The sequence below is a fragment of the Schistocerca cancellata genome, chromosome 9 (assembly GCF_023864275.1).
Source record: "Schistocerca cancellata isolate TAMUIC-IGC-003103 chromosome 9, iqSchCanc2.1, whole genome shotgun sequence".
NCBI lineage: Eukaryota > Metazoa > Arthropoda > Insecta > Orthoptera > Acrididae > Schistocerca > Schistocerca cancellata.
This window is the reverse complement of record NC_064634.1, coordinates 452,987,526-453,059,614: the sequence shown is the minus strand read 5'-3', so window position 1 is coordinate 453,059,614 and position 72,089 is coordinate 452,987,526.

Below are 72,089 nucleotides of genomic sequence, written 5' to 3'. Positions count from 1 at the left end.
ATCACATTGACGATGAATCACAGAAATGGCATCCGGTTTCAATACAAAATTCGCAATGCCGATTTATATTGACGAGAGTAACGTTTCGGGGAGTCTGTTTTTTGGCTCTTCACTGGGGGCTCAGTGTGAGACTCCGATGCACCACAGCAGGTTTACTGTTACCCTTCCACCATATTGACTATGAAACACAGAAATTGCATCCGGTTTCAATACAAAATTCGCAATGCCGATTTCTGTCCACAGGTGTACCGTTTCAAAGAGTATGTACTTTGGCTCTTCCCTAGGGGCCCAGTGTCAGACTCCGATGCATCACAGCGGCTTTACTGTTACCCATCGACCATCCCATTGACGATGAAACACAGAAATTGCATCCGGTTCCAATACAAAATTCGCAATGCCGATTTATATTGACGAGATTAACGTTTCGGGGAGACTGTTTTTTGGCTCTTGCGTGGGGGCTTAGTGTGAGACTCCGATGCATCACAGCAGGTTTACTGTTATACTTCGACCATCACATTGACGATAAAACACAGAAATTGCATCCGGTTTCTATACAAAATTCACAATGCCGATTTATAATGATGAGAGTAATGTTTCACGGTGTCTGTTTTTTGGCTCTTCCCTGGGGGCTCAGTGTGAGACTCCGATGCACCACAGCAGGTTCACTGTTACTCGTCGACCATCATATTGAGGATGAAACATAGAAATTGCATCCGATTTCAATACAAAATTCGCAATGATGATTAATATTGACGAGAGTAAAATTTCAGGGAGTTTGTTTTTTGGCACTTCCCTTTGGGCTCAGTGTGAGACCCCGATGCACCACAGCAGTTTTACTGTTACCCTTCGACCATCACATTGACGATGAAACACAGAAATTGCATCCGGTTTCAATGCAAAATTCGCAATGCCGATTTATATTTACGAGAGTAACGTTTCGGGGAGTCTGTTTTTTGGCTCCTCCCATGGGGCTCAGTGTGAGACTCCGATGCACCACAGCAGGTTTACTGTTACCCTCCGACCATCACATTGACGATGATACACAGAAATTGCATCCGGTTTCAATACAAAATTCGCAATGCCGATTTATATTGACGAGAGTAACGTTTCTTGGATTCTGGTTTTTGGCTCTTCCCTGGGGGCCAAGTGTTAGACTCCGATGCACCACAGCAGGTTTACTGTTACCCCTCGACCATCACATTGACGATGAAACACAGAAATTGCATCCGGTTTCAACACAAAATTCGCTATGCCGACATTTATTGACGAAATTAACTTTTCGGGAGTCTGTTTTTAGGCTCTTCCCTGGGAGCTCAGTGTGAGACTAAAATGCACCACAGCAGGTTTACTGTTATTCTTCTTCCATCGCATGGACGATGAAACACAGAAATTGCATCTGGCTTCAATACAAAATTCGCAATGCCGATTTATATTGAGGAGAGTAACGTTTCGTGGGGTCTGTTTTTTGGCTCTTCCCTGGGGGCTCAGTGTGAGACTCCGATGCACCACAGCAGGTTTACTGTTACCCTTCGACCATCACATTGACGATGAAACACAGGAATGGCATCCGGTTTCAATACACAATTCGCAATGCCGATTTATATTGACGAGAGTAACGTTTCGGGGAATCTGTTTTTTGGCTCTTCACTGGGGGCTCAGTGTGAGACTCCGATGCACCACAGCAGGTTTACTGTTACCCTTCCACCATATTGACTATGAAACACAGAAATTGCATCCGGTTTCAATACAAAATTCGCAATGCCGATTTCTGTCCACAGGTGTACCGTTTCAAAGAGTATGTACTTTGGCTCTTCCCTAGGGGCCCAGTGTCAGACTCCGATGCATCACAGCAGCTTTACTGTTACCCATCGACCATCCCATTGACGATGAAACACAGAAATTGCATCCGGTTCCAATACAAAATTCGCAATGCCGATTTATATTGACGAGATTAACGTTTCGGGGAGACTGTTTTTTGGCTCTTGCGTGGGGGCTTAGTGTGAGACGCCGATGCACCACAGCAGGTTTACTGTTATACTTCGACCATCACATTGACGATAAAACACAGAAATTGCATCCGGTTTCTATACAAAATTCACAATGCCGATTTATAATGATGAGAGTAATGTTTCAGGGTGTCTGTTTTTTGGCTCTTCCCTGGGGGCTCAGTGTGAGACTCCGATGAACCACAGCAGGTTCACTGTTACCCGTCGACCATCATATTGAGAATGAAACACAGAAATTGCATCCGGTTTCAATACAAAATTCGCAATGATGATTCATATTGACGAGAGTAAAATTTCAGGGAGTCTGTTTTTTGGCACTTCCCTTTGGGCTCAGTGTGAGACCGTGATGCACCACAGCAGTTTTACTGTTACCCTTCGACCATCACATTGACGTGAAACACAGAAATTGCATCCGGTTTCAATGCAATATTCGCAATGCCGATTTATATTTACGAGAGTAACGTTTCGGGGAGTCTGTTGTTTGGCTCCTCCCATGAGGCTCAGTGTGAGACTCCGATGCACCACAGCAGGTTTACTGTTACCCTCCGACCATCACATTGACGAAAAACACACAAATTGCATCCGGTTTCAATACAAAATTCGCAATGCCGATTTATATTGACGAGAGTAACGTTTCAGGGAGTCTGTTTTTTGGCTCTTCCTTGGGGGCTCAGTGTGAGACTCCGATGCACCAGAGCGTGTTTACTGGTAACCTTCGACCATCACATTGACGATGAAACACAGAAGTTGCATCAGGTTTTAATACAAAATTCGCAATGCCGATTTCTGTCCACAGGAGTACCGTTTCGAAGAGTATGTAGTTTGGCTCCTCCCTTGGTTCCCAGTGTTAGACTCCGATGCACCACAGCAGGTTTACTGTTACCCTTCGACCATCACATTGAAGATGAAAAACAGAAATTGCATCCGGTTTCTATACAAAATTCGCAATGCCGATTTCTGTCCATAGGAGTGTCGTTTGGAAGTGTATGTAGTTTGGCTCTTCCATGGGCTCCCAGTGTTAGACTCCGAGCACCACAGCAGGTTTACTGTTACCCTTCGACCATGACATTGACGACGAAACACAGAAATTACATCCGGTTTCAATAACAAAATTCGCAATGACGATTTCTCTCCATAGGAATACCGTTTCGAAGAGTATGTAGCTTGGCTCTTACCTGAGGGCTCAGTGTTAGACACCGATGCACCACAACAGGTTTACTGTTACCCTTCGACCATCAAATTGAGGATGAAACACAGAAATTGCATCCGGTATCAATACAAAATTCGCAATGCCGATTTATATTGACCAGAGTAACGTTTCGGGGAGTCTGTTCTTTGGCTCTTTCCTGGGGGCTAAGTGTGAGACTCTGATCCACCACAGCAGGTTTACTGTTACCCTTCGGCCATCACATTGACGATGAAACACAGAAATTGCATCCGGTTTCAATACAAAATTCGCAATGCCGCTTTATATTGACGAGAGTCACGTTTCGGGGAGTCTGTTTTTAGGCTCTTCCCTGGGGGCTCATTGTGAGTCTCCGATGCACCACAGCAGGTTTACTGTTACCCTTAGACCATCATATTGACGATGAAACACAGAAATTGCATCCGGTTTCAATACAAAATTCGCAATGCCGATTTATATTGACGAGAGTAACGTTTCGGGGAGTCTGTTTTTTGGCACTTCCCTGGGGGCCCAGTGTTAGACTCCAATGCATTACAGCAGGTTTACTGTTACCCTTGGACCATCACATTGACGATGAAACACAGAAATTGCATCCCGTTTCAGTACAAAATTCGCAATGCCGATTTCTGTCTATAGGGGTACCGTTTCGAAGAGTATGTAGTTTGGCTCTTCCCTGGGGGCCAAGTGTTAGACTCCGAAAACCACAGCAAGTTCACTGTTACCCTTCGACCATTACATTGACGATGAATCACAGAAATTGCATCCGGTTTCAAGACAAAATTCGAAATGTCGATGTCTGTCCACAGGAGTACAGTTTCGAAGAGAATGTAGTTTGGCTTTTCCCTGGGGGATCAGTGTGGGACTCCGATGCACCACAGCAGGTTTAATGTTATCCTACGATCATCACATTGACGATGAAACACAGAAATTGCATCCGGTTTCAATACAAACTTCGCAATGACGACTTATATTGACGAGAGTAACTTTTCGGGGAGTCTGTTCTTTGGCTCCTCCCTGAGGGTTCAGTGTGAGACTCCGATGCACCACAGCAGATTTACTCTTACCCTTCGACCATCACATTGACGATGAAACACAGAAATTGCATCCGGTTTGAATACAAAATTCGGAAAGCCGATTTATATTGACGAGAGTAACGTTTCGGGGAGTCGGTTTTTGGCTCTTCCCTGGGGTTTTGGTGTGAGACTCCTATGCACCACAGCAGGTTTACTGTTACCCTTCGACCATCACATTGACGATGAAACACAGAAATTACATCCGGTTTCAATACAAAATTCGCAATGCCGATTTATATTGACGAAATTAACGTTTCGGGGAGTCTATATTTTGGCTCATGCATCGGGGCTGAGTGTGAGACTCCGATGCACCACAGCAGGTTTACTGTTACCCTTCGACCATCACATTGACGATGAAACACAGAAATTGCATCCGGTTTCAATAGAAAATTCGCAATGATGATTTCTGTCCACAGGAGTACCGTTTCGAAGAGTATGTGGTTTGGCTCTTCCCTGTGGGCCTATGTTAGACTCCGATGGACCATAGCAGGTTTACTGTTACCCTTCGACCATCACATTGACGATGAAACACAGAAATTGCATCCGGTTTCAATACAAAATACGCAATGCCGATTTATATTGACGAGAGTAACGTTTCAGTGAGCCTGTTTTTTGGCTCTTCCCTGGGGGCTCAGTGTGACACTCCGATGCACCACAGCCGGTTTACTGTTACCCTTCGACCATGACATTGACGATGAAACACAGAAATTGCATCCGGTTTCAATACAAAATTCGCAATGCCGATTTATATTGACGAGAGTAACGTTTCAGGGAGTCTGTTTTTTGGCTTTTACTTGGGGGCTCAGTGTGAGACTCCGATGCACCAGAGCAGGTTTAGTGTTACCCGTCGATCATCACATTGACGATGAAACACAGAAATTGCATCCGGTTTCAATACAAAATTCGCAAAGACGATTTATATTGACGAGAGTAACGTTTCGGGGATTCGGTTGTTTGGCTCTTTCCTGGTCTTTTAGTGTGAGACTCCGATGCACCACAGCAGGTTTACTGTTATCCTACGACCATCACATTGACGATGAAACACAGAAATTGCATCCGGTTTCAATACAAAATTCGCAATGCCGATTTACATTGACGAAATTAATGTTTCGGGGAGTCTATATTTTGGCTCATGCATCGGGTCTGAGTGTGAGACTCCGATGCACCATAGCAGGTTTACTGTTACCCTTCGACCATCACATTGACGATGAAACACAGAAATTCATCCGGTTTCAATACAAAATACGCAATGCCGATTTATATTGACGAGAGTTATATTTCGGGGAGTCTGTTTTTTGGCTATTCCCTGAGGGCTCAGTGTTAGACTCCGATGCACCACAGCAGGTTTACTGTTACCCTTCGATCATCAGATTGACGATGAAACACAGAAATTGCATCCGGTTTCAATACAAAATTTGCAAAGCCGATTTCAGTCCACAGGAGTACCCTTTCGAAGAGTATGTAAATTGGCTCTTCCCTGTGGGCCCTGTTTTAGACTCCGATGCACCACAGCAGGTTTACTGTTACCCTTCGACCATCACATTCACGATGAAACACAGAAATTGCATCCGGTGTCAATACAAAATTCGCAATGATGATTCATATTGACGAGAGTAAAATTTCAGGGAGTCTGTTTTTGGCACTTCCCTGGGGGCTCAGTGTGAGACCCCGATGCACCACAGCAGGTTTACTGTTACCCTTCGACCATCACATTGACGATGAAACACAAAAATTGCATCCGGTTTCAATACAAAATTCGCAATGCCGATTTATATTGACGAGATTAACGTTTCGGGGAGTCTGCTTTTTGGCTCTTCCCGGGGGGCTCAGGGTGAGTCTCTGATCCACCACAGCAGTTTTACTGTTACCCTTCGGCCATCACATTGACGATGAAACACAGAAATTGCATCCGGTTTCAATACAAAATTCGCAATGCCGATTTATATTGACGAGAGTCACGTTTCGGGGAGTCTGTTTTTTGGCTCTTCCTTGGGGACTTAGTGTGCAATTTCGAATCCCCTCAGCAGGTTTACTGTTACCCTTCGACCATCACATTGACGATGAACCACATAAATTGCATCCGGTTTCAGTACAAAATTCGCAATGTCGATTTATATTGACGAGAGTAACGTTTCAGGTAACTGTCTTTTGGCTTTTCCCTGGGGGCTCAGTGTGAGGCTCCGATGCACCACAGCAGGTTTACTGTTACCCTTAGACCATCACATTGACGATGAAGCACAGAAATTGCATCCGGTTTCAAAACAAAATTCGCAATGCCGATTTATATTGACGAGAGTAACGTTTCGGGGAGTCTGTTTTTTGGCTCTTCCCAGGGGGCTCAGTGTGAGACTCCGATGCCCCACAGCAGGTTTACTGTTACCCTTAGACCATCACATTGACGATGAAACCCAGAATTTGCATCCGGTACCAATACAAAATTCGCAATGCTAATTTATATTGAGGAGAGTAACGTTTCGTGAAGTCTGTTTTTGGCTCTTTCCTGGGGGCTCAGAGTGAGACTCCGATGCACCACAGCATGTTTACTGTTACCCTTCGACCATCTCATTGACGATGAAACACAGAAATTGCATCCGGTTTCAATACAAAATTCGCAATGCCGATTTCTGTCCATAGGAGTACCGTTTCTGAGAGTATGTAATTTGGCTCTTCCCTGGTGGCCCAGTGTTAGACGCCGATGCACCACAGCAGGTTTACTGTTACCCGTCGACCATCACATTCACGATGAAACACAGAAATTGCATCCGGTTTCAATACAAAATTCGTAATGCCGGTTTTATATTGACGAGAGTAACGTTTCGGGTAGCCTGTATTTGGCTCTTCCCAAGGGGCTCAGTGTGACACTCCGATGCACCACAGCAGGTTTACTGTTACCCTTCGGCCATCACATTGATGATGAAACACAGAAATTGAATCCGGTTTCAATACAATATTCGCAATGCCGATTAATATTGACGAGAGTAACGTTTCGGGGAGTCTTTTATTTGGCTCTTCCCTGGGGGCTCAGTGTGAGATTCCGATGCACCACAGCAGGTTTACTGTTACCCTTCGACCATCACACTGACGATGAGCCACAGAAATTGCATCCAGTTTCAATACAAAATTTGCAATGCCGATTTATATTGACGAGAGTAACGTTTCGGGGGGTCTCTTCTTTGGTTCTTCCCTGGGGGCTCAGTGTGAGACTCCGATGCCCCACAGCAGGTTTACTGTTACCCTTCGACTATCACATGGACGATGAAACACAGAAATTGCATCTGGTTTCAATACAAAATTCGCAATGCCGATTTATATTGTCGAGAGTAACGTTTCGGGGAGTCTGTTTTTTGGCTCTTCCCTGCGGCTCATGGGGAGACTCCGATGCACCGCAGCAGGTTTACTGTTACCCTTCGACCATCACATTGACGATGAAACACAGATATTGCATCCAGTTTCTATACAAAATTCGCAATGCCGATTTATATTGACGAGAGTAAAGTTTCGGGAAGTCTGTTTTTTGGCTCCTCCCTGGGGGCTCAGTGTGAGACTCCGATGCTCCACAGCAGGTTTACTGTTACCCTTCGACCATCACATTGACGATGAATCACAGAAATTGCATGTGGTTTCAATACAAAATTTGCAATGGCGATTTATATTGACAAGAGTAACGTTTCGGGGAGTCTTTCTTTGGCTCTTCCCTGGGGATTCAGTGTGAGACTCCGATGCACCACAGCAGGTTTATTGTTACCCTTCGACCATGACATTGACGTTGAAACACAGATATTGCATCCGGTTTCAATACAAAATTCGCTATGACGACATAAATTGACGAGATTAACTTTTCAGGGAGTCTGTTCTTTCGCTCTTCCCAGGGGGCTCAGTGTGAGACTCCGATGCACCACAGCAGGTTTACTGTTACCCTTCGACCATCAGATGGACGATGAAAAACAGAAATTGCATCTGGTTTCAATACATAATTCGCAATGCCGATTTATATTGACGAGAGTAACGTTTCGGGGAGTCTGTCTTTTGGCTCTTCCCTGGGGTTCAATGTGAGGCCCCGATGCACCAGAGCTTTTTTACTGTTACCCTTCGACCATCACATTGACGATGAAACACAGCAATTGTATCCGGTTTCAATACAAAATTCCTAATGCCGATTTCTGTACACAGGAGTAACGTTTCGAAGAGTATGTAGTTTGGCTCTTCCCTGGGGGCCCAGTGTTAGACTCCGATGCACCACAGCAAGTTTACTGTTACCCTTCGACCATCACATTTTCGATGAAACACAGAAATTGCATCCGGTTTCAATACAAAATTCGCAATGTCGATTGATATTGACGAGAGAAACGTTTCGGGGAGTCTGTTTTTTGGCTCCTCCCTGGGCGCTCAGTGTGAGACTCCGATGCCCCACAGCAGGTTCACTGTTACTCTTAGACCATGACATTGACGATGAAACACAGAAATTGCATCCGGTTTCAATACAAAGTTCGCAATGCCGATTTCCATCCACAGGAGTACCGTTCGAAGAGTATGTAGTTTGTCTCTTCCCTGGGGGCCTAGTGTTAGACTCCGATGCACCACAGCAGGTTTACTGTTACCCTTCGACCATCACATTGACGATGAAACACATTTATTGCATCCGGTTTCAATACAAAATTCGAAATGCCGATTTATATTGACAAGAGTAACTTTTGGGAGGTCTCTTTTTTGGTTCTACCCTGGGGGCTCAGTGTGAGACTCCTATGCACCACAGCAGGTTTACTGTTACCCTTCGACCATCACATTGTCGATGAAACACAGAAATTGCATCTGGTTTCAATACAAAATTCGCAATGCCGATTTATATTGACGAGATTAACTTTTCGGGGAGTCGGTTTTTTGGCTCTTCCCTGGGGGCTCAGTGTGACACTCCGATGCACCACAGCAGGTTTACTGTTACCCTTCGACCATCACATTGACGATGAAACACAGAAATTGCATCCGGTTCAATACAAAATTCGTAATTCCGATTTATATTGAAAAGAGTAAAGTTTCGGGGAGTCTGTTTTTTGGCTCTTCCCTGGGGGCCCAGTGTTAGACTCCGATGCACCACAGCAGGTTTACTGTTACCCCTCGACCATCACATTGACGATGAAACACAGAAATTGCATCCGGTTTCAATACAAAATTCGCAATGCCGATTTCTATTGACGAGAGTAACGTTTCGGGAAGTCTGTTTTTTGGCTCTTCCCTGGGGTTCTGTGTAGGACCCCGATGCACCACAGCTTTTTTACTGTTACCCTTCGGCCATCACATTGACGATGAAACACAGAAAATGCATCCGGTTTCAATACAAAATTCGCATTGCCGATTTCTGTCCACAGGAGTACCGTTTCGAAGAGTATATAGTTTGGCTCTTCCCTGGGGACTCAGTGTTAGACTCCGATGCACCACAGCAGGTTTACTGTTACCCCTCGACCATCACATTGACGATGAAACACAGAAATTGCATCCGGTTTCAATACAAAATTCGCAATGCCGATTTTTATTGACGAGAGTAACGTTTCGGGAGTCTGTTTTTTGGCTCTTCCCTGGGGTTCTGTGTAGGACCCCGATGCACCACAGCTTTTTTACTGTTACCCTTCGGCCATCACATTGACGATGAAACACAGAAAATGCATCCGGTTTCAATACAAAATTCGCATTGCCGATTTCTGTCCACAGGAGTACCGTTTCGAAGAGTATATAGTTTGGCTCTTCCCTGGGGACTCAGTGTTAGACTCCGATGCACCACAGCAGGTTTACTGTTACCCCTCGACCATCACATTGACGATGAAACACAGAAATTGCATTTGGTTTCAATACAAAATTCGCAATGCCGATTTTTATTGACGAGAGTAACGTTTCGGGAAGTCTGTTTTTTGGCTCTTCCCTGGGTTTCTGTGTAGGACCCCGATGCACCACAGCTTTTTTACTGTTACCCTTCGACCATCACATTGACGATGAAACACAGAAATTGCATCCGGTTTCAACACAAAATTCGCTATGCCGACATTTATTGACGAAATTATCTTTTCGGGAGTCTGTTTTTTGGCTCTTCCCTGGGGGCTCAGTGTGAGACTCCAAAGCACCACAGCAGGTTTACTGTTTCCCTTCGACCATCACATTGACGGTGAATCACAGAAATTGCATCTGGTTTCAATACAAAATTCGCAATGCCGATTTATATTGAGGAGAGTAACGTTTCGTGGAGTCTGTTTTTTGGCGCTTCCCTGGGGGCTCAGTGTGAGACTCCGATGCACCACAGCAGGTTTACTGTTACCTTTCGACCATCACATTGACGATGAAACACAGAAAATGCATCCGGTTTCAATAGAAAATTCGCATTGCCGATTTCTGTCCACAGGAGTACCGTTTCGAAGAGTATGTAGTTTGTCTCTTCCCTGGGGGCTCAGTGTGAGACTCCGATGCCACACAGCACGTTTACTGTTACCCCTCGACCATCACATTGACGATGAAACACAGAAAATGCATCCGGTTCGATACAAAATTCGTAATTCCGATTTATATTAAAATGAGTAAAAATTCGGGGAGACTCTTTTTCGCTCCTCCCTGGGGGCTCATTGTGAGACTCCGATGCTCCACAGCAGGTTTACTGTTTCCCTTCGACCATCACATTGACGATGAATCACAGAAATTGCATCTGGATTCAATACAAAATTCGCAATGCCGATTTATATTGACGAGAGTAATGTTTCGGAGAGTCTGTTTTTTGGGTGTTCCCTGGGGTTCAGTGTAGGACCCCGATGCACCACAGCTTCTTTACTGTTACCCTTCGGCCATCACATTGACGATGAAACACAGAAATTGCATCCGGTTTCAATACAAAATTCGCAATGCCGATTTATATTGACGAGAGTAACGTTTCTTGGATTCTGTTTTTTGGCTCTTCCCTGGGGGCCCAGTGTTAGACTCCGATGCACCACAGCAGGTTTACTGTTACCCCTCGACCATCACATTGACGATGAAACACAGAAATTGCATCCGGTTTCAACACAAAATTCGCTATGCCGACATTAATTGACGAAATTATCTTTTCGGGAGTCTGGTTTTTGGCTCTTCCCTGGGGGCTCAGTGTGAGACTCCAAAGCACCACAGCAGGTTTACTGTTTCCCTTCGACCATCACATTGACGATGAATCACAGAAATTGCATCTGGTTTCAATACAAAATTCGCAATGCCGATTTATATTGACGAGAGTAACGTTTCGTGGAGTCAGTTTTTTGGCTCTTCCCTGGGGGCCCAGTGTGAGACTCCGATGCACCACAGCAGGTTTACTGTTACCCTTCGACCATCACATTGACGATGAAACACAGAAATTGCATCCGGTTCAATACAAAATTCGTAATTCCGATTTATATTGAAATGAGTAAAGTTTCGGGGAGACTCTTTTTTGGCTCCTCCCTGGGGGCTCATTGTGAGACTCCGATGCTCCACAGCAGGTTTACTGTTTCCCTTCGACCATCACATTGACGATGAATCACAGAAATTGCATCTGGATTCAATACAAAATTCGCAATGCCGATTTATATTGACGAGAGTAATGTTTCGGGGAGTCTGTTTTTTGGCTCTTCTCTCTGGGGTTCAGTGTAGGACCCCGATGCACCACAGCTTTTTTACTGTTACCCTTCGGCCATCACATTGACGATGAAACACAGAAAATGCATCCGGTTTCAATACAAAATTCGCATTGCCGATTTCTGTCCACAGGAGTACCGTTTCGAAGAGTATGTAGTTTGGCTCTTCCCTGGGGGCCCAGTGTTAGACTCCGATGCACCACAGCAGGTTTACTGTTACACCTCGACCATCACATTGACGATGAAACACAGAAATTGCATCCGGTTTCAATACAAAATTCGCAATGCCGATTTATATTGACGAGAGTAACATTTCTTGGATTCTGTTTTTTGGCTGTTCCCTGGGGGCCCTGAGTTAGACTCCGATGCACCACAGCAGGTTTACTGTTACCCCTCGACCATCACATTGACGATGAAACACAGAAATTGCATCCGGTTTCAACACAAAATTCGCTATGCCGACATTTATTGGCGAAATTATCTTTTCGGGAGTCTGGTTTTTGGCTCTTCTCTGGGGGCTCAGTATGAGACTCCAATGCACCACAGCAGGTTTACTGTTATTCTTCGACCATCACATGGACGATGAAACACAGAAATTACATCTGGTTTCAATACAAAATTCGCAATGCCGATTTATATTGAGGAGAGTAACGTTTCGTGGAGTCTGTTTTTTGGCTTTTCCCTGGGGGCTCAGTGTGAGACTCCGATGCACCACAGCAGGTTTACTGTTACCTTTCGACCATCACATTGACGATGAAACACAGAAATTGCATCCGGTTTCAATACAAGATTCGCAATGCCCATTTCCGTCCACAGGATTACCGTTTCGAAGAGTAAGTAGTTTGGCTCTTCCCTTGGGCCCAGTGTCAGACTACGATGCACCACAGCAGGTTTACTGTTACCCTTCGACCATCACATTGACGATGAAACACAGGTTTTGCATCCGGTTTCAATACAAATTTCGCGATGCCGATTTATATTGACGAGAGTAACGCTTCAGGGGGTCTCATTTTTGTTTCGTCCCTGGCGGCTCAGTGTGAGACTCCGATGCACCGCAGCAGGTTTACTGTTACCCTTCGACCATCACATTGACGATGAAACACAGATATTGCATCCGGTTTCAACACAAAATTCGCTATGACGACATATATTGACGAGAGTAACTTTTCAGGGAGCCGGTTCTTTGGCTCTTCCCTGGGGGCTCAGTGTGAGACTCCGATGCACCACAGCAGGTTTACTGTTACACTTCGACCATCACATTGACGATGAATCACAGAAATGGCATCCGGTTTCAATACAAAATTCGCAATGCCGATTTATATTGACGAGAGTAACGTTTCGGGGAGTCTGTTTTTTGGCTCTTCACTGGGGGCTCAGTGTGAGACTCCGATGCACCACAGCAGGTTTACTGTTACCCTTCCACCATATTGACTATGAAACACAGAAATTGCATCCGGTTTCAATACAAAATTCGCATTGCCGATTTCTGTCCACAGGTGTACCGTTTTAAAGAGTATGTACTTTGGCTCTTCCCTAGGGGCCCAGTGTCAGACTCCGATGCATCACAGCAGCTTTACTGTTACCCATCGACCATCCCATTGACGATGAAACACAGAAATTGCATCCGGTTCCAATACAAAATTCGCAATGCCGATTTATATTGACGAGATTAACGTTTCGGGGAGACTGTTTTTTGGCTCTTGCGTGGGGGCTTAGTGTGAGACTCCGATGCATCACAGCAGGTTTACTGTTATACTTCGACCATCACATTGACGATAAAACACAGAAATTGCATCCGGTTTCTATACAAAATTCACAATGCCGATTTATAATGATGAGAGTAATGTTTCAGGGTGTCTGTTTTTTGGCTCTTCCCTGGGGGCTCAGTGTGAGACTCCGATGCACCACAGCAGGTTCACTGTTACCCGTCGACCATCATATTGAGGATGAAACATAGAAATTGCATCCGGTTTCAATACAAAATTCGCAATGATGATTAATATTGACGAGAGTAAAATTTCAGGGAGTTTGTTTTTTGGCACTTCCCTTTGGGCTCAGTGTGAGACCCCGATGCACCACAGCAGTTTTACTGTTACCCTTCGACCATCACATTGACGATGAAACACAGAAATTGCATCCGGTTTCAATGCAAAATTCGCAATGCCGATTTATATTTACGAGAGTAACGTTTCGGGGAGTCTGTTTTTTGGCTCCTCCCATGGGGCTCAGTGTGAGACTCCGATGCACCACAGCAGGTTTACTGTTACCCTCCGAACATCACATTGACGATGAAACACAGAAATTGCATCCGGTTTCAATACAAAATTCGCAATGCCGATTTATATTGACGAGAGTAACGTTTCTTGGATTCTGGTTTTTGGCTCTTCCCTGGGGGCCCAGTGTTAGACTCCGATGCACCACAGCAGGTTTACTGTTACCCCTCGACCATCACATTGACGATGAAATACAGAAATTGCATCCGGTTTCAACACAAAATTCGCTATGCCGACATTTATTGACGAAATTAACTTTTCGGGAGTCTGTTTTTTGGCTCTTCCCTGGGAGCTCAGTGTGAGACTAAAATGCACCACAGCAGGTTTACTGTTACTCTTCGACCATCACATGGACGATGAAACACAGAAATTGCATCTGGTTTCAATACAAAATTCGCAATGACGATTTATATTGAGGAGAGTAACGTTTCGTGGGGTCTGTTTTTTGGCTCTTCCCTGGGGGCTCAGTGTGAGACTCCGATCCACCGCAGCAGGTTTACTGTTACCCTTCGACCAACACAATGACGATGAAACACAGATATTGCATCCTGTTTCAACACAAAATTCGCTATGACGACATATATTGACGAGAGTAACTTTTCGGGGAGCCGGTTCTTTGGCTCTTCCCTGGGGGCTCAGTGTGAGACTCCGATGCACCACAGCAGGTTTACTGTTACCCTTCGACCATCACATTGACGATGAAACACAGGAATGGCATCCGGTTTCAATACACAATTCGCAATGCCGATTTATATTGACGAGAGTAACGTTTCGGGGAATCTGTTTTTTGGCTCTTCACTGGGGGCTCAGTGTGAGACTCCGATGCACCACAGCAGGTTTACTGTTACCCTTCCACCATATTGACTATGAAACACAGAAATTGCATCCGGTTTCAATACAAAATTCGCAATGCCGATTTCTGTCCACAGGTGTACCGTTTCAAAGAGTATGTACTTTGGCTCTTCCCTAGGGGCCCAGTGTCAGACTCCGATGCTTCACAGCAGCTTTACTGTTACCCATCGACCATCCCATTGACGATGAAACACAGAAATTGCATCCGGTTCCAATACAAAATTCGCAATGCCGATTTATATTGACGAGATTAACGTTTCGGTGAGACTGTTTTTTGGCTCTTGCGTGGGGGCTTAGTGTGAGACTCCGATGCACCACAGCAGGTTTACTGTTATACTTCGACCATCACATTGACGATAAAACACAGAAATTGCATCCGGTTTCTATACAAAATTCACAATGCCGATTTATAATGATGAGAGTAATGTTTCAGGGTGTCTGTTTTTTGGCTCTTCCCTGGGGGCTCAGTGTGAGACTCCGATGAACCACAGCAGGTTCACTGTTACCCGTCGACCATCATATTGAGAATGAAACACAGAAATTGCATCCGGTTTCAATACAAAATTCGCAATGATGATTCATATTGACGAGAGTAAAATTTCAGGGAGTCTGTTTTTTGGCACTTCCCTTTGGGCTCAGTGTGAGACCCCGATGCACCACAGCAGTTTTACTGTTACCCTTCGATCATCACATTGACGTGAAACACAGAAATTGCATCCGGTTTCAATGCAATATTCGCAATGCCGATTTATATTTACGAGAGTAACGTTTCGGGGAGTCTGTTGTTTGGCTCCTCCCATGAGGCTCAGTGTGAGACTCCGATGCACCACAGCAGGTTTACTCTTACCCTCCGACCATCACATTGACGAAAAACACACAAATTGCATCCGGTTTCAACACAAAATTCGCAATGCCGATTTATATTGACGAGAGTAACGTTTCAGGGAGTCTGTTTTTTGGCTCTTCCTTGGGGGCTCAGTGTGAGACTCCGATGCACCAGAGCGTGTTTACTGGTAACCTTCGACCATCACATTGACGATGAAACACAGAAATTGCATCAGGTTTTAATACAAAATTCGCAATGCCGATTTCTGTCCACAGGAGTACCGTTTCGAAGAGTATGTAGTTTGGCTCCTCCCTTGGTTCCCAGTGTTAGACTCCGATGCACCACAGCAGGTTTACTGTTACCCTTCGACCATCACATTGAAGATGAAAAACAGAAATTGCATCCGGTTTCTATACAAAATTCGCAATGCCGATTTCTGTCCATAGGAGTGTCGTTTGGAAGTGTATGTAGTTTGGCTCTTCCATGGGCTCCCAGTGTTAGACTCCGAGCACCACAGCAGGTTTACTGTTACCCTTCGACCATGACATTGACGACGAAACACAGAAATTACATCCGGTTTCAATAACAAAATTCGCAATGACGATTTCTCTCCATAGGAATACCGTTTCGAAGAGTATGTAGCTTGGCTCTTTCCTGAGGGCTCAGTGTTAGACAGCGATGCACCACAACAGGTTTACTGTTACCCTTCGACCATCACATTGAGGATGAAACACAGAAATTGCATCCGGTTTCAATACAAAATTCGCAATGCCGATTTATATTGACCAGAGTAACGTTTCGGGGAGTCTGTTCTTTGGCTCTTCCCTGGGGGCTAAGTGTGAGACTCAGATCCACCACAGCAGGTTTACTGTTACCCTTCGGCCATCACATTGACGATGAAACACAGAAATTGCATCCGGTTTGAATACAAAATTCGCAATGCCGCTTTATATTGACGAGAGTCACGTTTCGGGGAGTCTGTTTTTTGGCTCTTCCCTGGGGGCTCATTGTGAGTCTCCGATGCACCACAGCAGGTTTACTGTTACCCTTAGACCATCATATTGACGATGAAACACAGAAATTGCATCCGGTTTCAATACAAAATTCGCAATGCCGATTTATATTGACGAGAGTAACGTTTCGGGGAGTCTGTTTTTTGGCTCTTCCCTGGGGGCCCAGTGTTAGACTCCAATGCATTACAGCAGGTTTACTGTTACCCTTGGACCATCACATTGACGATGAAACACAGAAATTGCATCCCGTTTCAGTACAAAATTCGCAATGCCGATTTCTGTCTATAGGAGTACCGTTTCGAAGAGTATGTAGTTTGGCTCTTCCCTGGGGGCCAAGTGTTAGACTCCGAAAACCACAGCAAGTTTACTGTTACCCTTCGACCATTACATTGACGATGAATCACAGAAATTGCATCCGGTTTCAAGACAAAATTCGAAATGTCGATTTCTGTCCACAGGAGTACAGTTTCGAAGAGAATGTAGTTTGGCTTTTCGCTGGGGGATCAGTGTGGGACTCCGATGCACCACAGCAGGTTTTTGTTACCCTACGATCATCACATTGACGATGAAACACAGAAATTGCATCCGGTTTCAATACAAACTTCGCAATGACGACTTATATTGACGAGAGTAACTTTTCGGGGAGTCTGTTCTTGGGCTCCTCCCTGAGGGTTCAGTGTGAGACTCCGATGCACCACAGCAGATTTACTCTTACCCTTCGACCATCACATTGACGATGAAACACAGAAATTGCATCCGGTTTGAATACAAAATTCGGAAAGCCGCTTTATATTGACGAGAGTAACGTTTCGGGGAGTCGGTTTTTGGCTCTTCCCTGGGGTTTTGGTGTGAGACTCCTATGCACCACAGCAGGTTTACTGTTACCCTTCGACCATCACATTGACGATGAAACACAGAAATTGCATCCGGTTTCAATACAAAATTCGCAATGCCGATTTATATTGACGAAATTAACGTTTCGGGGAGTCTATATTTTGGCTCATGCATCGGGGCTGAGTGTGAGACTCCGATGCACCACAGCAGGTTTACTGTTACCCTTCGACCATCAAATTGACGATGAAACACAGAAATTGCATCCGGTTTCAATAGAAAATTCGCAATGATGATTTCTGTCCACAGGAGTACCGTTTCGAAGAGTATGTGGTTTGGCTCTTCCCTGTGGGCCTATGTTAGACTCCGATGGATCATAGCAGGTTTACTGTTACCCTTCGACCATCACATTGACGATGAAACACAGAAATTGCATCCGGTTTCAATACAAAATACGCAATGCCGATTTATATTGACGAGAGTAACGTTTCAGTGAGCCTGTTTTTTGGCTCTTCCCTGGGGGCTCAGAGTGACACTCCGATGCACCACAGCTGGTTTACTGTTACCCTTCGACCATGACATTGACGATGAAACACAGAAATTGCATCCGGTTTCAATACAAAATTCGCAATGCCGATTTATATTGACGAGAGTAACGTTTCAGGGAGTCTGTTCTTTGGCTCTTACTTGGGGGCTCAGTGTGAGACTCCGATGCACCAGAGCAGGTTTAGTGTTACCCGTCGATCATCACATTGACGATGAAACACAGAAATTGCATCCGGTTTCAATACAAAATTCGCAAAGACGATTTATATTGACGAGAGTAACGTTTCGGGGAGTCGGTTCTTTGGCTCTTTCCTGGTCTTTTAGTGTGAGACTCCGATGCACCACAGCAGGTTTACTGTTATCCTACGACTATCACATTGACGATGAAACACAGAAATTGCATCCGGTTTCAATACAAAATTCGCAATGCCGATTTACATTGACGAAATTAATGTTTCGGGGAGTCTATATTTTGGCTCATGCATCGGGTCTGAGTGTGAGACTCCGATGCACCATTGCAGGTTTACTGTTACCCTTCGACCATCACATTGACGATGAAACACAGAAATTCATCCGGTTTCAATACAAAATACGCAATGCCGATTTATATTGACGAGAGTAATATTTCGGGGAGTCTGTTTTTTGGCTATTCCCTGAGGGCTCAGTGTTAGACTCCGATGCACCACAGCAGGTTTACTGTTACCCTTCGACCATCACATTCACGATGAAACACAGAAATTGCATCCGGTGTCAATACAAAATTCGCAATGCCGATTTATATTGACGAGATTAACGTTTCGGGGAGTCTGTTTTTTGGCACTTCCCTGGGGGCTCAGTGTGAGACCCCGATGCACCACAGCAGGTTTACTGTTACCCTTCGACCATCACATTGACGATGAAACACAAAAATTGCATCCGGTTTCAATACAAAATTCGCAATGCCGATTTCAGTCCACAGGAGTACCCTTTCGAAGAGTATGTAAATTGGCTCTTCCCTGGGGGCCCAGTGTCAGACTCCGATGCACCACAGCAGCTTTACTGTTACCCTTCGACCATCACATTGACGATGAAACACAGAAATTGCATCCGGTTTCAATACAAAATTCGCAATGCCGATTTATATTGACGAGATTAACGTTTCGGGGAGTCTGCTTTTTGGCTCTTCCCGGGGGGCTCAGGGTGAGTCTCTGATCCACCACAGCAGGTTTACTGTTACCCTTCGGCCATCACATTGACGATGAAACACAGAAATTGCTTCCGGTTTCAATACAAAATTCGCAATGCCGATTTATATTGACGAGAGTCACGTTTCGGGGAGTCTGTTTTTTGGCTCTTCCTTGGGGACTCAGTGTGCGATTTCGAATCCCCACAGCAGGTTTACTGTTACCCTTCGACCATCACATTGACGATGAACCACATAAATTGCATCCGGTTTCAGTACAAAATTCGCAATGTCGATTTATATTGACGAGAGTAACGTTTCAGGTAACTGTCTTTTGGCTTTTCCCTGGGGGCTCAGTGTGAGTCTCCGATGCACCACAGCAGGTTTACTGTTACCCTTAGACCATCACATTGACGATGAAGCACAGAAATTGCATCCGGTTTCAAAACAAAATTCGCAATGCCGATTTATATTGACGAGAGTAACGTTTCGGGGAGTCTGTTTTTTGGCTCTTCCCTGGGGGCCCAGTGTTAGACTCCGATGCACCACAGCAGGTTTACTGGTACCCTTCGACCATCACATTGACGATGAAACACAGAAATTGCATCCGGTTTCAATACAAAATTCGCAATGCCGATTTATATTGACGAGAGTAACATTTTGGGGAGTATGTCATTTGGCTCTTCCCTGGGGGCTCAGTGTTAGACTCCGATGCAAGACAGCAGGTTTACTGTTACTCTTCGATCATCAGATAGACGGTTTCAATACAAAATTTGCAAAGCCGATTTCTGTCCACAGGAGTACCGTTTCGAAGAGTATGTGGTTTGGCTCTTCCCTGGGGGCCCAGTGTTAGACTCCGATGCACCACAGCAGGTTTACTGTTACCATTCGACCATCACATTGACGATGAAACACAGAAATTGCATCCGGATTCAATACAAAATTCGCAATGCCGATTTATATTGACGAGAGTACCGTTTCAGGGATGTAATTTGGGTCTTCCCTGGGGGCTCAGTGTGTGACTTCGATGCACCACAGCTGGTTTACTGTTACCCTTCCACCATCACATTGACGATGAAACATAGAAATTGCATCCAGATCAATACAAAATTCACGATGCCGATTTCTGTCCGCAGGAGTACCGTATCGAAGAGTAAGTAGTTTGGCTCTTCCTTGGGGGCCCAGTGTATGACTCCGATACACCACAGCAGGTTTACTGTTACCCTTCGACCTTCACAATGATGATGAAACACAGAAATTGCATCCAGATCCAATACAAAATTCGCAATGCCGATTTATATTGACTAGAGTAACGTTTCGGGGAGTCTGTCTTCAGCCCTTCCCTGGGGGCTCAGTGTGAGACTCCGATGTACCACAGCAGGTTTACTGTCACCCTTCGACCATCACATTGACGATGAAACACAGAACTTGCATAAGCTTTCAATACAAAATTCGCAATGACGATTTATATTGACGAGGGTAACATTTCGGGGAGTCTATTTTTTGGCTCTTCCCTGGGGGCTCAGTGTGAGACTCCGATGCACCACAGCAGGTTTACTGTTACCCTTCAACCATCACATACTCGAAGAAACACAGAAATTGAATCCGGTTTCAATATAAAATTCGCAATGCCGATTTATATTGACGAGCGTAACGTTTCAGGGAGTTTGTTTTTTGGGTCTTCTCTGGTGGCTAAGTGTGAGACTCCGATGCATCACAGCAAGTTTGCGGTTACCCTGCGACCATCATATTGTCGATGAAACACAGAAATTGCATCCGGTTTCAATACAAAATTCACAATGCCGATTTATATAGACGAAGGTAACGTTTCGGTGGGGTCTGCAATTTGGCTCTTCCATGGGGGCTCAGTGTGAGATTCCGATGCACCACAGCAGGTTTACTGTTACTCTTCGACCATCACATTGACGATGAAACACAGAAATTACATCCGGTTTCAATACAAAATACACAATGCCGATTTCTGTCCACAGGAATACCGTTTCGAGGAGTAAGTAGTTTGGCTCTTCCCTGGGGGCCATTGTTAGACTCCGATGCACCACAGCAGGTTTACTGTTACCCTTCGACCATCACATTGATGATGAAACACAGAAATTGCATCTAGATCCAATACAAAATTCGCAATGCCGATTTATATTGACGAGAGTAACATTTCGGGGAGACTGTTTTTTGGCTCTTCCCTGGGGGCTCAGTGTGAGACTCCGATGCACCACATCAGGTTTACTGTTACTCTTCGACCATCACATTGACGATGAAACACAGAAATTACATCCGGTTTCAATACAAAATACGCAATGCTGATTTATATTGACGAGAGTAACGTTTCGGGGAGTCTGTATTTTGCTCTTCCCTGGGGGCTCAGTGTGAGACTCCGATGCACCACAGCAGGTTTACTGTTACCCTTCGACCATCAAACTGACGATGAAACACAGAAATTGCAACCGGTTTCAGTACATATTTCACAATGCCGATTTTTGTCCACAGGGGTACCGTTTCGAAGAATATGTAGTCTGGCTCTTCCCTGGGGGCCCAGTGTTAGACTCCGATGCACCACAGAAGGTATACTGTTACCCTTCGCCCATCACATTGACGATAAAACACAGAAATTGCATCCGGTTTCAATACAAATTCGCAATGCCGATTTCTGTCCAATGGAGTACCGTTTCGAAGAGTACGTAGTTTGGCTCTTCCCTGGGGGCCCAGTGTTAGACTCCGATGCACCACAGCAGGTTTCCTGTTACCCTTCAACCATCACATTAACGATGAAACACAGATATTGCATCCGGTTTTAATACAAAATTCGCAATGTCGATTTATATTGACGAAATTAACGTTTCGGGGAGTCTGTTTTTTGGTTCTTCCCTGGGGACTCAGTGTGAGATTCCGATGCACCACAGCAGGTTTACTGTCAGCCTTCGACCATCACATTGACGATGAAACACAGAAATTGCATTTGGTATCAATACAAAATACGCAATGCCGATTAATATTGACGAGAGTAAGGTTTCGGGAGTCTGTATTTTGGCACATCGCTGGGGGCTCAGTGTGAGACTTCGATGCACCACAGCAGGTTTACTGTTACCCTTCCACCATCACATTAACGATGAAACACACAAATTGCTTCCGGATCAATACAAAATTCACAATGCCGTTTTCTATCCACAGGAGTACCGTTTCGAAGAGTATGTACTTTGGCTCTTCCCTTGGGGGCCAGTGCTAGACTCCGATGCACCACAGTATGTTTACTGTTACCCTTCGACAATCGCATTGACGATGAAACACAGAAATTGTATCCGGTTCCAATACAAAATTCGCAATGCCGATTTATATTGACGAGAGTAACGTTTCGGGGAGTCTGTTCTTTTGGCTTTCCGCTGGGGGCTCAGGTTGAGACTCCGATGCACCACAGCAGGTTTACTGTTACCCTTCAACCATCACATTGAGGATGAGGCACAGAAATTGCTTCTGGTTTCAATACAAAATTCGAAATGCCGATTTCTGTCCACAGGAGTACCGTTTCGAAGAGTAAGTAGTTTGGCTCTTCCCTGGGGGCCCATTGTTAGACTCCGATGCACCACAGCAGGTTTACTGTTACCCTTCGACCATCACATTGATGATGAAACACAGAAATTGCATCTAGATGCAATACAAAATTCGCAATGCCGATTTATATTGACGAGAGTAACATTTCGGGGAGACTGTTTTTTGGCTCTTCCCTGGGGGCTTAGTGTGAGACTCCGATGCACCACATCAGGTTTACTGTTACCCTTCGACCATCACATTGACGATGAAACACAGAAATTACATCCGTTTTCAATACAAAATACGCAATGCCGATTTATATTGACGAGAGTAACGTTTCGGGGAGTCTGTCTTTGCTCTTCCCTGGGGGCTCAGTGTGAGGCTCCGATACACCACAGCAGGTTTACTGTTACCCTTCGACCATCAAACTGACGATGAAACACAAAAATTGCAACCGGTTTCAGTTCAAATTTCACAATGCCGATTTTTGTCCACAGGGGTACCGTTTCGTAGAATATGTAGTCTGGCTCTCCCCTGGGGGCCCAGTGTTAGACTCCGATGCACCACAGAAGGTATACTGTTACCCTACGCCCATCACATTGACGATAAAACACAGAAATTGCATCTGGTTTCAATACAAAATTCGCAATGCCGATTTATATTGACGTGAGTAAGGTTTCGGGGAGTCTGTATTTTGGCACTTCGCTGGGGGCTCAGTGTGAGACTCCGATCACCACTGCAGGTTTACTGTTAAACTTCGACCATGACATTGACGGTGAAACACAGAAGTTGCATCCGGTAACAAATCAAAATTCGCAATGGCGATTTGCGTCCACAGGAGTACCGTTTGGAAGAGTATGTAGTTCGTCTCTTCCCTGGGGGCCCACTGTTAGACTCCGATGCACCACAGCAGGTTTACTGTTACCCTTCGAAGATCACATTGACGATGAAGCACAGAAATTTCATCCGGTTTCAATACAAAATTCGCAATGCCGATTTCTGTCCACAGGAGTCCGTTTCGAAAAGTATGTAGTTTGGCTTTTCCCTGGGGGCCCAGTGTTAGACTCCGATGCACCACAGCAGGTTTACTGTTACCCTTCGACGATCACATTGTCGATGAAACACAGGTATTGCATCCGGTTTTAATACAAAATTCACAATGCCGATTTATATTGACGAAGGTAACGTTTCGGGGAGTCTGTAATTTGGCTCTTCCTTGGGGGCTCAGTGTGAGACTCCGATGCTCCACAGCAGGTTTACTGTTAGCCTTCGACCATCACATTGACGATGATGCACAGAAATTGCATGCGGTTTCAATACAAAATTCGCAATGCCGGTTTCTGTTCACGGGAGTACCGTTTCGAAGTGTATGTAGTTTCACTCTTCCCTGGGGCCTCAGTGAGAGACCCTGATGCACCACAGCAGGTTTACTGTTACCCTTCGACCATGACATTGACGAAGAAACACAGAAATTGCATCGGGATCAATACAAAATTCGCAATGCCGATTTATATTGACGAGAGTAACGTTTCGGGGAGACTGCTTTTTGGCTCTTCCCTGGGGGCTCAATGTGAGACTCCGATGCACCACAGCAGGTTTACTGTTACCCTTCGACCATCACATTGACGATGAAACACAGAAATTGCATCCGGTTTCAATACAAAATTCGCTTTGCCGATTTAAAAAAACGAAGCTAACGTTTCGGGGAGACTGTAAATTGGCTCTTCCCTGGGAGCCCAGTGTTAGACTCCGATGCACCACAGCAGGTTTACTGTTACCCTTCGACCATCACATTGTCGACGAAATACAGGTCTTGCATACGGTTTCAATACATAATTCCCAATGCCGCTTTATATTGACGAGAGTAACGTTTCGGGGAGTCTGTCTTTTGGCTCTCCCCTGGGGGCTCAGTGTGAGACTCCGATGCACCACAGCAGGCTTACTGTTACTCTTCGACCATGACATTGACGATCAAACACAGAAATTGCATCCGGATCAATTCAAAATTCACAATGCCGATTTCTGTCCACAGGAGTACCGTTTCGAAGAGTATGTAGTTTGGCTCTTCCCTGGGGGCCCAGTGTTGTACTCCAATGAACCACAGCAGGTTTCCTGTTACCCGCCGACCATCACATTGACGATGAAACACAGAAATTGCATCCGGTTTCAATACAAAATTCGCAAAGCCGATTTATATTGACGAGAGTAACATTTCGGGGATACTGGTTTTTGGCTCTTCCCAGGGGGCTCAGTGTGAGATTCTGATGCACCACAACAGGATTACTGTTACCCTTCGACCATCACATTGACGATGAAACACAGATCTTGCATACGGTTTCAATACAAAATTCGCAATGCCGCTATATATTGACGAGAGTAACGTTTTGGGGAGTCTGTTATTTGACAGTTCCCTGGGGACTCAGTGTGAGATTCCGATGCACCACAGCAGGTATACTGTTACTCTTCGACCATGACATTGACGATGAAACACGAAATTGCATCCGGATCAATTCAAATTCACAATTCCGTTTTCTGTCCACAGGAGTACCGTTTCGAAGAGTATGTACATTGGCTCTTCCCTTGGGGCCAGTGTTAGACTCCGATGCACCACAGCAGGTGTACTGTTACCCTTCGACCATGACATTGACAATGAAACACAGAAATTGCATCCAGATCAATTCAAAATTCATAATGCCGATTTCTGTCCACAGGAGTACCGATTCGAAGAGTATGTAGCTTGGCTCTACCCGGGGGGCCCAGTGTTAGACTCCGATGCACCACAGAAGGTTTACTGTTACCCATCGACTAATACATTAACGATGAAACACAGAAATTGCATCCGGTATCAATACAAAATTCGCAATGCCGATTTATATTTACGAGAGTAACGTTTCGGGGAGTCTGTTTTTTTGCTGTTCCCTGGCGGCTCAGTGAGAGATTCCGATGCACCACAGCAGATTTACTGTTACCCTTCGACCATCACATTGACGATGTAACACAGATATTGCTTCCGGTTTCAATACAAAATTCGCAAAGCCGATTTATATTGACGAGAGTAACGTTTTGGGGAGTCTGGTATTTGGTTCTTCCCTGGGGGCACAGTGTGAGATTCGGATGCACCACAGCAGGTTTACTGTTTCCCTTCGACCATGACATTGACGATGAAACACAGAAATTGCATCCGGTTAGAATACAAAATTCGCAATGCCGATTTTTATTGACGAGAGTAACGTTTCGGGGAAGTCGTTATTTGGCTCTTCCCGGGGGGCACAGTGTGAGACTCCAATGCACCACAGCAGGTTTACTGTTACCTTACGACCATCACATTGACGATGAAACACATAAATTGCATCCGGTTTCAATACAAAATTCGCAAAGCCGATTTATATTGACGAGAGTAACGTTTCGTGGAGTCTGTCATTTGGCTCTTCCCTGGGGGCTCAGTGTGTGATTCCTATGCACCACAGCAGGTATACTGTTACCCTTAGCCCATCTAATTGACGATGAAACACAGAAATTGCATTTGGTTTCAATACAAATTTCGCAATGTCGATTAAATTGACGAGAGTAAGTTTTCGGAGAGTCTGTTTGTTGGCTCTTCCTTGGTGGCTCAGTGTGAGACTCCGATGCACCACAGCAGGTTTACTGTTACCCTTCGACCATCACATTGACGATGAAACACAGAAATTGCATCCGGTTTAAATACAAAATTCACAATGCCGATTTCTGTCCACAGGACTACCGTTTCGAAGAGTATGTAGTTTGGCTCTTCCCTGGGGGCCCAGTGTTAGACTACGATGGACCACAGAGGGTTTACTGTTACCCTTCGACTATTACATTGACGATGACACACAGAAATTTCATCCGGTTTCAATACAAATTTCGCAATGCCGATTTACATTTACGAGAGTAACGTTTCGGGGAGTCTGCTCTTTTGCTCTTCCCTGGGGGCTCAGTGAGAGACTCCGATGCACCACCGCAGGTTTACGGTTACCCTTCGACCATCACATTGACGATGAAACACAGAAATTGCATCCGGTTTCAATACAAAATTCGCAATGCTGATTTATTATGACGACGGTAACGTTTCGGGGAGTCTGTAATTTGGCTCTTCCATGGGGGCTCAGTGTGAGACTCCGATGCACCACAGCAGGATAACTGTTACCCTTCGACTATCACATTGACGATGAAACAAAGAAATTGCATCCGGTTTCAATACAAAATTCGCAATGCGGTTTTATATTGCCGAAGGTAACGATTCGGGGAGTCTGTAATTTGGCTCTTCCCTGGGGGCTCAGTGTGAGACTCTGATGCACCACAGCAGGGTTACTGTTACCCTTCAACCATCACATTGACGATGAAACACAGAGATTGCATCCGGTTTCGACACAAAATTCGCAATGCCGATTTATATTGACGGGAGTAATTTTTCATGGAGTTTGTTTTTTGGGTCTTCCCTGGTGGCTCAGTGTGAGACTCCGATGCACCACAGCAGGTTTACTGTTACCCTTCAACCATCACATTGTCGACGAAACACAGAAATTGCTTCCGGTTTCAATACAAAATTCGCAATGCCGATTTATATTGACGAAGGTAAGGTTTAGGGGAGTGTGTAATTTAGCTCTTCCCTGGGGGTCAGTGTGACACTCCGATGCACCACAGCACGTTTACTGTTACCCTTCGACCATCACATTGACGATGAAACACAGAAATTGCATCCGGTTTCAATACAAAATTCGCAATGCCGATTTATATTGACGAGAGTATCGTTTCAAGGAGTCTGTTTCTTGACTCTTCCCTGGGTGCTCAGTGAGAGACTCCGATGCACCACAGCAAGTTTTCTGTTACCCTTCGACCATCATATTGACGATGAAACACAGAAATTGCATCCGGTTTCAATACACAATTCGCAATGCCGATTTATATTGACGAGGGTAACGTTTCGGGGAGTCTGTTATTTGGCTCTTCCCTGGGGCCTCAGTGTGAGACTCCGACGCACCACAGCAGGTTTACAGTTACCCTTCGACCATAAAATTGACGATGAAACACACAAATTGGATCCGGATCAATACAAAATTCGCAATACCGATTTATAATGACGAAGGTAACGTTTCGGGGACTCTGTTAAATTGGTTCTATCCTGGGGCTCAATGTGAGACTACGATGCACCACAGCAGGTTCACTGTTACCCTTCGACCATCACATTGACGATGAAACACAGAAATTGCATCCGGTTTCAATACAAAATTCGCAATGTCGATCTATATTGACTAGAGTAACATTTCAGGGAGTCTGTTCTTTGGGTCTTCCCTGGGGGCTCCGTGTGAGACTCCGATGCACCACAGCAGGTTCATTGTTACCCTTCGACCATCACATTGACGATGAAACACAGAAATTGCATCCGGTTTCAATACAAAATTCGCAATGCGGATTTATATTGACGAAGGTAACGTTTCAGGGAGTCTGTAATTTGCTCTTCCCTGGGGGCTCAGTGTGAGACTCCGATGCATCACAGCAGGTCTACTGTTACCCTTCGACCATCACATTGACGATGAAACACGGGAATTGCTTCCGGTTTCAATACAAAATTCGCAATGCCGATTTATATTGACGAGAGTAACGTTTCAGGGAGTCTGTTTTTTGGCTCTTCCCTGGGGGCTCAGAGTAAGATTCCGATGCACGACAGAAGGTTTACTGTTACCCTTCGACCATGAAATTGACGATGAAACACCGAAATTGCATGCGGATCAATACAAAATTCACAATGCCGATTTCTGTCCACAGGAGTACCATTTCGAAGAGTAAGTGGTTTGGATCTTCCCTGGGGGCCCAGTGTTAGACTCCGATGCACCACACCAGGTTTAAGGTTACCCTTCGACCATCACATTGACGATGAAACACATAAATTGCATACGCTTTCAATACAAAATTCGCAATGTTGATTTATATTGACGAGAGTAACGTTTCGGGGAGTCAGTTATTTGGCTGTTCCCTGGGGGCTCAGTGTGAGACTCCGATGCACAACAGCAGGTTTACTGTAACTCTTCGACCATGACATTGACGATGAAACACAGAAATTGCATCCGGATCAATACAAAATTCACAATGCGATTTCTGTCCACAGGAGTACCGTTTCGAAGAGTATGTACTTTGTCTCATTCCTTGGGGCCCAGTGTTAGACTCCGATGCACCACAGCAGTTTTCTGTTACCCTTCGACAATCACATTGACGATGAAACACAGAAATTGCATCCGGTTTCAATACAAAATTCGCAATGCCGATTTATATTGACGAGAGTAACGATCCGGGAAGTTTGTCCTTTGGCTCTTCCCTGGGGGCTCAGTGTGAGTCTCCGATGCACCACAGCAGGTTTACTGTTACCCTTCGACCATTACATTGACGATGAAACACAGAAATTGCATCCGGTTTCAATACAAAATTCGCAAAGCCGATTTATATTGACGAGAGTAACGTTTCAGGGAGACTGGTATTTGGCTCTTCCCTGGGGGCTCAGTGTGAGATTCCGATGCACCACAGCTGGTTTACTGTTACCCTTCGACCATCACATTGACGATGAAACACAGAAATTGCATCCGGTTTGAATACAAAATTCGCAATGCCGATTTTTACTGACGAGAGTAACGTTTCGGGGAGGTTGTTAATTGGCTCTTCCCGGGGGGCACAGTGTGAGACTCCGATGCACCACAGCAGATTTGCTGTTACCCTACGACCATCACATTGACGATGAAACACAGAAATTGCATCCGGTTTCAATACAAAATTCGCCAAGCCGATTTATATTGACGTGAGTAACGTTTCGAGGAGTCTGTTATTTGGCTCTTCCCTGGGGGCCCAGTGTGAGATTCCGATGCACCACATCAGGTTTACTGTTACCCTTCGACCATCACATTGACGATGAAACACCGAAATTGCATCCGGTTTCAATACAAAATTAGCAATGCCGATTTATATTGACGAGGGTAAAGTTTCGTGGAGTCTGTTATTTGGCTCTTCCCTGGGGGCTCAGTGTGAGACTCCGATGCACCATAGCAAGTTTACTGTTACGATTCGACCATCACATTGACGATGAAACACAGAAATTGCATCCAGATCAATACAAAATTCACAATGCCGATTTCTGTCCACAGGAGTACCGTTTCGAAGAGTAAGTAGTTTAGCTCTTCCCTGGGGGCCCATTGTTAGACTCCGATGCACCACAGCAGGTTTACTGTTACCCTACGACCATCACATTGATGATGAAACACAGAAATTGCATCTAGATCCAATACAAAATTCGCAATGCCGATTTATATTGCCGAGAGTAACATTTCGGGGAGACTGTTTTTTGGCTCTTCCCTGGGGGCTCAGTGTGAGACTCCGATGCACCACATCAGGTTTACAGGTACCCTTCGACCATCACATTGACGATGAAACACAGAAATTACAACCGGTTTAAATACAAAATACGCAATGCCGATTTATATTGACGAGAGTAACGTTTCGGGGAGTCTGTCTTTGCTCTTCCCTGGGGGCTCAGTGTGAGACTCCGATGCACCACAGCAGGTTTACTGTTACCCTTTGACCATCAAACAGACGATGAAACACAGAAATTGCAACCGGTATTAGTTCAAATTTCACAATGCCGATTTTTGTCCACAGGGGTACCGTTTCGTAGAATATGTAGTCTGGCTCTTCCCTGGTGGCCCAGTGTTAGACTCCGATGCACCACAGAAGGTATACTGTTACCCTTCGCCCATCACATTGACGATAAAACACAGAAATTGCATCCGGTTTCAATACAAAATTCGCAATGCCGATTTATATTGACGAGAGTAAAGTTTCGGGAAGTCTGTTCTTTGGCACTTCGCTGGGGGCTCAGTGTGAGACTCCGCTGCACCACAGCAGGTGTACTGTTACCCTTCGACCATCACATTGACGATGAAACACAGAAATTGCATCCGGTTTAAATACAAAATTCACAATGCCGATTTCTGTCCACAGGACTACCGTTTCGAAGAGTATGTAGTTTGGCTCTTCCCTGGGGGCCCAGTGTTAGACTACGATGGACCACAGAGGGTTTACTGTTACCCTTCGACTATTACATTGACGATGACACACAGATATTTCATCCGGTTTCAATACAAAATTCGCAATGCCGATTTACATTTACGAGAGTAACGTTTCGGGGAGTCTGCTCTTTTGCTCTTCCCTGGGGGCTCAGTGAGAGACTCCGATGCACCACAGCAGGTTTACGGTTACCCTTCGACCATCACATTGACGATGAAACACAGAAATTGCATCCGGTTTCAATACAAAATTCGCAATGCTGATTTATTACGACGACGGTAACGTTTCGGGGAGTCTGTAATTTGGCTCTTCCATGGGGGCTCAGTGTGAGACTCCGATGCACCACAGCAGGATAACTGTTACCCTTCGACTATCACATTGACGATGAAACAAAGAAATTGCATCCGGTTTCAATACAAAATTCGCAATGCGGATTTATATTGACGAAGGTAACGTTTCAGGGAGTCTGTAATTTGCTCTTCCCTGGGGGCTCAGTGTGAGACTCCGATGCACCACAGCAGGTCTACTGTTACCCTTCGACCATCACATTGACGATGAAACACGGAAATTGCTTCCGGTTTCAATACAAAATTCGCAATGCCGATTTATATTGACGAGAGTAACGTTTCAGGGAGTCTGTTATTTGGCTCTTCCCTGGGGGCTCAGAGTAAGATTCCGATGCACGACAGAAGGTTTACTGTTACCCTTCGACCATGAAATTGACGATGAAACACCGAAATTGCATGCGGATCAATACAAAATTCACAATGCCGATTTCTGTCCACAGGAGTACCATTTCGAAGAGTAAGTGGTTTGGATCTTCCCTGGGGGCCCAGTGTTAGACTCCGATGCACCACACCAGGTTTAAGGTTACCCTTCGACCATCACATTGACGATGAAACACAGAAATTGCATCCGGCTTCAATACAAAATTCGCAATGCCGATTTATATTGACGAGAGTAACGATCCGGGAAGTTTGTTCTTTGGCTCTTCCCAGGGGGCTCAGTGTGAGTCTCCGATGCACCACAGCAGGTTTACTGTTACCCTTCGACCATTACATTGACGATGAAACACAGAAATTGCATCCGGTTTCAATACAAAATTCGCAAAGCCGATTTATATTGACGAGAGTAACGTTTCAGGGAGTCTGGTATTTGGCTCTTCCCTGGGGGCTCAGTGTGAGATTCCGATGCACCACAGCAGGTTTACTGTTACCCTTCGACCATCACATTGACGATGAAACACAGATATTGCATCCGGTTTGAATACAAAATTCGCAATGCCGATTTTTATTGACGAGAGTAACGTTTCGGGGAGGTTGTTAATTGGCTCTTCCCGGGGGGCACAGTGTGAGACTCCGATGCACCACAGCAGATTTGCTGTTACCCTACGACCATCACATTGACGATGAAACACATAAATTGCATCCGGTTTCAATACAAAATTCGCCAAGCCGATTTATATTGACGTGAGTAACGTTTCGAGGAGTCTGTTATTTGGCCCTTCCCTGGGGGCCCAGTGTGAGATTCCGATGCACCACATCAGGTTTACTGTTACCCTTCGACCATCACATTGACGATGAAACACCGAAATTGCATCCGGTTTCAATACAAAATTAGCAATGCCGATTTATATTGACGAGGGTAAAGTTTCGTGGAGTCTGTTATTTGGCTCTTCCCTGGGGGCTCAGTGTGAGACTCCGATGCACCATAGCAAGTTTACTGTTACGATTCGACCATCACATTGACGATGAAACACAGAAATTGCATCCAGATCAATACAAAATTCACAATGCCGAATTCTGTCCACAGGAGTACCGTTTCGAAGAGTAAGTAGTTTGGCTCTTCCCTGGTGCCCATTGTTAGACTCCGATGCACCACAGCAGGTTTACTGTTACCCTTCGACCATCACATTGATGATGAAACACAGAAATTGCATCCGGTTTCAATACAAAATTCGCAATGCCGATATATATTGACGAGAGTAACATTTCGGGGAGACTGATTTTTGGCTCTGCCCTGGGGGCTCAGTGTGAGACTCCGATGCACCACATCAGGTTTAGTGTTACCCTTCGACCATCACATTGACGATGAAACACCGAAATTGCATCCGGTTTCAATACAAAATTAGCAATGTCGATTTATATTGACGAGGGTAAAGTTTCGTGGAGTCTGTATTTGGCTCTTCCCTGGGGGCTCAGTGTGAGACTCCGATGCACCATAGCAAGTTTACTGTTACGATTCGACCATCACATTGACGATGAAACACAGAAATTGCATCCTGATCAATACAAAATTCACAATGCCGATTTCTGTCCACAGGAGTACCGTTTCGAAGAGTAAGTAGTTTGGCTCTTCCCTGGGGGCCCATTGTTAGACTCCGATGCACCACAGCAGGTTTACTGTTACCCTACGACCATCACATTGATGATGAAACACAGAAATTGCATCTAGATCCAATACAAAATTCGCAATGCCGATTTATATTGACGAGAGTAACATTTCGGGGAGACTGTTTTTTGGCTCTTCCCTGGGGGCTCAGTGTGAGACTCCGATGCACCACATCAGGTTTACTGGTACCCTTCGACCATCACATTGACGATGAAACACAGAAATTACAACCGGTTTCAATACAAAATACGCAATGCCGATTTATATTGACGAGAGTAATGTTTCGGGGAGTCTGTCTTTGCTCTTTCCTGAGGGCTCAGTGTGAGACTCCGATGCACCACAGCAGGTTTACTGTTACCCTTCGACCATCAAACAGACGATGAAACACAGAAATTGCAACCGGTTTTAGTTCAAATTTCACAATGCCGATTTTTGTCCACAGGGGTACCGTTTCGTAGAATATGTAGTCTGGCTCTTCCCTGGTGGCCCAGTGTTAGACTCCGATGCACCACAGAAGGTATACTGTTACCCTTCGCCCATCACATTGACGATAAAACACAGAAATTGCATCCGGTTTCAATACAAAATTCGCAATGCCGATTTATATTGACGAGAGTAAAGTTTCGGGGAGTCTGTGTTTTGGCTCTTCCCTGGGGGCTCAGTGTGAGTCTCCGATGCACCACAGTAGGTTTACTGTTACCCTTCGACCATCACATTGACGATGAAACACAGAAATTGCATCCCGTTTCAATACAAAATTCGCAATGCCAATTTATATTGACGAGAGTAACGTTTCGGAGAGTCTGTTATTTGGCTCTTCCCTGGGGGCTCAGTGTGAGACTCCGATGCACCACAGCTGGTTTACTGTTGCCCTTCGACCATCACATTGACGATGAAACACAGAAATTGCATCCCGTTTCAATACAAAATTCGCAATGCCGATTTATATTGACGAGAGTTACGTTTCAGGGAGTCTGTTTTTTGGGTCTTCCCTGGTGGCTCACTGTGAGACTCCGATGCACCACAGCAGGTTTACTGTTACCCTTCCACCATCACATTGACGATGAAACACAGAAATTGCATCCGATTTCAATACAAAATTCGCAATGCCGATTTCTGTCCACAGGGGTACCGTTTCGAAGAGTATGCAGTTTGTCTCTTCCCTGGGGCCTCAGTGTGAGACTCCGATGCACCACAGCAGGTGTACTGTTACCCTTCGACCATGACATTGACGATGAAACACACAAATTGCATCCGGATCATTCCAAAACTCATAATGCCGATTTCTGTCCACAGGAGTACCGTTTCAAAGAGTATGAAGCTTGGCTCAACCCGGGGGGCCCAGTGTTAGACTCCGATGCACCACAGAAGGTTTACTGTTACCCATCGACTAATACATTAACGATGAAACACAGAAATTACATCCGGTTTCAATACAAAATTCGCAATGCCGATTTATATTTACGAGAGTAACGTTTCGGGGAGTCTGTTATTTGGCTTTTTCCTGGGGGCTCAGTGTGAGATTCCGATGCACCACAGCAGGTTTACTGTTACCCTTCGACCATCACATTGACGATGAAACACAGAAATTGCTTCCGGGTTCAATACAAAATTCGCAATGGCGATTTATCTTGACAAGAGTAATGTTTCGGGGAGGTTGTTATTTGGTTCTTCCCTGGGGACTCAGTGTGAGACTCCGATGCACCACAGCAGGTTTACTGATACCCTACGGCCATCACATTGACGATGTAACACAGATATTGCATCCGGTTTCAATACAAAATTCGCAAAGCCGATTTATATTGACGAGAGTAACGTTTCGGGGAGTCTGGTATTTGGCTCTTCCCTGGGAGCACAGTGTGAGATTCCGATGCACCACAGCAGGTTTACTGTTACCCTTCGACCATCACATTGACGATGAAACACAGAAATTGCTTCCGGGTTCAATACAAAATTCGCAATGGCGATTTATCTTGACAAGAGTAATGTTTCGGGGAGGTTGTTATTTGGTTCTTCCCTGGGGACTCAGTGTGAGACTCCGATGCACCACAGCAGGTTTACTGATACCCTACGGCCATCACATTGACGATGTAACACAGATATTGCATCCGGTTTCAATACAAAATTCGCAAAGCCGATTTATATTGACGAGAGTAACGTTTCGGGGAGTCTGGTATTTGGCTCTTCCCTGGGAGCACAGTGTGAGATTCCGATGCACCACAGCAGGTTTACTGTTACCCTTCGACCATGACATTGACGATGAAACACAGAAATTGTATCCGGTTAGAATACAAAATTCGCAATGCCGATTTATATTGACGAGAGTAACGTTTCGGGGAGACTGCTTTTTGGCTCTTCCCTGAGGGCTCAATGTGAGACTCCGATGCACCACAGCAGGTTTACTGTTACCCTTCGACCATCACATTGACGATGAAACACAGAAATTGCATCCGGTTTCAATACAAAATTCGCTTTGCCGATTTAAAAAAACGAAGCTAACGTTTCGGGGAGACTGTAAATTGGCTCTTCCCTGGGAGCCCAGTGTTAGACTCCGATGCACCACAGCAGGTTTACTGTTACCCTTCGACCATCACATTGTCGATGAAATACAGGTCTTGCATACGGTTTCAATACATAATTCCCAATGCCGCTTTATATTGACGAGAGTAACGTTTCGGGGAGTCTGTCTTTTGGCTCTCCCCTGGGGGCTCAGTGTGAGACTCCGATGCACCACAGCAGGCTTACTGTTACTCTTCGACCATGACATTGACGATCAAACACAGAAATTGCATCCGGATCAATTCAAAATTCACAATGCCGAATTCTGTCCACAGGAGTACCGTTTCGAAGAGTATGTAGTTTGGCTCTTCCCTGGGGGCCCAGTGTTGTACTCCAATGAACCACAGCAGGTTTCCTGTTACCCGCCGACCATCACATTGACGATGAAACACAGAAATTGCATCCGGTTTCAATACAAAATTCGCAAAGCCGATTTATATTGACGAGAGTAACATTTCGGGGATACTGGTTTTTGGCTCTTCCCAGGGGGCTCAGTGTGAGATTCTGATGCACCACAACAGGATTACTGTTACCCTTCGACCATCACATTGACGATGAAACACAGATCTTGCATACGGTTTCAATACAAAATTCGCAATGCCGCTATATATTGACGAGAGTAACGTTTTGGGGAGTCTGTTATTTGACAGTTCCCTGGGGACTCAGTGTGAGATTCCGATGCACCACAGCAGGTATACTGTTACTCTTCGACCATGACATTGACGATGAAACACGAAATTGCATCCGGATCAATTCAAATTCACAATTCCGTTTTCTGTCCACAGGAGTACCGTTTCGAAGAGTATGTACATTGGCTCTTCCCTTGGGGCCAGTGTTAGACTCCGATGCACCACAGCAGGTGTACTGTTACCCTTCGACCATGACATTGACAATGAAACACAGAAATTGCATCCAGATCAATTCAAAATTCATAATGCCGATTTCTGTCCACAGGAGTACCGATTCGAAGAGTATGTAGCTTGGCTCTACCCGGGGGGCCCAGTGTTAGACTCCGATGCACCACAGAAGGTTTACTGTTACCCATCGACTAATACATTAACGATGAAACACAGAAATTGCATCCGGTATCAATACAAAATTCGCAATGCCGATTTATATTTACGAGAGTAACGTTTCGGGGAGTCTGTTTTTTTGCTGTTCCCTGGCGGCTCAGTGAGAGATTCCGATGCACCACAGCAGATTTACTGTTACCCTTCGACCATCACATTGACGATGTAACACAGATATTGCTTCCGGTTTCAATACAAAATTCGCAAAGCCGATTTATATTGACGAGAGTAACGTTTTGGGGAGTCTGGTATTTGGTTCTTCCCTGGGGGCACAGTGTGAGATTCGGATGCACCACAGCAGGTTTACTGTTTCCCTTCGACCATGACATTGACGATGAAACACAGAAATTGCATCCGGTTAGAATACAAAATTCGCAATGCCGATTTTTATTGACGAGAGTAACGTTTCGGGGAAGTCGTTATTTGGCTCTTCCCGGGGGGCACAGTGTGAGACTCCAATGCACCACAGCAGGTTTACTGTTACCTTACGACCATCACATTGACGATGAAACACATAAATTGCATCCGGTTTCAATACAAAATTCGCAAAGCCGATTTATATTGACGAGAGTAACGTTTCGTGGAGTCTGTCATTTGGCTCTTCCCTGGGGGCTCAGTGTGTGATTCCTATGCACCACAGCAGGTATACTGTTACCCTTAGCCCATCTAATTGACGATGAAACACAGAAATTGCATTTGGTTTCAATACAAATTTCGCAATGTCGATTAAATTGACGAGAGTAAGTTTTCGGAGAGTCTGTTTGTTGGCTCTTCCTTGGTGGCTCAGTGTGAGACTCCGATGCACCACAGCAGGTTTACTGTTACCCTTCGACCATCACATTGACGATGAAACACAGAAATTGCATCCGGTTTAAATACAAAATTCACAATGCCGATTTCTGTCCACAGGACTACCGTTTCGAAGAGTATGTAGTTTGGCTCTTCCCTGGGGGCCCAGTGTTAGACTACGATGGACCACAGAGGGTTTACTGTTACCCTTCGACTATTACATTGACGATGACACACAGAAATTTCATCCGGTTTCAATACAAATTTCGCAATGCCGATTTACATTTACGAGAGTAACGTTTCGGGGAGTCTGCTCTTTTGCTCTTCCCTGGGGGCTCAGTGAGAGACTCCGATGCACCACCGCAGGTTTACGGTTACCCTTCGACCATCACATTGACGATGAAACACAGAAATTGCATCCGGTTTCAATACAAAATTCGCAATGCTGATTTATTATGACGACGGTAACGTTTCGGGGAGTCTGTAATTTGGCTCTTCCATGGGGGCTCAGTGTGAGACTCCGATGCACCACAGCAGGATAACTGTTACCCTTCGACTATCACATTGACGATGAAACAAAGAAATTGCATCCGGTTTCAATACAAAATTCGCAATGCGGTTTTATATTGCCGAAGGTAACGATTCGGGGAGTCTGTAATTTGGCTCTTCCCTGGGGGCTCAGTGTGAGACTCTGATGCACCACAGCAGGGTTACTGTTACCCTTCAACCATCACATTGACGATGAAACACAGAGATTGCATCCGGTTTCGACACAAAATTCGCAATGCCGATTTATATTGACGGGAGTAATTTTTCATGGAGTTTGTTTTTTGGGTCTTCCCTGGTGGCTCAGTGTGAGACTCCGATGCACCACAGCAGGTTTACTGTTACCCTTCAACCATCACATTGTCGACGAAACACAGAAATTGCTTCCGGTTTCAATACAAAATTCGCAATGCCGATTTATATTGACGAAGGTAAGGTTTAGGGGAGTGTGTAATTTAGCTCTTCCCTGGGGGTCAGTGTGACACTCCGATGCACCACAGCACGTTTACTGTTACCCTTCGACCATCACATTGACGATGAAACACAGAAATTGCATCCGGTTTCAATACAAAATTCGCAATGCCGATTTATATTGACGAGAGTATCGTTTCAAGGAGTCTGTTTCTTGACTCTTCCCTGGGTGCTCAGTGAGAGACTCCGATGCACCACAGCAAGTTTTCTGTTACCCTTCGACCATCATATTGACGATGAAACACAGAAATTGCATCCGGTTTCAATACACAATTCGCAATGCCGATTTATATTGACGAGGGTAACGTTTCGGGGAGTCTGTTATTTGGCTCTTCCCTGGGGCCTCAGTGTGAGACTCCGACGCACCACAGCAGGTTTACAGTTACCCTTCGACCATAAAATTGACGATGAAACACACAAATTGGATCCGGATCAATACAAAATTCGCAATACCGATTTATAATGACGAAGGTAACGTTTCGGGGACTCTGTTAAATTGGTTCTATCCTGGGGCTCAATGTGAGACTACGATGCACCACAGCAGGTTCACTGTTACCCTTCGACCATCACATTGACGATGAAACACAGAAATTGCATCCGGTTTCAATACAAAATTCGCAATGTCGATCTATATTGACTAGAGTAACATTTCAGGGAGTCTGTTCTTTGGGTCTTCCCTGGGGGCTCCGTGTGAGACTCCGATGCACCACAGCAGGTTCATTGTTACCCTTCGACCATCACATTGACGATGAAACACAGAAATTGCATCCGGTTTCAATACAAAATTCGCAATGCGGATTTATATTGACGAAGGTAACGTTTCAGGGAGTCTGTAATTTGCTCTTCCCTGGGGGCTCAGTGTGAGACTCCGATGCATCACAGCAGGTCTACTGTTACCCTTCGACCATCACATTGACGATGAAACACGGAAATTGCTTCCGGTTTCAATACAAAATTCGCAATGCCGATTTATATTGACGAGAGTAACGTTTCAGGGAGTCTGTTTTTTGGCTCTTCCCTGGGGGCTCAGAGTAAGATTCCGATGCACGACAGAAGGTTTACTGTTACCCTTCGACCATGAAATTGACGATGAAACACCGAAATTGCATGCGGATCAATACAAAATTCACAATGCCGATTTCTGTCCACAGGAGTACCATTTCGAAGAGTAAGTGGTTTGGATCTTCCCTGGGGGCCCAGTGTTAGACTCCGATGCACCACACCAGGTTTAAGGTTACCCTTCGACCATCACATTGACGATGAAACACATAAATTGCATACGCTTTCAATACAAAATTCGCAATGTTGATTTATATTGACGAGAGTAACGTTTCGGGGAGTCAGTTATTTGGCTGTTCCCTGGGGGCTCAGTGTGAGACTCCGATGCACAACAGCAGGTTTACTGTAACTCTTCGACCATGACATTGACGATGAAACACAGAAATTGCATCCGGATCAATACAAAATTCACAATGCGATTTCTGTCCACAGGAGTACCGTTTCGAAGAGTATGTACTTTGTCTCATTCCTTGGGGCCCAGTGTTAGACTCCGATGCACCACAGCAGTTTTCTGTTACCCTTCGACAATCACATTGACGATGAAACACAGAAATTGCATCCGGTTTCAATACAAAATTCGCAATGCCGATTTATATTGACGAGAGTAACGATCCGGGAAGTTTGTTCTTTGGCTCTTCCCTGGGGGCTCAGTGTGAGTCTCCGATGCACCACAGCAGGTTTACTGTTACCCTTCGACCATTACATTGACGATGAAACACAGAAATTGCATCCGGTTTCAATACAAAATTCGCAAAGCCGATTTATATTGACGAGAGTAACGTTTCAGGGAGACTGGTATTTGGCTCTTCCCTGGGGGCTCAGTGTGAGATTCCGATGCACCACAGCTGGTTTACTGTTACCCTTCGACCATCACATTGACGATGAAACACAGAAATTGCATCCGGTTTGAATACAAAATTCGCAATGCCGATTTTTACTGACGAGAGTAACGTTTCGGGGAGGTTGTTAATTGGCTCTTCCCGGGGGGCACAGTGTGAGACTCCGATGCACCACAGCAGATTTGCTGTTACCCTACGACCATCACATTGACGATGAAACACAGAAATTGCATCCGGTTTCAATACAAAATTCGCCAAGCCGATTTATATTGACGTGAGTAACGTTTCGAGGAGTCTGTTATTTGGCTCTTCGCTGGGGGCCCAGTGTGAGATTCCGATGCACCACATCAGGTTTACTGTTACCCTTCGACCATCACATTGACGATGAAACACCGAAATTGCATCCGGTTTCAATACAAAATTAGCAATGCCGATTTATATTGACGAGGGTAAAGTTTCGTGGAGTCTGTTATTTGGCTCTTCCCTGGGGGCTCAGTGTGAGACTCCGATGCACCATAGCAAGTTTACTGTTACGATTCGACCATCACATTGACGATGAAACACAGAAATTGCATCCAGATCAATACAAAATTCACAATGCCGATTTCTGTCCACAGGAGTACCGTTTCGAAGAGTAAGTAGTTTAGCTCTTCCCTGGGGGCCCATTGTTAGACTCCGATGCACCACAGCAGGTTTACTGTTACCCTACGACCATCACATTGATGATGAAACACAGAAATTGCATCTAGATCCAATACAAAATTCGCAATGCCGATTTATATTGCCGAGAGTAACATTTCGGGGAGACTGTTTTTTGGCTCTTCCCTGGGGGCTCAGTGTGAGACTCCGATGCACCACATCAGGTTTACAGGTACCCTTCGACCATCACATTGACGATGAAACACAGAAATTACAACCGGTTTCAATACAAAATACGCAATGCCGATTTATATTGACGAGAGTAACGTTTCGGGGAGTCTGTCTTTGCTCTTCCCTGGGGGCTCAGTGTGAGACTCCGATGCACCACAGCAGGTTTACTGTTACCCTTCGACCATCAAACAGACGATGAAACACAGAAATTGCAACCGGTATTAGTTCAAATTTCACAATGCCGATTTTTGTCCACAGGGGTACCGTTTCGTAGAATATGTAGTCTGGCTCTTCCCTGGTGGCCCAGTGTTAGACTCCGATGCACCACAGAAGGTATACTGTTACCCTTCGCCCATCACATTGACGATAAAACACAGAAATTGCATCCGGTTTCAATACAAAATTCGCAATGCCGATTTATATTGACGAGAGTAAAGTTTCGGGAAGTCTGTTCTTTGGCACTTCGCTGGGGGCTCAGTGTGAGACTCCGCTGCACCACAGCAGGTGTACTGTTACCCTTCGACCATCACATTGACGATGAAACACAGAAATTGCATCCGGTTTAAATACAAAATTCACAATGCCGATTTCTGTCCACAGGACTACCGTTTCGAAGAGTATGTAGTTTGGCTCTTCCCTGGGGGCCCAGTGTTAGACTACGATGGACCACAGAGGGTTTACTGTTACCCTTCGACTATTACATTGACGATGACACACAGATATTTCATCCGGTTTCAATACAAAATTCGCAATGCCGATTTACATTTACGAGAGTAACGTTTCGGGGAGTCTGCTCTTTTGCTCTTCCCTGGGGGCTCAGTGAGAGACTCCGATGCACCACAGCAGGTTTACGGTTACCCTTCGACCATCACATTGACGATGAAACACAGAAATTGCATCCGGTTTCAATACAAAATTCGCAATGCTGATTTATTACGACGACGGTAACGTTTCGGGGAGTCTGTAATTTGGCTCTTCCATGGGGGCTCAGTGTGAGACTCCGATGCACCACAGCAGGATAACTGTTACCCTTCGACTATCACATTGACGATGAAACAAAGAAATTGCATCCGGTTTCAATACAAAATTCGCAATGCGGATTTATATTGACGAAGGTAACGTTTCAGGGAGTCTGTAATTTGCTCTTCCCTGGGGGCTCAGTGTGAGACTCCGATGCACCACAGCAGGTCTACTGTTACCCTTCGACCATCACATTGACGATGAAACACGGAAATTGCTTCCGGTTTCAATACAAAATTCGCAATGCCGATTTATATTGACGAGAGTAACGTTTCAGGGAGTCTGTTATTTGGCTCTTCCCTGGGGGCTCAGAGTAAGATTCCGATGCACGACAGAAGGTTTACTGTTACCCTTCGACCATGAAATTGACGATGAAACACCGAAATTGCATGCGGATCAATACAAAATTCACAATGCCGATTTCTGTCCACAGGAGTACCATTTCGAAGAGTAAGTGGTTTGGATCTTCCCTGGGGGCCCAGTGTTAGACTCCGATGCACCACACCAGGTTTAAGGTTACCCTTCGACCATCACATTGACGATGAAACACATAAATTGCATACGCTTTCAATACAAAATTCGCAATGTTGATTTATATTGACGAGAGTAACGTTTCGGGGAGTCAGTTATTTGGCTGTTCCCTGGGGGCTCAGTGTGAGACTCCGATGCACAACAGCAGGTTTACTGTAACTCTTCGACCATGACATTGACGATGAAACACAGAAATTGCATCCGGATCAATACAAAATTCACAATGCGATTTCTGTCCACAGGAGTACCGTTTCGAAGAGTATGTACTTTGTCTCATTCCTTGGGGCCCAGTGTTAGACTCCGATGCACCACAGCAGTTTTCTGTTACCCTTCGACAATCACATTGACGATGAAACACAGAAATTGCATCCGGCTTCAATACAAAATTCGCAATGCCGATTTATATTGACGAGAGTAACGATCCGGGAAGTTTGTTCTTTGGCTCTTCCCAGGGGGCTCAGTGTGAGTCTCCGATGCACCACAGCAGGTTTACTGTTACCCTTCGACCATTACATTGACGATGAAACACAGAAATTGCATCCGGTTTCAATACAAAATTCGCAAAGCCGATTTATATTGACGAGAGTAACGTTTCAGGGAGTCTGGTATTTGGCTCTTCCCTGGGGGCTCAGTGTGAGATTCCGATGCACCACAGCAGGTTTACTGTTACCCTTCGACCATCACATTGACGATGAAACACAGATATTGCATCCGGTTTGAATACAAAATTCGCAATGCCGATTTTTATTGACGAGAGTAACGTTTCGGGGAGGTTGTTAATTGGCTCTTCCCGGGGGGCACAGTGTGAGACTCCGATGCACCACAGCAGATTTGCTGTTACCCTACGACCATCACATTGACGATGAAACACATAAATTGCATCCGGTTTCAATACAAAATTCGCCAAGCCGATTTATATTGACGTGAGTAACGTTTCGAGGAGTCTGTTATTTGGCCCTTCCCTGGGGGCCCAGTGTGAGATTCCGATGCACCACATCAGGTTTACTGTTACCCTTCGACCATCACATTGACGATGAAACACCGAAATTGCATCCGGTTTCAATACAAAATTAGCAATGCCGATTTATATTGACGAGGGTAAAGTTTCGTGGAGTCTGTTATTTGGCTCTTCCCTGGGGGCTCAGTGTGAGACTCCGATGCACCATAGCAAGTTTACTGTTACGATTCGACCATCACATTGACGATGAAACACAGAAATTGCATCCAGATCAATACAAAATTCACAATGCCGAATTCTGTCCACAGGAGTACCGTTTCGAAGAGTAAGTAGTTTGGCTCTTCCCTGGTGCCCATTGTTAGACTCCGATGCACCACAGCAGGTTTACTGTTACCCTTCGACCATCACATTGATGATGAAACACAGAAATTGCATCCGGTTTCAATACAAAATTCGCAATGCCGATATATATTGACGAGAGTAACATTTCGGGGAGACTGATTTTTGGCTCTGCCCTGGGGGCTCAGTGTGAGACTCCGATGCACCACATCAGGTTTAGTGTTACCCTTCGACCATCACATTGACGATGAAACACCGAAATTGCATCCGGTTTCAATACAAAATTAGCAATGTCGATTTATATTGACGAGGGTAAAGTTTCGTGGAGTCTGTATTTGGCTCTTCCCTGGGGGCTCAGTGTGAGACTCCGATGCACCATAGCAAGTTTACTGTTACGATTCGACCATCACATTGACGATGAAACACAGAAATTGCATCCTGATCAATACAAAATTCACAATGCCGATTTCTGTCCACAGGAGTACCGTTTCGAAGAGTAAGTAGTTTGGCTCTTCCCTGGGGGCCCATTGTTAGACTCCGATGCACCACAGCAGGTTTACTGTTACCCTACGACCATCACATTGATGATGAAACACAGAAATTGCATCTAGATCCAATACAAAATTCGCAATGCCGATTTATATTGACGAGAGTAACATTTCGGGGAGACTGTTTTTTGGCTCTTCCCTGGGGGCTCAGTGTGAGACTCCGATGCACCACATCAGGTTTACTGGTACCCTTCGACCATCACATTGACGATGAAACACAGAAATTACAACCGGTTTCAATACAAAATACGCAATGCCGATTTATATTGACGAGAGTAATGTTTCGGGGAGTCTGTCTTTGCTCTTTCCTGAGGGCTCAGTGTGAGACTCCGATGCACCACAGCAGGTTTACTGTTACCCTTCGACCATCAAACAGACGATGAAACACAGAAATTGCAACCGGTTTTAGTTCAAATTTCACAATGCCGATTTTTGTCCACAGGGGTACCGTTTCGTAGAATATGTAGTCTGGCTCTTCCCTGGTGGCCCAGTGTTAGACTCCGATGCACCACAGAAGGTATACTGTTACCCTTCGCCCATCACATTGACGATAAAACACAGAAATTGCATCCGGTTTCAATACAAAATTCGCAATGCCGATTTATATTGACGAGAGTAAAGTTTCGGGGAGTCTGTGTTTTGGCTCTTCCCTGGGGGCTCAGTGTGAGTCTCCGATGCACCACAGTAGGTTTACTGTTACCCTTCGACCATCACATTGACGATGAAACACAGAAATTGCATCCCGTTTCAATACAAAATTCGCAATGCCAATTTATATTGACGAGAGTAACGTTTCGGAGAGTCTGTTATTTGGCTCTTCCCTGGGGGCTCAGTGTGAGACTCCGATGCACCACAGCTGGTTTACTGTTGCCCTTCGACCATCACATTGACGATGAAACACAGAAATTGCATCCCGTTTCAATACAAAATTCGCAATGCCGATTTATATTGACGAGAGTTACGTTTCAGGGAGTCTGTTTTTTGGGTCTTCCCTGGTGGCTCACTGTGAGACTCCGATGCACCACAGCAGGTTTACTGTTACCCTTCCACCATCACATTGACGATGAAACACAGAAATTGCATCCGATTTCAATACAAAATTCGCAATGCCGATTTCTGTCCACAGGGGTACCGTTTCGAAGAGTATGCAGTTTGTCTCTTCCCTGGGGCCTCAGTGTGAGACTCCGATGCACCACAGCAGGTGTACTGTTACCCTTCGACCATGACATTGACGATGAAACACACAAATTGCATCCGGATCATTCCAAAACTCATAATGCCGATTTCTGTCCACAGGAGTACCGTTTCAAAGAGTATGAAGCTTGGCTCAACCCGGGGGGCCCAGTGTTAGACTCCGATGCACCACAGAAGGTTTACTGTTACCCATCGACTAATACATTAACGATGAAACACAGAAATTACATCCGGTTTCAATACAAAATTCGCAATGCCGATTTATATTTACGAAAGTAACGTTTCGGGGAGTCTGTTATTTGGCTTTTTCCTGGGGGCTCAGTGTGAGATTCCGATGCACCACAGCAGGTTTACTGTTACCCTTCGACCATCACATTGACGATGAAACACAGAAATTGCTTCCGGGTTCAATACAAAATTCGCAATGGCGATTTATCTTGACAAGAGTAATGTTTCGGGGAGGTTGTTATTTGGTTCTTCCCTGGGGACTCAGTGTGAGACTCCGATGCACCACAGCAGGTTTACTGATACCCTACGGCCATCACATTGACGATGTAACACAGATATTGCATCCGGTTTCAATACAAAATTCGCAAAGCCGATTTATATTGACGAGAGTAACGTTTCGGGGAGTCTGGTATTTGGCTCTTCCCTGGGAGCACAGTGTGAGATTCCGATGCACCACAGCAGGTTTACTGTTACCCTTCGACCATCACATTGACGATGAAACACAGAAATTGCTTCCGGGTTCAATACAAAATTCGCAATGGCGATTTATCTTGACAAGAGTAATGTTTCGGGGAGGTTGTTATTTGGTTCTTCCCTGGGGACTCAGTGTGAGACTCCGATGCACCACAGCAGGTTTACTGATACCCTACGGCCATCACATTGACGATGTAACACAGATATTGCATCCGGTTTCAATACAAAATTCGCAAAGCCGATTTATATTGACGAGAGTAACGTTTCGGGGAGTCTGGTATTTGGCTCTTCCCTGGGAGCACAGTGTGAGATTCCGATGCACCACAGCAGGTTTACTGTTACCCTTCGACCATGACATTGACGATGAAACACAGAAATTGTATCCGGTTAGAATACAAAATTCGCAATGCCGATTTTTATTGACGAGAGTAACGTTTTGGGGAAGTTGTGATTTGGCTCTTCCCGGGGGGCACAGTGTGAGACTCCAATGCACCACAGCAGGTTTACTGTTACCTTACGACCATCACATTGACGATGAAACACAGAAATTGCATCCTGTTTCAATACAAAATTCGCAAAGCCGATTTATATTGACGAGAGTAACGTTTCGTGGAGTCTGTCATTTGGCTCTTCCCTGGGGGCTCAGTGTGTGATTCCTATGCACCACAGCAGGTTTACTGTTACCCTTCGACCATCTAATTGACGATGAAACACAAAATTGCATTTGGTTTCAATACAAATTTCGCAATGCCGATTTATATTGACGAGAGTAACGTTTCGGGGAGTCTGTTCTTTTGCTCTTCCCTGGGGGCTCAGTGAGAGACTCCGATGCACCACAGCAGGTTTACGGTTACCCTTCGACCATCACATTGACGATGAAACACAGAAATTGCATCCGGTTTCAATACGAAATTCGCAATGCTGATTTATTATGACGACGGTAACGTTTCGGGGAGTCTGTAATTTGGCTCTTCCATGGGGGCTCAGTGTGAGACTCTGATGCACCACAGCAGGATTACTGTTACCCTTCAACCATCACATTGTCGACGAAACACAGAAATTGCTCCCGGTTTCAATACAAAATTCGCAATGCCGATTTATATTGACGAAGGTAAGGTTTAGGGGAGTGTGTAAATTAGCTCTTCCCTTGGGGTCAGTGTGACACTCCGATGCACCACAGCAAGTTTACTGTTACCCTTCGACCATCACATTGACGATGAAACACAGAAATTGCATACGGTTTCAATACAAAATTCGCAATGCCGATTTATATTGACGAGAGTAACGTTTCAAGGAGTCTGTTTCTTGACTCTTCCCTGGGTGCTCAGTGAGAGACTTCGATGCACCACAGCAAGTTTTCTGTTACCCTTCGACCATCATAATGACGATGAAACACAGAAATTGCATCCGGTTTCAATACACAATTCGCAATGCCGAATTATATTGACGAGAGTAACGTTTCAGGGAGTCTGTTATTTGGCTCATCCCTGGGGCCTCAGTGTGAGACTCCGACGCACCACAGCAGGTTTACTGTTACCCTTCGACCATGACATTGACGATGAAACACAGAAATTGGATCCGGATAAATACAAAATTCACAATGCCGATTTCTGTCCACAGGAGTACCGTTTCCAAAAAGAAAGTAGTTCGGCTCTTCCCTGAGGGCCCAGTGTTAGACTCCGATGCACCACAGCTGGTTTACTGTTACCCTACGACCATCACATTGACGATGAAAAACAGATATTGCATCCGGTATCAATACAAAATTCGCAATACCGATGTATAATGACGAAGGTAACGTTTCGGGGACTCTGTAAATTGGTGCTATTCTGGGGCTCAATGTGAGACTCTGATGCACCACAGCAGGTTCACTGTTACCCTTCGACCATCACATTGACGATGAAACACAGAAATTGCATCCGGTTTCAATACAAATTTCGCAATGTCGATCTATATTGACTAGAGTAACGTTTCAGGGAGTCTGTTCTTTGGGTCTTCCCTGGGGGCACCGTGTGAGACTCCGATGCACCACAGCAGGATCACTGTTACCCTTCGACCATCACATTGACGATGAAACACAGAAGTTGCATCCGGTTTCAATACAAAATTCGCAATGCGGATTTATATTGTCGAAGGTAACGTTTCAGGGAGCCTGTAATTTGGCTCTTCCCTGGGGAGTCAGTGTGACACTCCGATGCACCACAGCAGGTCTACTGTTACCCTTCGACCATCACATTGACGATGAAACACGGAAATTGCATCCGGTTTCAATACAAAATTCGCAATGCCGATTTATATTGACGAGAGTAACGTTTCAGGGAGTCTTTTATTTGGCTCTTCCCTGGGAGCTCAGTGTGAGACTCCGATGCACCACAGCAGGTTTACTGTTACCCATTGACCATCACATTGACGATGAAACACAGAAATTGCATCCGGTTTCAACACAAAATTCGCAATGCCGATTTATATTGACGAGAGTACGTTTCAAGGAGTCTGTTGCTTGACTCTTCCCTGGGTGCTCAGTGAGAGACTCCGATGCACCACAGCAAGTTTTCTGTTACCCTTCGACCATTACATTAATGATGAAACACATAAATTGCATACGGTTTCAATACAAATTTCGCAATGCCGATTTATATCGACGAGAGTGACGTTTCAGGCAGTCTGTTTTTTGGCTCTTCCCTGGAGGCTCAGTGTGAGATTCCGATGCACCACAGCAGGTTTACTGTTACCCTTCGACCATCACATTGACAATGAAACACATAAATTGCATACGGTTTCAATACAAAATTCGCAATGCCGATTTATATGGACGGGAGTAACTTTTCATGGAGTCTTCTTTTGGCTCTTCCCTGGCGGCTCAGTGTGAGACTCCGATGCACCACAGCAGGTTTACTGTTACCATTCGACCATTACATTGACGATGAAACACAGAAATTGCATCATGTTTCAATACAAAATTCGCAATGCCGATTTATATTGACGGGAGTAACGTTTCAGGGAGTCAGTATTTTGGGTCTTCCCTGGGGGCTCAGTGTGACACTCCGATGCACCACAGCAGGTTTACTGTTACCCTTCGACCATCAGATTGACGATGGTACACATAAATTGCATCCGGTTTCAATACAAAATTCGCAATGCCGATTTTTAATGACGAAGGTAACGTTTCGGGGAGTCTGTAAATTGGTTCTTCCCTGGGGCTCAGTGTGAGACTCCGATGCACCACAGCAGGTTTACTGTTACCCTTCGACCATCACATTGACGATGAAACACAGAAATTGCTTCCGGTTTCAATACAAAATTCGCAATGCCGATTTATATTGACGAGAGTAACGTTTCAGGGAGTCTGTTTTTTGGCTCTTCCCTGGAGGCTCAGAGTGAGTTTCCGATGCACGACAGCAGGTTTACTGTTACCCTTCGACCATGACATTGACGGTGAAACACAGAAATTGCATCCGGATCAATACAAAATTCACAATGCCGATTTCTGTCCACAGGAGTACCGTTTCGAAGAGTATGTAGTTTGGCTCTTCCCTGGGGGCCCAGCGTTACACTCCGATGCACCACAGCAGGTTTACTGTTACCCTTCGACCATCACATTGACGATGAAACACATAAATTGCATACGTGTCCAATACAAAATTCGCAATGCCGATTTATATTGACGAGAGTAACTTTTTAGGGAGTCTGTTTTTTGGCTCTTCCCTGGGGGCTCAGTGTGAGATTCCGATGCACGAAAGCAGGTTTACTGTTACCCTTCGACCATGACATTGACGATGAAACACAGAAATTGCATCCGGATCAATACAAAATTGACAATGCCGATTTCTGTCCACAGGAGTACCGTTTCGAAGAGTAAGTGTTTTGGCTCTTCCCTAAGTGCCCAGTGTTAGACTCCGATGCACCACAGCTGGTTTGCTGTTACCCTTCGACCATCACATTGACGATGAAACACATAAATTGCATACGGGTTCAATACAAAATTCGCAATGCCGATTTATATTGACGAGAGTAACGTTTCAGGGAGTCTGTTTTTGGGCTCTTGCCTGGGGGCTCAGTGTGAGACTCCGATGCACCACAGCAGGTTTACTGTTACCCTTCGACCATCACATTGACGATGAAACACAGAGATTGCATCCGGTTTCAATACAAAATTGGCAATGCCGATTTATATTGACGAGAGTAACGTTTCGGGGAGCCTGTTATTTGGCTGTTCCCTTGGGGCTCAGTGTGAGACTCCGATGCACAACAGCAGGTTTACTGTAACTCTCCGACCATGACATTGACGATGATACACAGAAATTGCATCCGGATCAATACATAATTCACAATGCGGTTTCTGTCCACAGGAGTACCGTTTAGATGAGTATGTACTTTGTCTCCTTTCCCTTGGGGCCCACTGTTAGACTCCGATGCACCACAGCAGGTTTACTGTTACCCTTCAACCATCACATTGACGATGAAACACATAAATTGCATACGGATTCAATACAAAATTCGCAATGCCGATTTATATGGACGAGAGTAACGTTTCGGGGAGTCTTTTTTTGGGTCATCTCTGGGGGCCCAGTGTGAGACTCCGATGCACCGGCAGGTTTACTGTTACCCTTCGACCATCACATTGACGAAGAAACACAGAAATTGCATCCGGTTTCAATACAAAATTCGCAATGCCGATTTATATTGACGAGAGTAACGATCCGGGAAGTTTGTTCTTTGGCTCTTCCATGGGGGCTCAGAGTGAGACTCCGATGCACCACAGCATTTTTACTGTTACCCTTCGACCATTACATTGACGATGAAACACTTAAATTGCATCCGGTTTCAGTACAAAATTCGCAATGCCGATTTATAATGACAGGAGTAACGTTTCATGGAGACTGTTTTATGGTGGGTCTTCCCTGGTGGCTCAGTGTGAGACTCGGATGCACCACAGCAGGTTTACTGTTACCCTTCAACCATCACATTGTCGACGAAACACAGAAATTGCTTCCGGTTTCAATACAAAATCCGCAATGCGCATTTATATTGACGAAGGTAAGGTTTAGGGGAGTGTGTAATTTGGCTCTTCCCTGGGGGCTCAGTGTGAGACTCCGATGCACCACAGCAGGTTTACTGTTACCCTTCGACCATCAAATTGACGATGAAACACAGAAATTGCATCCGGTTTCAATACAAAATTCGCAATGCGGATTTATATTGACGAAGGTAGCGTTTCGGAGAGTCTGTAATTTGGCTCTTCCCTGGGCGCTCAGTGTGAGACTCCGATGCACCACAGGAGGTTTACTGTTACCCTTCGACCATGACATTGACGATGAAACACAGAAATTGCATCCGGATCAATACAAAATTTACAATGCCGATTTCTGTCCACAGGAGTACCGTTTCGAAGAGTATGTAGTTTGGCTCTTCCCTGGGGGCCCAGTGTTAGACTCCGATGAACCACAGCAGGTTTACTGTTACCCTTCGACCATCACATTGACGATGAAACAAATAAATTGCATACGGATTCAATACAAAATTCGCAATGCCGATTTATATGGACGAGAGTAACGTTTCGGGGAGTCTTTCTTTGGCTCTTCCCTGGGGGCTCAGTGTGAGACTCCGATGCTCCACAGCAGGTTTACTGTTACCCTTCGGCCATCACTTTGACAATGAAACACAGAAATTGCTTCTGGTTTCAATACAAAATTCGCAATGCCGATTTATATTGACGAGAGTAACGTTTCGGGGAGTCTGTTAATTGGCTGCTCCCTGGGGGCTCAGTGTGAGACTCCGATGCACAACAGCAGGTTTACTGTAACTCTCCGACCATGACATTGACGATGAAACACAGAAATTGCATCCGGATCAATACAAAATTCACAATGCGATTTCTGTCCACAGGAGTACCGTTTCGATGAGTATGTACTTTGTCTCCTTTCCCTTGGGGCCCAGTGTTAGACTCCGATGCACCACAGCAGTTTTACTGTTACCCTTCGACCATCACATTGACGATGAAACACAGAAGTTGCATCCGGTTTCAATACAAAATTTGCAATGCCGATTTATATTGACGAGAGTATCGATCCGGGAAGTTTGTTCTTTGGCTCTTCCCTGGGGCTCAGTGTGATACACCGATGCACCACAGCAGGTTTACTGTTACCTTTCGACCATTACATTGACGATGAAATACAGAAATTGCATCCGGTTTCAATACAAAATTCGCAATGCCGATTTCTATTGACGGGAGTAACGTTTCAGGGAGTCTTTTTTTTGGGTCTTCCCTGGTGGCTCAGTGTGAGACACCGATGCACCACAGCAGGGTTACTGTTACCCTTCGACCATCACATTGACGAAGAAACACAGAAATTGCATCCGGTTTCAATACAAAATTCGCAATGCCGATTTATATTGACGAGAGTAATGATCCGGGAAGTTTGTTCTTTGGCTCTTCCCTGGGGGCTCAGTGTGAGACTCCGATGCACCACTGCACGTTTACTGTTGCCCTTCGACCATTACAATGACGATGAAACACAGAAATTGCATCCGGTTTCAGTACAAAATTCGCAATGCCGATTTATAATGACGGGAGTAACGTTTCATGGATTCTGTTTTTTGGTGGGTCTTCCCTGGTGGCTCAGTGTGAGACTCCGATGCACCACAGCAGGTTTACTGTTACCCTTCTACCATCACATTGTCGACGAAACACAGAAATTGCTTCCGGTTTCAATACAAAATCCGCAATGCGCATTTATATTGACGAAGGTAAGGTTTAGGGGAGTGTGTAATTTGGCTCTTCCCTGGGGGCTCAGTGTGACACTCCGATGCACCACAGCAGGTTTACTGTTACCCTTCGACCATCAAATTGACGATGAAACACAGAAATTGCATCCGGTTTCAATACAAAATTCGCAATGCCGATCTATATTGACAAGAATAACGTTTCAGGGAGTCTGTTTCTTTGGGTCTTCCCTGGGGGCTCAGTGTGAGACTCCGATGCACCACAGCAGGGTTACTGTTACCCTTCGACCATCACATTGACGATGAAACACAGAAATTGCATCCGGTTTCAATACAAAATTCGCAATGCAGATTTATATTGACGAAGGTAGCGTTTCGGAGAGTCTGTAATTTGGCTCTTCCCTGGGCGCTCAGTGTGAGACTCCGATGCACCACAGGAGGTTTACTGTTACCCTTCGACCATGACATTGACGATGTAACACAGAAATTGCATCCGGATCAATACAAAATTTACAATGCCGATTTCTGTCCACAGGAGTACCGTTTCGAAGAGTATGTAGTTTGGCTCTTCCCTGGGGGCCCAGTGTTAGACTCCGATGAACCACAGCAGGTTTACTGTTACCCTTCGACCATCACATTGACGATGAAACACATAAATTGCATACGGATTCAGTACAAAATTCGCAATGCCGATTTATATGGACGAGAGTAACGTTTCGGGGAGTCTTTCTTTGGCTCTACCCTGGGGGCTCAGTGTGAGACTCCGATGCACCACAGAAGGTTTACTGTTACCCTTTGACCATCAAATTGACGATGAAACACAGAAATTGCATCCGGTTTCAATACAAAATTCGCAATGCCGATCTATATTGACTAGAGTAACGTTTCATTGAGTCTGTTTCTTTGGGTCATCCCTGGGGGCTCAGTGTGACACTCCGATGCACCACAGCAGGGTTACTGTTACCCTTCGACCATCACATTGACGATGAAACACAGAAATTGCATCCGGTTTCAATACAAAATTCGCAATGCGGATTTATATTGACGTAGGTGGCGTTTCGGGGAGTCTGTAATTTGGCTCTTCCTGGGGTTCAGTGTGAGACTCCGATGCACCACAGGAGGTTTACTGTTACCCTTCGACCATCACATTGACGATGAAGCACAGCGATTGCATCCGGTTTCAATACAAAATTCGCAATGCCGATTTATATTGACGAGAGTAACGTTTCGGGGAGTCTGTTAATTGGCTGTTCCCTGGGGGCTCAGTGTGAGACTCCGATGCACAACAGCAGGTTTACTGTAACTCTCCGACCATGACATTGACGATGAAACACAGAAATTGCATCCGGATCAATACAAAATACGCAATGCCGATTTATATTGACGGGAGTAACGTTTCAGGGAGTCTGTTTTTTGGGTCTTCCCTGGTGGCTCAGTGTGAGACACCGATGCACCACAGAAGGTTTACTGTTACCCTTCGACCATCAAATTGACGATGAAACACATAAATTGCATACGGATTCAATATAAATTCGCAATGCCGATTTATATGGACGAGAGTAACGTTTCGGGGTGCCTGTTTTTGGGCTCTTGCCTGGGGGCTCAGTGTGAGACTCCGATGCACCACAGCAGGTTTACTGTTACCCTACGACCATCACATTGACGATGGTACACATAAATTGTATCCGGTTTCAATACAAAATTCGCAATGCCGATTTATAATGACGAAGGTAACATTTCGGGGAGTCTGTAAATTGGTTCTTCCCTGGGGCTCAGTGTGAGACTCCGATGCACCACAGCAGGTTTACTGTTACCCTTCGACCATCAAATTGACGATGAAACACAGAAATTGCATCCGGCTGCAATACAAAATTCCCAATGCCGATCTATATTGACTAGATAATCTTTTCAGGGAGTCTGTTCTTTTGGGTCTTCCTTGGGGGCTCAGTGTGAGACTCCGATGCACCACAGCTGGGTTACTGTTACCCTTCGACCATCACATTGACGATGAAACACAGAAGTTGCATCCGGATCAATACATAATTCACATTGCGGTTTCTGTCCACAGGAGTACCGTTTAGATGAGTATGTACTTTGTCTCCTTTCCCTTGGGGCCCAGTGTTAGACTCCGATGCACCACAGCAGTTTTACTGTTACCCTTCGACCATCACATTGACGATGCAACACAGAAGTTGCATCCGGTTTCAGTACAAAATTCGCAATGCCGATTTATAATGACGGGAGTAACGTTTTATGGAGTCTGTTTTTTGGGGGGTCTTCCCTGGTGGCTCAGTGTGAGACTCCGATGCACCACCGCAGGTTTACTGTTACCCTTCAGCCATCACATTGTCGACGAAACACAGAAATTGCTTCCGGTTTCAATACAAAATCCGCAATGCGCATTTATATTGTTGAAGGTAACGTTTCGGGGAGTCTTTAAATTGGTTCTTCCCTGGGGCTCAGTGTGAGACTCCGATGCACCACAGCAGGTTTACTGTTACCCTTCGACCATCACATTGACGATGAAACACAGAAATTGCATCCGGTTTCAATACAAAATTCGCAATGCGGATTTATATTGTTGAAGGTAACGTTTCGGGGAGTCTGTAATTTGGCTCTTCCCTGGGGGCTCAGTGTGAGACTCCGATGCACCACAGGAGGTTTACTGTTACCCTTCGACCATCACATTGACGATGAAACACAGAAGTTGCATCCGGATCAATACATAATTCACATTGCGGTTTCTATCCACAGGAGTACCGTTTAGATGAGTATGTACTTTGTCTCCGTTCCCTTGGGGCCCAGTGTTAGACTCCGATGCACCACAGCAGTTTTACTGTTACCCTTCGACCATCACATTGACGATGAAACACAGAAGTTGCATCCGGTTTCAGTACAAAATTCGCAATGCCGATTTATAATGACGGGAGTAACGTTTTATGGAGTCTGTTTTTTGGGGGGTCTTCCCTGGTGGCTCAGTGTGAGACTCCGATGCACCACAGCAGGTTTACTGTTACCCTTCAACCATCACATTGTCGACGAAACACAGAAATTGCTTCCGGTTTCAATACAAAATCCGCAATGCGCATTTATATTGACGAAGGAAAGGTTTAGGGGAGTGTGTAATTTGGCTCTTCCGTGGGGGCTCAGTGTTAGACTCCGATGAACCACAGCAGGTTTACTGTTACCCTTCGACCATGACATTGACGATGAAACACAGAAATTGCATCCGGATCAATACCAAATTTACAATGCCGATTTCTGTCCACAGGAGTACCGTTTCGAAGAGTATGTAGTTTGGCTCTTCTCTGGGGGCTCAGTGTGAGACTCCGATCACCACTGCAGGTATACTGTTAAACTTCGACCATGACATTGACGGTGAAACACAGAAATTGCATCCGGATCAATACAAAATTCACAATGCCGATTTCTGTCCACAGGAGTACCGTTACGAAGAGTATGTAGTTTGGCTCTTCCCTGTGGGCCCAGTGTTAGACTCCGATGCACCACAGCAGGTTTACTGTTACCCTTCAACCATCACATTGACGATGAAACACATAAATTGCATACGGATTCAATACAAAATTCGCAATGCCGATTTATATGGACGAGAGTAACGTTTCGGGGAGTCCTTTTTTGGGTCTTCCCTGGGGGCTCAGTGTGAGACTCCGATGCACCGGCAGGTTTACTGTTACCCTTCGACCATCACATTGACGAAGAAACACAGAAATTGCATCCGGTTTCAATACAAAATTCGCAATGCCGATTTATATTGACGAGAGTAACGATTCGGGAGGTTTGTTCTTTGGCTCTTCCCTGGGGGCTCAGTGTGAGACTCCGATGCTCCACAGCAGGTTTACTGTTACCCTTCGACCATTACATTGACGATGAAACACAGAAATTGCATCCGGATCAATACAAAATTTACAATGCCGATTTCTGTCCACAGGAGTACCGTTTCGAAGAGTATGCAGTTTGGCTCTTCCCTGGGGGCCCAGCGTTAGACTCCGATGAACCACAGCAGGTTTACTGTTACCCTTCGACCATCACATTGACGATGAAACACATAAATTGCATACGGATTCAATACAAAATTCGCAATGCCGATTTATATTGACGAGAGTAACGTTTCAGGGAGTCTGTTTTTTGGCTCTTCCCTGGAGGCTCAGTGTGAGATTGCGATGCACGACAGCAGGTTTACTGTTACCCTTCGACCATCACATTGACGATGGTACACATAAATTGTATCCGGTTTCAATACAAAATTCGCAATGCCGATTTATAATGACGAAGGTAACATTTCGGGGAGTCTGTAAATTGGTTCTTCCCTGGGGCTCAGTGTGAGACTCCGATGCACCACAGCAGGTTTACTGTTACCCTTCGACCATCAAATTGACGATGAAACACAGAAATTGCATCCGGCTGCAATACAAAATTCCCAATGCCGATCTATATTGACTAGATAATCTTTTCAGGGAGTCTGTTCTTTTGGGTCTTCCTTGGGGGCTCAGTGTGAGACTCCGATGCACCACAGGAGGTTTACTGTTACCCTTCGACCATCACATTGACGATGAAACACAGAAGTTGCATCCGGATCAATACATAATTCACATTGCGGTTTCTGTCCACAGGAGTACCGTTTAGATGAGTATGTACTTTGTCTCCTTTCCCTTGGGGCCCAGTGTTAGACTCCGATGCACCACAGCAGTTTTACTGTTACCCTTCGACCATCACATTGACGATGAAACACAGAAGTTGCATCCGGTGTCAGTACAAAATTCGCAATGCCGATTTATAATGACGGGAGTAACGTTTTATGGAGTCTGTTTTTTGGGGGGTCTTCCCTGGTGGCTCAGTGTGAGACTCCGATGCACCACAGCAGGTTTACTGTTACCCTTCAGCCATCACATTGTCGACGAAACACAGAAATTGCTTCCGGTTTCAATACAAAATCCGCAATGCGCATTTATATTGTTGAAGGTAACGTTTCGGGGAGTCTGTAAATTGGTTCTTCCCTGGGGCTCAGTGTGAGACTCCGATGCACCACAGCAGGTTTACTGTTACCCTTCGACCATCACATTGACGATGAAACACAGAAATTGCATCCGGTTTCAATACAAAATTCGCAATGCGGATTTATATTGTTGAAGGTAACGTTTCGGGGTGTCTGTAATTTGGCTCTTCCCTGGGGGCTCAGTGTTAGACTCCGATGAACCACAGCAGGTTTACTGTTACCCTTCGACCATGACATTGACGATGAAACACAGAAATTGCATCCGGATCAATACCAAATTTACAATGCCGATTTCTGTCCACAGGAGTACCGTTTCGAAGAGTATGTAGTTTGGCTCTTCTCTGGGGGCTCAGTGTGAGACTCCGATCACCACTGCAGGTATACTGTTAAACTTCGACCATGACATTGACGGTGAAACACAGAAATTGCATCCGGATCAATACAAAATTCACAATGCCGATTTCTGTCCACAGGAGTACCGTTACGAAGAGTATGTAGTTTGGCTCTTCCCTGTGGGCCCAGTGTTAGACTCCGATGCACCACAGCAGGTTTACTGTTACCCTTCAACCATCACATTGACGATGAAACACATAAATTGCATACGGATTCAATACGAAATTCGCAATGCCGATTTATATGGACGAGAGTAACGTTTCGGGGAGTCCTTTTATGGGTCTTCCCTGGGGGCTCAGTGTGAGACTCCGATGCACCGGCAGGTTTACTGTTACCCTTCGACCATCACATTGACGAAGAAACACAGAAATTGCATCCGGTTTCAATACAAAATTCGCAATGCCGATTTATATTGACGAGAGTAACGATTCGGGAGGTTTGTTCTTTGGCTCTTCCCTGGGGGCTCAGTGTGAGACTCCGATGCTCCACAGCAGGTTTACTGTTACCCTTCGACCATTACATTGACGATGAAACACAGAAATTGCATCCGGATCAATACAAAATTTACAATGCCGATTTCTGTCCACAGGAGTACCGTTTCGAAGAGTATGCAGTTTGGCTATTCCCTGGGGGCCCAGCGTTAGACTCCGATGAACCACAGCAGGTTTACTGTTACCCTTCGACCATCACATTGACGATGAAACACATAAATTGCATACGGATTCAATACAAAATTCGCAATGCCGATTTATATGGACGAGAGTAACGTTTCGGGGAGTCTTTCTTTGGCTCTTCCCTGGGGCTCAGTGTGAGACTCCGATGCACCACAGCAGGTTTACTGTTACCCTTCGGCCATCACATTGACAATGAAACACTGAAATTGCTTCCGGTTTTAATACAATATTCGCAATGCCGATTTATATTGACGAGAGTAACGTTTCAGGGAGACTGTTTTTGGGCTCTTGCCTGGGGGCTCAGTGTGAGACTCCAATGCACCACAGCAGGTTTACTGTTACCCTTCGACCATCACATTGACGATGAAACACAGAGATTGCATCCGGTTTCAATACAAAATTCGCAATGACGATTTATATTGACAGGAATAACGTTACAGGGAGTCTGTTTTTTGGGTCTTCCCTGGTGGCTCAGTGTGAGACACCGATGCACCACAGCAGGTTTACTGTTACCCTTCAACCATCACATTGTCGACGAAACACAGAAATTGCTTCCGGTTTCAATACAATACACGCAATGCGCATTTATATTGACGAAGGTAAGGTTTAGGGGAGTGTGTTATTTGGCTCTTCCCTCGGGGCTCAGTGTGACACTCCGATGCACCACAGCAGGTGTACTGTTACCCTTCGACCATCAAATTGACGATGGTACACATAAATTGCATCCGGTTTCAATACAAAATTCGCAATGCCACTTTATAATGACGAAGGTAACTTTTCGGGGAGTCTGTAAATTGGTTCTTCCCTAGGGCTCAGTGTGAGACTCCGATGCACCACAGCAGGTTTACTGTTACCCTTCGACCATCACATTGACGATGAAACACAGAAATTGCATCCGGCTTCAATACAAAATTCGCAATGCCGATCTATATTGACTAGAGTAACGTTTCAGGGAGTCACTTTTTTTGGGTCTTCCCTGGGGGCTCAGTGTGAGACTCCGATGTACCACAGGAGGGTTACTGTTACCCTTCGACCATCACATTGACGATGAAACACAGAAATTGCATCCGGTTTCAATACAAAATTCGCAATGCCGATTTATATTGACGAGAGTAACGTTTCAGGGAGTCTGTTTTTTGGCTCTTCCCTGGAGGCTCAGTGTGAGATTCCGATGCACGACAGCAGGTTTACTGTTACCCTTCGACCATCACAGTGACGATGAAACACATAAATTGCATACGGTTTGAATACAAAATTCGCAATGCCGATTTATATGGACGACAGTAACGTTTCGGGGAGTCTTTTTTTTGCTCTTCCCTGGGGGCTCAGTGTGAGACTCCGATGCACCGGCACGTTTACTGTTACCCTTCGACCATCACATTGACGAAGAAACACAGAAATTGCATCCGGTTTCAATACAAAATTCGCAATGCCGATTTATATTGACGAGAGTAACGATCCGGGAAGTTTTTTTTTGTCTCTTCCCTGGGGGCTCAGTGTGAGACTCCGATGCACCACAGCAGGTTTACTGTTACCCTTCGACCATCAAATTGACGATGAAACACAGAAATTGCATCCGGTTTCAATACAAAATTCGCAATGCCGATCTATATTGACTAGAGTATCTTTTCAGGGAGTCTGTTTCTTTGGGTCTTCCCTGGGGGCTCAGTGTGAGACTCCGATGCACCACAGCAGGGTCACTGTTACCCTTCGACCATCACATTGACGATGAAACACAGATATTGCATCCGGTTTCAATACAAAATTCGCAATGCGGATTTATATTGACGAAGGTAGCGTTTCGGGGTGTCTGTAATTTGGCTCTTCCCTGGGGGCTCAGTGTGAGACTCCGATGCACCACAGGTGATTTACTGTTACCCTTCGACCATGTCATTGACGATGATACACAGAAATTGCATCCGGTTCAATACAAAATTCACAATGCCGATATCTGTCCACAGGAGTACCGTTTCGAAGAGTATGTATTTGGCTCTTCCCTGGGGGCCCAGTGTTAGACTCCGATGCACCACAGCAGGTTTACTGTTACCCTTCGACCATCACATTGACGATGAAACACAGATATTGCGTACTGATTCAATACAAAATTCGCAATGCCGATTTATATGGACGAGAGTAACGTTTCGGGGAGTCTACTTTTGGCTCTTCCCTGGGGGCTCAGTGTGAGACTCCGATGCACCACAGCAGGTTTACTGTTACCCTTCGGCCATCACATTGACAATGAAACACAGAAATTGCTTCCGGTTTCAATACAAAAATCGCAATGCCGATTTATATTGACGAGAGTAACGTTTCGGGGAGTCTGTTTTTTGGCTCTTGCCTGGGGTCTCAGTGTGAGACTCCGATGCACCACATTGACAATGAAACACAGAAATTGCTTCCGGTTTCAATACAAAATTAGCACTGCCGATTTATATTGACGGGAGTAACGTTTCAGGGAGTCTGTTTTTGGGCTCTTGCCTGGGGGCTCAGTGTGAGACTCCGATGCACCACAGCAGGTTTACTGTTACCCTTCGACCATCACATTGACGATGGTACACATATATTGCATCCGGTTTCAATACAAAATTCGCAATGCCGATTTATAATGACGAAGGTAACATTTCGGGGAGTCTGTAAATTGGTTCTTCCCTGGGGCTCAGTGTGAGACTCCGATGCACCACAGCAGGTTTACTGTTACCCTTCGACCATCACATTGACGATAAAACACAGAAGTTGCATCCGGTTTCAATACAAAATTCGCAATGCCGATTTATATTGACGAGAGTAACGATCCGGGAAGTTTTTCTTTAGCTCTTCCCTGGGGGCTCAGTGTGAGACTCCGATGCACCACAGCAGATTTACTGTTACCCTTCGACCATTACATTGACGATGAAACACAGAAATTGCATCCGGTTTCAATACAAAATTCGCAATGCCGATTTATATTGACGGGAGTAACGTTTCAGGGAGTCTGTTTTTTGGGTCTTCCCTGGTGGCTCAGTGTGAGACACCGATGCACCACAGCAGGTTTACTGTTACCCTTCAACCATCACATTGTCGACGATACACAGAAATTGCTTACGGTTTCAATACAAAATACGCAATGCGGATTTATATTGACGAAGGTAAGGTTTAGGGGAGTGTGTGATTTGGCTCTTCCCTGGGGGCTCAGTGTGACACTCCGATTCACCACAGCAGGTTTACTGTTACCCTTCGACCATCACATTGACGATGGTACACATAAATTGCATCCGGTTTCAATACAAAATTCGCAATGCCGATTTATAATGACGAAGGTAACATTTCGGGGAGTCTGTAAATTGGTTCTTCCCTGGGGCTCAGTGTGAGACTCCGATGCACCACAGCAGGTTTACGCTTACCCTTCGACCATCACATTGACGATGAAACACAGAAATTGCATCCGACTTCAATACAAAATTCCCAATGCCGATCTATATTGACTAGAGTATCTTTTCAGGGGGTCTGTTATTTTGGGTTTACCCTGGGGGCTCAGTGTGAGACTCCGATGCCCCACAGCAGGGTTACTGTTCCCCTTCGACCATCACATTGACGATGAAACACAGAAATTGCATCCGGTTTCAATACAAAATTCGCAATGCGGATTTATATTGACGAAGGTAACGTTTCGGGGAGTCTGTAATTTGGCTCTTCCCCTGGGGTTAAGTGTGATACTCCGATGCACCACAGGAGGTTTACTGTTACCCTTCGACCCTCACATTGAAGATGAAACACAGAAATTGCATCCGGTTTCAATACAAAATTCGCAATGCCGATTTATATTGACGAGAGTAACGTTTCAGGGAGTCTGTTTTTTGGCTCTTCCCTGGAGGCTCAGTGTGAGATTCCGATTCACGACAGCAGGTTTACTGTTACCCTTCGACCATGACATTGACGGTGAAACACAGAGATTGCATCCGGATCAATACAAAATTCACAATGCCGATTTCTGTCCACAGGAGTACCGTTTCGAAGAGTATGTAGTTTGGCTCTTCCCTGGGAGCCCAGTGTTAGACTCCGATGCACCACAGCAGGTTTACTGTTACCCTTCGACCATTACATTGACGATGAAACACATAAACTGCATACGGTTTCAATACAAAATTCGCAATGCCGATTTATATGGACGAGAGTAACGCTTCGGGGAGTCTTATTTTGGCTCTTCCCTGGGGGCTCAGTGTGAGACTCCGATGCACCACAGCAGGTTTACTGTTACCCTTCGGCCATCACATTGACAATGAAACACAGAAGTTGCTTCCGGTTTCAAAACAAAGTTCGCAATGCCTATTTATATTAACGAGAGTAACGTTTTAGGGAGTCTGTTTTTTGGGTCGTCCCTGGGGGCTCAGTGTGAGACTCCGATGCACCGGCAGGTTTACTGTCACCCTTCAACCATCTCATTGACGAAGAAACACAGAAATTGCATCCGGTTTCAATACAAAATTCCCAATGCCGATTTATATTGACGAGAGTAACGATCCGGGAAGTTTGTTTTTTGGCTCTTCCCTGGGGGCTCAGAGTGAGACTCCGATGCACCACATGCACCACAGCAGGATTACTGTTACCCTTCGCCCATTACATTGACGATGAAACACAGAAATTGCATCCGGTTTCAGTACAAAATTCGCAATGCCGATTTATATTGACGGGAGTAACGTTTCATGGAGTCTGTTTTTTGGGTCTTCCCTGGTGGCTCAGTGAGAGACTCCGATGCACCACAGCAGGTGTACTGTTACCCTTCAGCCATCACATTGTCGACGAAACAAAGAGATTGCTTCCGGTTTCAATACAAAATCCGCAATGCGCATTTATATTGACGTAGGTAAGGTTTAGGGGAGTGTGTAATTTGGCTCTTCCCTGGGGGCTCAGTGTGACACTCCGATGCACCACAGAAGGTTTACTGTTACCCTTCGACCATCAAATTGACGATGAAACACAGAAATTGCATCCGGTTTCAATACAAAATTCGCAATGCCGATTTATATTGACGAGAGTAACGTTTCAGTGAGTCTGTTTTTGGGTTTTGCCTGGGGGCTCAGTGTGAGACTCCGATGCACCACAGCAGGTTTACTGTTACCCTTCGACCATCAGATTGACGATGAAACACAGAGATTGCACCCGGTTTCAATACAAAATTCGCAATGCCGAATTATATTGACGAGAGTAACGTTTCGGGGAGTCTGTGTTTTGGCTGTTCGCTGGGGGCTCATTGTGAGACTCCGATGCACAACAGCAGGTTTACTGTAACTCTCCGACCATGACATTGACGATGAAACACAGAAATTGCATCCGGATCAATACAAAATTCACAATGCGACTTCTGTCCACAGGAGTACCGTTTCGATGAGTATGTACTTTGTCTCCTTTCCCTTGGGGCCCAGTGTTAGACTCCGATGCACCACAGCAGTTTTACAGTTACCATCACATTGACGATGAAACACAGAAGTTGCATCCGGTTTTAATACAAAATTCGCAATGCCGATTTATATTGACGAGAGTAACGATCCGGGAAGTTTGATTTTTGGCTCTTCCCTGGGGGCTCAGTGTGAGACTCCGATGCACCACAGCAGGTTTACTGTTACCCTTCGACCATTACATTGACGATGAAACACAGAAATTGCATCCGGTTTCAATACAAAATTCGCAATGCCGATTTATATTGACGGGAGTAACGTTTCAGGGAGTCTGTTTTTTGGGTCTTCCCTGGTGGCTCAGTGTGAGACATCGATGCACCACAGCAGGTTTACTGTTACCCTTCAACCATCACATTGTCGATGAAACACAGAAATTGCTTACGGTTTCAATACAAAATACGCAATGCGGATTTATATTGACGAAGGTAAGGTTTAGGGGGTGTGTGATTTGACTCTTCCCTGGGGGCTCAGTGTGACACTCCGATGCACCACAGCAGGTTTACTGTTACCCTTCGACCATCACATTGACGATGGTACACATAAATTGCATCCGGTTTCAATACAAAATTCGCAATGCCGATTTATAATGACGAAGGTAACATTTCGGGGAGTCTGTAAATTGGCTCTTCCCTGGGGCTCAGTGTGAGACTCCGATGCACCACAGCAGGTTTACTGTTACCCTTCGACCATCACATTGACGATGAAACACAGAAATTGCATCCGGCTTCAATACAAAATTCCCAATGACGATCTATATTGACTAGAGTATCATTTCAGGGAGTCTGTTCTTTTGGGTCTTCCCTGGGGGCTCAGTGTGAGACTCCGATGCACCACAGCAGGGTTACTGTTACCCTTCGACCATCACATTGACGATGAAACACAGAAATTGCATCCGGTTTCAATACAAAATTCGCAATGCCGAATTATATTGACGAGAGTAACGATCCGGGAAGTTTTTTTTTTGGCTCTTCCCTGGGGGCTCAGAGTGAGACTCCGATGCACCACAGCAGGATTACTGTTACCCTTCGCCCATTACATTGACGATGAAACACAGATATTGCATCCGGTTTCAGTACAAAATTCGCAATGCAGATTTATATTGACGGGAGTAACGTTTCATGGAGTCTGTTTTTTGGGTCTTCCCTGGTGGCTCAGTGTGAGACTCCGATGCACCACAGCAGGTTTACTGTTACCCTTCAGCCATCACATTGTCGACGAAACAAAGAGATTGCTTCCGGTTTCAATACAAAATCCGCAATGCGCATTTATATTGACGTAGGTAAGGTTTAGGGGAGTGTGTAATTTGGCTCTTCCCTGGGGGCTTAGTGTGACACTCCGATGCACCACAGAAGGTTTACTGTTACCCTTCGACCATCAAATTGACGATGATACACAGAAATTGCATCCGGTTTCAATACAAAATTCGCAATGCTGATCTATAATGACTAGAGTAACGTTTCTTGAGTCTGTTTCTTTGGGTCTTCCCTGGGGGCTCAGTGTGAGACTCCGATGCACCACAGCAGTGTTACTGTTACCCTTCGACCATCACATTGACGATGAAACACAGAAATTGCATCCGGTTTCAATACAAAATTCGCAATGCGGATTTATATTGACGAAGGTAGCGTTTCGGGGAGTCTGTAATTTGGCTCTTCCCTGGGGTTCAGTGTGAGACTCCGATGCACCACAGGAGGTTTACTGTTACCCTTCGACCATGACATTGACGATGAAACACATAAATTGCATACGGATTCAATACAAAATTCGCAATGCCGATTTATATGGACGAGAGTAACGTTTCGGGGATCCTTATTTTGGCTCCTCCCTGGGGGCTCAGTGTGAGACTCCGATGCACCACAGCAGGTTTACTGTTACCCTTCAGCCATCACATTGACAATGAAACACAGAAATTGCTTCCGGTTTCAATACAAAATTCGCAATGCCGATTTATATTGACGAGAGTAACGTTTGGGGGAGTCTGTTCTTTGGATCTTAGCTAGGGGCTCTGTGTGAGACTCCGATTCACCACAGCAGGTTTACTGTTACCCTTCGGCCATCACATTGACAATGAAACACAGAAATTGCTTGCGGTGTCAATACAAAATTCGCAATGCCGATTTATATTGACAAGAGTAACGTTTCAGGGAGTCTGTTTTTGGGCTCTTGCCTGGGGGCTCAGTGTGAGACTCCGATGCACCACAGCAGGTTTACTGTTACCCTTCGACCATCACATTGACGATGAAACACAGAGATTGCATCCAGTATCAATACAAAATTCGCTGTGCCGATTTACATTGACGAGAGTAACGTTTCGGGGAGTCTGTTATTTGGCTGTTTCCTGGGGGCTCAGTGTGAGACTCCGATGCACAACAGCAGGTTTACTGTAACTCTCCGACCATGACATTGACGATGAAACACAGAAGTTGCATCCGGATCAATTTAAAATTCACAATGCGATTTCTGTCCACAGGAGTACCGTTTCGATGAGTATGTACTTTGTCACCTTTCCCTTGGGGCCCAGTGTTAGACTCCGATGCACCACAGCAGTTTTACTGTTACCCTTCGACCATCACATTGACGATGAAACACAGAAGTTGCATCCGGTTTCAATACAAAATTCGCAATGCAGATTTTAATTGACGAGAGTAACGATCCGGGAAGTTTGTTTTTTGGCTCTTCCCTGGGGGCTCAGTGTGAGACTCCGATGCACCACAGCAGGTTTACTGTAACCCTTCGGCCATCACATTGACAATGAAACACAGAAATTGCTTCCGGTTTCAATACAAAATACGCAATGCGCATTTATATTGACGAAGGTAAGGTTTAGAGGAATGTGTTATTTGGCTCTTCCCTGGGGGCTCAGTGTGACACTCCGATGCACCACGGCAGGTTTACTGTTACCCTTCGACCATCACATTGACGATGGTACACATAAATTGCATCCGATATCAATACAAAATTCGCAATGCCGCTTTATAATGACGAAGGTAACGTTTCAGGGAGTCTGTAAATTGGTTCTTCCCTGGGGCTCAGTGTGAGACTCCGATGCACCACAGCAGGTTTACTGTTACCCTTCGACCATCACATTGACGATGAAACACAGAAATTGCATCCGGCTTCAATACAAAATTCGCAATGCCGATCTATATTGACTAGAGTAACGATTCAGGGAGTCTGATTTTTTGGGTCTTCCCTGGGGGCTCAGTGTGAGACTCCGATGCACCGCAGCAGGGTTACTGTAACCCTTCGACCATCACATTGACGATGAGACACAGAAATTGCATGCGGTTTCAATACAAAATTCGCAATGCCGATTTATATGGACGAGAGTAACGTTTCGGGGAGTCTTTTTTTGGCTCTTCAATGGGGGCTCAGTGTGAGACTCCGATGCACCAAGGAGGTTTACTGTTACCCTTCGACCATCACATTGACGATGAAACACATAAATTGCATACGGTTTCAATACAAAATTCGCATTGCCGATTTATACGGACGAGAGTAACGTTTCGGGGAGTCTTTTTTTGGCTCTTCAATGGTGGCTCAGTGTGAGACTCCAATGCACCACAGCAGGTTTACTGTTACCCTTCTGCCATTACATTGACAATGAAACACAGAAATTGCTTCCGGTTTCAATACAAAATTCGCAATGCCGATTTATATTGACGAGAGTAACGTTTTAAGGAGTCTGCTTTTTGGGTCTTCCCTGGGGGCTCAGTGTGAGACTCCGATGCACCGGCAGGTTTACTGTAACCCTTCGACCATCACATTGACGATGAAACACAGAAATTGCATCCGGTTTCAATACAAAATTCGCAATGCCGATTTATATTGACGAGAGTAACTTTTCAGGGAGTCTGTTTTTTGGCCCTTCCCTGGGGGCTCAGTGTGAGATTCCGATGCACGACCGCAGGTTTACTGTTACCCTTCGACCATGACATTGACGATGAAACACAGAAATTGCATCCGAATCAATACAAAATTCACAATGCAGGCTTCTGTCCTCAGGAGTACCGTTTCGAAGAGTATGTAGTTCGGCTCTTCCCTGGGGGCGCAGTGTTAGACTCCGATGCACCACAGCAGGTTTACTGTTACCCTTCGACCATCACATTGACGATGAAACACATAAATTGCATACGGTTTCAATACAAAATTCGCAATGCCGATTTATATGGACGAGAGTAACGTTTAAGGGAGTATTTCTTTGGCTCTTCCCTGGGGGCTCAGTGTGAGACTCCGATGCACAACAGCAGGTTTAATGTAACTCTCCGACCATGAAATTGACGATGAAACACAGAAATTGCATCCGGATCAATACAAAATTCACAATGCGATTTCTGTCCACAGGAGTACCGTTTCGATGAGTATGTACTTTGTCTCCTTTCCCTTGGGGCCCAGTGTTAGACTCCGATGCACGACCGCAGGTTTACTGTTACCCTTCGACCATTACATTGACGATGAAACACAGAAATTGCATCCGGTTTCAATACAAAATTCGCAATGCCGATTTATATTGACGGGAGTAACGATTCTGGAAGTCTGTTTTTTGGGTCTTCCCTGGTGGCTCAGTGTGAGACACCGATGCACCACAGCAGGTTTACTGTTACCCTTCAACCATCACATTGTCGACGAAACACAGAAATTGCTTCCGGTTTCAATACAAAATACGCAATGCGCATTTATATTGACGAAGGTAAGGTTTAGGGGAGTGTGTTATTGGCTCTTCCCTGGGGGCTCAGTGTGACACTCCGATGCACCACAGCAGGATTACAGTTACCCTTCGACCATCACATTGACGATGGTACACATAAATTGCATCCGGTTTCAATACAAAATTCGCAATGCCGATTTATAGTGACAAAGGTAACGTTTCGGGGAGTCTGTACATTGGTCCTTCCCTGGGGCTCAGTGTGAGACTCCGATGCACCACAGCAGGTTTACTGTTACCCTTCGACCATCACATAGACGATGAAACACAGAAATTGGATCCGGCTTCAATACAAAATTCGCAATGCCGATCTATATTGACTAGAGTAAGGTTTCAGGGAGTCTGTTTCTTTGGGTCTTGCCTGGGGGCTCAGTGTGAGACTCCGATGCACCACAGCAGGGTTACTGTTACCCTTCGACCATCACATAGACGATGAAACACATAAATTGCATCCGGTTTCAATACAAAATTCGCAATGCCGATTTATAGTGACAAAGGTAACGTTTCGGGGAGTCTGTAATTTGGCTCTTCCCTGGGGGCTCAGTGTGAGACTCCGATGCACCACAGGAGGTTTACTGTTACCCTTCGACCCTCACATTGACGATGAAACACAGAAATTGCATCCGGTTTCAATACAAAATTCGCAATGCCGATTTATATTGACGAGAGTAACGTTTCAGGGAGTCTGTTTTTTGGCTCTTCCCTGGAGGTTCAGTGTGGGATTCCGATGCACGACAGCAGGTTTACTGTTACCCTTCGACCATGACATTGACGGTGAAACACAGAAATTGCATCCGGATCAGTACAAAATTCACAATGCCGACTTCTGTCCACAGGAGTTCCGTTTCGAAGAGTATGTAGTTTGGCTCTTCCCTGGGGGCCCAGTGTTAGACTCCGATGCACCACAGAAGGATTACTGTTACCCTTCGACCATCACATTGACGATGAAACACATAAATAGCATACGGTTTCAATACAAAATTCGCAATGCCGATTTATATGGACGAGAGTAACGTTTCGGGGAGTCTTTTTTTGGCTCTTCAATGGGGGCTCAGTGTGAGACTCCGATGCACCACAGCAGGTTTACTGTTACCCTTCGGCCATCACATTGACAATGAAACACAGAAATTGCTTCCGGTTTCAATACAAAATTCGCAATGCCGATTTATATTGACGAGAGTAACGTTTTAGGGAGTCTGTTTTTTGGGTCTTCCCTAGAGGCTCAGTGTGAGACTCCGATGCACCGGCAGGTTTACTGTAACCCTTCCACCATCACATTGACGATGAAACACAGAAATTGCATCCGGTTTCAATACAAAATTCGCAATGCCGATTTATATTGACGAGAGTAACTTTTCAGGGAGTCTGTTTTTTGGCTCTTCCCTGGGGGCTCAGTGTGTGATTCCGATGCACGACAGCAGGTTTACTGTTACCCTTCGACCATGACATTGACGATGAAACACAGAAATTGCATTCGGATCAATACAAAATTCTCAATGCCGATTTCTGTCCACAGGAGTACCGTTTCGAAGTGTAAGTGGTTTGGCTCTTCCCTGGGGGCCCAGTGTTAGACTCCGATGCACCACAGCAGGTTTGCTGTTACCCTTCGACCATCAAATTGACGAAGAAAACACAGAAATTGCATATGGGTTCAATACAAAATTCGCAATGCCGATTTATATTGACGAGAGTAACGTTTCTGGGAGTCTGTTTTTTGGCTCTTCCCTGGGGGCTCAGTGTGAGACTCCGATGCACCACAGCAGGTTTACTGTTACCCTTCGGCCATCACATTGACAATAAAACACAGAATTTGCTTCCGGTTTCAATACAAAATTCGCAATGCCGATTTATATTGACGAGAATAACGTTTCAGGGAGTCTGTTTTTGGGTTTTTCCGGGGGGCTCAGTGTGACACTCCGACGCACCACAGCAGGTTTACTGTTACCCTTCGACCATCACATTGACGATGAAACACAGAGATTGCACCCGGTTTCAATACAAAATTCGCAATGCCGAATTATATTGACGAGAGTAACGTTTCGGGGAGTCTGTTATTTGGCTGTTCCCTGGGGGCTCAGTGTGAGACTCCGATGCACAACAGCAGGTTTACTGTAACTCTCCGACCATGACATTGACGATGAAACACAGAAATTGCATCCGGATCAATACAAAATTCACAATGCGATTTCTGTCAACAGGTGTACCGTTTCGATGAGTATGTACTTTGTCTCCTTTCCCTAGGGGCCCAGTGTTAGACTCCGATGCACCACA